Source organism: Pseudochaenichthys georgianus, chromosome 8 (genome assembly GCF_902827115.2).
Source record: "Pseudochaenichthys georgianus chromosome 8, fPseGeo1.2, whole genome shotgun sequence".
NCBI classification, from domain to species: domain Eukaryota; kingdom Metazoa; phylum Chordata; class Actinopteri; order Perciformes; family Channichthyidae; genus Pseudochaenichthys; species Pseudochaenichthys georgianus.
The window spans coordinates 787703-859791 of record NC_047510.2 but is presented as its reverse complement, the minus strand read 5'-3'; the positions used below and the strand labels follow the sequence as shown (position 1 = coordinate 859791).

The window sequence follows — 72089 nt, the reverse complement described above, 5'->3', positions numbered from 1 at the left end:
GCTTCCTGTGAAGCTGCAAGTAAGATTTTAAAAACCACTGCAGGGTGGGTCGAGTGACCCCTCCTCCCTATTGGTCGTCAATAATATGCACCATTACAATGGGTGATTGAAGGCCCCACATTATTTCCCATTTCAGCATCAGCCTTCTTTACTCTAAAATTACTTTTTAAATAGGAATATTTAGAAATGGAACAAATATTCAATCTTCAGAAAAGTTCTTAACCAATGTCTATCTAGTGAATAGCCAACATATTTTAAAATGTCAGATGTATAAAAATAAGCCTAAATACTCCCTTACCATCAAAGTCCAAATCTAGACATAAGGTGAACAGTTTTGGTAATGGACAATTTAATCTAAAAACAAAACAAAATTGGACTTGTGTCCTTGTTATTTGTTCTTCAAAATACATTAGCAAATACCCTGTGAAGTATTCGCAACATAACTAACCCTCTCTAGGATATGAAATCCATTCATCTTTTTACTCATAGTTAGTTTATATGTCAAGATTATTATGTGTGACCTAATAATCAGATGTCTTGTTTGCCAAACAAGGATATTCAAACTTTAATCTTTTCAGTATTCCAGACCATCGTTTAAACAATCAGCCTCCCTTCTCAAACACTAACCTATTGTTGTACACCACCCTCTGGAAAACTCTTGCACAGTTATGCTGTCAAATCATCGCATAATTTCTTCAGAGTCTGAACAGTCTGAGACCAGCCTGTCTCAAGATCTTGTCATAATGTGAACAGTCAGTGATGCGTTGTCCTCTGCAGCTGTAGTCAATTGGATCAATGAAACTCTTGTTTTGCACTGGGATGTCCTGAGGGGGAAGGAACCTCTGGATCAATGTGGTACAATCAGCAGACACACGTTGTCCTCTGCACAGCAGGAATCCCCAAAAACTGCAGTTCCTCTTCACACCACTGTTGCCTTGGCAACGAGGTACAAGCAAAATGTCAAACCCTCCTCAGAGATGCGTTCTTTGCACAGTTCTTCTGTTTCTGTAGTGAGCAACTCTTCACCAACACACTGATTCAGAGTACAACCCAAAGGTGGCGCACAACTATCCAGTGCCGCTGTAATCACAAAAATCAGCAACTGGAGAAAAACTCAATTTAAATCTCTCCCCCAAAGGGTTACAAAATAAAACGGCTGAGTGTCTATATGGTCAGGAATGCTGAAACATGTGAATGTTAAAACAAACCAATGGCAGTAGTCTACCCAGATTCTTTACTTCATTAAAAGTAGTAAAACCACATTGTAAAATCTCTTTTGTCTAGTTGAAGTCCTGCTTCTAAAATTCTAGTCAGAAAAAAAATAAACTTCATCTTTAAAATCTTCTTTAATTTGAAACCAAAAAAGGTCTTCCTTCTCCACCATGATCCTATTTCTACATCAAAGTCCATACAAACTGATGATTTATCTTTAAAAACCATGAGGAATGACAGTTCTCAAAAACACTATTCTTCCTTACTTCAGTTCTAAATCAAATGAGCCAAACAGGAAACCCCCTTAACCACTTGCTTATTCTATTCTTTTTGAAATTGTTTATCTAAGTTGTGTTACAAGCAGGTTAGATCTGTAACAAAATACAAAACTAACTGTATTTAGCGCTATATTTGAAAAACAAGTAATCTGATTACAGTTAATGAATATATATTTGTGAACACTTATTATTGGTGGAAAGGTTTCCTCACAAAATGTAATCTCCATTACTAAAGCTAAAACCTAAAGAAATCATCACGGAACAGTTTTCTGTCCTTATCACTTAATTGTTCCAATACAAACTAAAAAGCGTTGTGAAAACTCCCACTCTTGAGAACATCTCAACACTTTATTCCATCTGAGCACTAGTGTTTGACAGACACGCCCTATTAATCCAAAACGGTCTTTAATGGTATCAATTGTGAACTTCCTTAATATGAATTGTAAATGCAACGTATGTTCTCTTTGGAACACAGATAGGACAGTAGCTGCTGAAACTGGTTAATAGCAGTTTTCTGTCAACCTAGATAAGCATGTTGTTCTTATATCTAGTAAATATATTTTTATTTCATGTTTACTCACAAAACAATATGACATTATTCAGAATAGCAGTTAACTTTATACAAGTTTTACTCTCTCTGAACTCTTCAAAACATCTACTTCTCTTGTCTCTCACTCTCTTTCCTCCCTGTGCCCTGCAGCTGCCTGCTCCTGCACAAGCTTCTCTCATCAATCACCTCTCTGTGTTATCCAACAGTGTGAGATGGCTGGGGCAAACCTTGTTTGTGCAGCACCTCTGTCATGCTTAACCATTTAACAGATTCCTTCTGACTGACAAACTTATAAAAACCTCCTGTTTACTTTCTACTCTTTCTTCATAAACTTAAAAACACAATTAATGTCTACTAATGATATTACAAAAACTCCCTCTAATAATCGTTTCATCCATTGTGACATATTTACCCAAACTAAGTTTTTCAACACCTACATGTTTCCAGCATCGCATATTTCACACACTATGAAAGAACCTCCCTGTACTTAAAAATCCCACTGCTTGGTCAGAACAATAGTAAACCTGCAGAGCACACTAATCAGATCACAGTAATGTAATTTCACCCAAGTGTAGGACCATGCCGTTCCTAAAAATGTTAGCAAACACCAAACTACAACATTTATAGATTATGGATAAATTGATTTAGCAAAATGAAATGTTATGTAATTCAAAATGTGACAAAAGAACAATGATTTGTCTTACACAAGATTGTGGTCTAAAGGCCCTGACACACCAAGCAGTCACCAGAGGACTAGCCGACGCTGAAGTCGGCTGTTGCCTGGCCGTGTTCTCCTGCGTTTTGGCCATGTGTCGCACGGGAACACACCGCACCGACTTCAGTGCGTGAGTGGCAATAACTCTCCTTACCAGCAGGCGGCGGTAGTGTGTATTCGTCATTCAAAAGAGGCAACAACCGGAAGACAGAGAAGAAGAAGAGTATCTTTTCTCCGTAATATCATACAGAGCTGGCCTCTCCTGGATCAAGGTGATGAGCAGGTCTTCGTTTGCATCATTCCAGATCGCCATGATGAGATGAAAATGAATAGCAGTCTGTGTGTGCCTTCTTAAATCGTTTGTTTACGTCCCTCACTTCCGCTTCGCTTCTCATGCACTGATTTGCTAGCTGAACAGCCAATCAGAGTGATTATTTGGTCCGACTGCCAGACCCGATGCATGGCCGATTCAACATGTTGAATCGGCCATGCATCGGGTCTGGCAGTCCAAATAAGGCGTGTCACGGTCGACGGTGCGGGACACACCAACCTGACTACGGCGCCGCGAATGCCCTACAGCCTCTGACGGCCTCTGACTCCCAAAATCGGGTTGGTGTGTCAGCAGAGATGGGGACTCGAGTCTGCGACTCGGACTCGAGTCGCACTTAAGTCGCACACACAGAGACTTCAGACTTGACTTGGACTCGTGACCAAAAGACTTCAGACTCGACTTGGACTCGTGTGTTGGGACTCGTGAACAATCATTGTGTTTTCTATTTTTGGCGTATTAAAGGTGGGGTAGGTACATTTGAGAGAAACCGGCTCGAGATCGCTAGAATTTGAAAATACACAACCGGAGATAATCTGCTAGAGGCTGCTACTTCCTTATAGAGCCCGCCTCCTCCAACACACACGAACGCGCACATGACCAATGAGGGCACGAGATAAGTTTGTGCCCAGATGGAAGGCTGACAGGCAGGTAGGCCATCCAGTTACTTTAGCCGGGCTCATTACGCAGACGTGCGTACTGTTACTACCTCGTAGTAACACCATGGCGACCGGCGGCACACCTGCGGCTGTACCGCTTGTAATTAGGTTCAACTACAAAAACTTCGAACAAAACGCCGGCGGCACCAACAAAAGGAGCGCACACTGCAAAGTCTGCAATATCAAAATCAAGGATGCTGGCGCAACAACGTCGAATTTCATCAGGCACTTGAAAACTCACCCGGAGAGGTCAGTCACATTAACGCATGGACGGTTAGCAAACATGTTTAGCTCAGCATCAGCTATGTAATGTTAACTTAGCTTGCTGCTAGCTTTGTAACTGAATATTTGAAAAGATTAGTGAATTGCTTGTCACACTTGTTTGAGTTGAGTGGCGTTGACATCCAACTCTTGACATGACATAAAAAAGGTCGGTAACGTTAATCATTACCCGCTTTTAAGTACTTTTAACAGTTTCCCTGCGGGGGATTAATAAAGTATTTGTGATACTGATTTCTGATTCTGAAGTGTTTTGCTTATAAGTTGTTTGCATTTAGCTAAAGTGTGATGTTTGTCCTCATATTGCATTGCAATAGCCTGTTTAAAGTGATCATATAACAAACAACTAATCAGTACTGATACTGTATGCTAATAGATATAGGAGTGATAATAACACAGTAAATGCTTTGAATTTCTTAGATATAGCTGTGCAGTATTCTTAACAGACTGGATAGCAGCAGACAATAGAAGGCTTATTACAACCAGAAGAGACATGAGACTTTTATTTTTTTAGAGACTTGAGACTTGACTTGGACTCGTGACCAAAGACTTGAGACTTGATCAAGTCTCACCCCACAAAGACTTGAGACTTGACTTGGACTCGTGACCAAAGACTTGAGACTTGACTTGGACTTGCAAAAAAAGACTTGTGAACATCTCTGTGTGTCAGGGCCTTAACAGAATGACTCTTGACCTCATGGGGTCAAATGACTTGAACATGTGGCCTGAAGAACAAAAGGACCTCTTACTCATTAACCCAATGGACTCTCAGAGATGAGATCTAGCCATGAGGTGGCTGACTTTAAAATGAACTGTGACAAATAAACCACATGCGTGTGGGTACATTATATTTTACACAATATAACACAAAACAACACTACATTAACACTATAACCACTCAAATGAGCCTTGGTGAAAAGCATGAAAAACAAAACAACTTAATCTACTCTCATTGTTCGTGTACATCTTTACTCCCACTACTAGACGGTCTCACCCGTCTCAACAGCGGCCATGGTTGGCGCTATGCTAGAGCTAGCAACACTTTCTTTAGCTTCCACGTGTAGCTTGGATGCTCCGAAGTTTTCAAGCTTAGATTGAAGGGATTTCGTTCGTCCCTTAGTCGATTTCCCGGCTGCAGCCGACATTTCACTGTCTTTTCCGTTAAGTAGATACGATGGGTTGTCATAAAACGTGGTTAAAACAGGATTTAAGACAGAAATTGGCGGAGCACTGATAGTTGTGTCTTTCTAGCGAGCCGCCATAACCGGAAGTCGCAAAATGCACTTTTGTACGTCTTTTATACATGAATATGTCTCCCCGGTATTCCAGGGAACTCACCAAGTGTCAGAAAACACAGCCCTCTCTCTTTTCCTCCATACCCAAATCTCTAAAAACGGGGCTGTAACAGATCTGATACAGACTGATCCAGATTTGAATTATTTTCTACATCACAAAAGGGGTGCTCCACTTAGTGGTCAATTATCCACCTATCAGGGGAATGAGAGGTTGGGCCACGGCTGGCCATTGCCGCTCGAAAGTGCTGGAGACGCTGTAGTACATATGCCAGGCCTGTAAGTGGTGCTGTAGTCTGCCACAAAAGCAGCGAAGAAGATTTCCCACGCACGGTTGCCCTTCTGTTTATTCTCCGCCGTGGCTCTTTTTCTCCCTCCCCGAGGCAAGCGTTTGCTCCCGCTGCTGTAATTCAATGCAATCCCTCCCTCGCTGTAATTCTCCCCGTAGTCCACCAGCAGATGACAAACACCCACCTCTACGCCTCTTCCAAGGAACGAGGGGACCGTGCGGCAGAGTTTCAGTTAGATTTTTTTTCGCCGGTCAACATGTCCGTTAAAGTTTAAATCAGGGTTGCCAACTCTCACGCATCTGGCATGTGACACACGCTTTCACTCTCAATCTCACTCTCTCACGCTGCCCAAACTATTCTCACGCCAAAACAAGCAATCACAACCCCACCACTGTATGGGTTAGCCCTACCGTAGATTACCCAACACAAATACTCTGGAGCCGCCACTGCCGACCCGTATTGCGCATGCGCAGATCTAAGATCCAGTAGAAATTATATTGTTCTATTAGGCCAAAATAATTAATATATTTGGTAGTTTGGAGTAAGTCTGTAGATTTGTTTGTGTCTGTGTGTTTCATAGGCCTCTCACGATAATTAATTTTGTTGGATACATTTTCCCGGAAATTATTGCGATAAACGATAATATTGTCGGCACCGTTGTATGACCATTTTAGACCACTCACATAATGATAATATATAATAATAATTCAAGTATATCCTTTCAAACTGCTAGTCACATCCTCATGTATATGGACATTTATCGAGTTCATTTTTATTTATCAAACCATAAGTCAATTAATTGCTTATCGCCACAGGCAGACAATAAAACAGTGGAAACAAACATGTGTTTGACTTTCATTAGTGAATGAAACGTTGTGCCCTTTATAGTCTGTGTCCAATATTGTGTATGTGTATATATTGTATATATATCCCAGAGATGGGGACTCGAGTCTGCGACTCGGACTCGAGTCGCACTTAAGTCGCACACACAGAGACTTCAGACTCGACTTGGACTCGTGTGTTGGGACTCGTGAACAATCATTGTGTTTTCTATTTTTGGCGTATTAAAGGTGGGGTAGGTACATTTGAGAGAAATCGGCTCGAGATCGCTAGAAATTGAAAATACACAACCGGAGATAATCTGCTAGAGGCTGCTACTTCCAGCCCGCCTCCTCCAACACACACGAACGCGCACATGACCAATGAGGGCACGAGATAAGTTTGTGCCCAGATGGAAGGCTGACAGGCAGGTAGGCCATCCAGTTATTTTAGCCGGGCTCATTACGCAGACGTGCGCGCCTCTGTTACTACCTCGTAGTAACACAATGGCGACCGGCGGCACACCTGCGGCTGTACTGCTTGTAATTAGGTTCAACTACAAAAACTTCGAACAAAACGCCGGCGGCACCAACAAAAGGAGCGCACACTGCAAAGTCTGCAATATTAAAATCAAGGATGCTGGCGCAACAACGTCGAATTTCATCAGGCACTTGAAAACTCACCCGGAGAGGTCAGTCACATTAACGCATATGGACGGTTAGCAAACACGTTTAGCTCAGCATCAGCTATGTAATGTTAACTTAGCTTGCTACTAGCTTTGTAACTGAATATTTGAAAAGATGAGTGAATTGCTTGTCACACTTGTTTGAGTTGAGTGGCGTTGACATCCAACTCTTGACATGACATAAAAAAGGTCGGTAACGTTAATCATTACCCGCTTTTAAGTACTTTTAACAGTTTCCCTGCGGGGGATTAATAAAGTATTTGTGATACTAATTTCTGATTCTGAAGTGTTTTGCTTATAAGTTGTTTGCATTTAGCTAAAGTGTGATGTTTTTCCTCATATTGCATTGCAATAGCCTGTTTAAAGTGATCATTTAACAAACAACTAATCAGTACTGATACTGTATGCTAATAGATAGAGTGATAATAACACAGTAAATGCTTTGAATTTCTTAGATATAGCTGTGCAGTATTCTTAACAGACTGGATAAAAGCAGACATTACAACCAGAAGAGACATGAAACTTTAATTTTTTTAGAGACTTGAGACTTGACTTGGACTCGTGACCAAAGACTTGAGACTTGATCAAGTCTCACCCCACAAAGACTTGAGACTTGACTTGGACTCGTGACCAAAGACTTGAGACTTGACTTGGACTTGCAAAAAAAGACGTGTGAACATCTCTGATATATCCTATATATATGCTAAGGTCCCGCTGCTGACACGATAGCAGTCATTTCGTGTGCATATGTAATTAAACCCATGATATCAAAATCTCACTCCAGCCAGGTACCCAAAGTTGGCAACCCTGGTTTAAATCTTCCGGACAAAATTAGAAAAGTGCCGGTCAAAGGTCTTCTTTGTTATGTATTGAGCTTTAAAAGAAATGAATAACGACTATATAATCATATAAGAATAAAACACGGAGGACGGAGATCTCTTTTTCTCCCCCTCTTCTCCCCGCTGCAGCCCAGCAGCTGATCTCAGAGCACGCTCCCCTCTCCTGCAGGGTGGTGCAGCTCACAGAATCAGCCCCCTGCAAAAACAGGGCTGGAAAGAGCAAATAGAGCGAAATGAGGCATGGCTAAAATGCAGGATCTGTTTGGTATTTTAAAAAAAACAACTATATTTATATACTTTATATAGGTATGGCCCTACAATATATTGTTCAAATATAGCATGATAGGTCAACTTTAAGCCAGAAATAGTCCCTGTTGGTGTAAATGACGAAATGGCCCAAGAAGAACATGAGCCTCCAAATGACAGAACTGATTTAGAGGATACTGGCAGTGAAGATTCCAGTGATGAAGAACTTCATGATCTAGGAAAACAATTGGAGCACAACCTAGCAGCTCTTTTTTTAAAGATGCAAACCATCCTTCATATTCCAGAAAGTTCTGTACAAGAAGTCATACAACAGCTTCTGTTATGTGAACTGTCCCAGTGTCCCAGCCACTGCTGCATAATTCAGTCAAGGACATTTTGAAAGAAAACACAGATGTAAATGATTCAATTGTGAGACAGTTAGTCAGGGCTGCCTCAGAGAGCAATGTCATAACAAGATTTTGTGGCAAGGATGGCTCCTTATCAACCACCAAAAGGAGAGCAGAATATGTGAGCAAAAACGTTACAGTGGTTAGGCCAGTGGAGTACATTATTGATAGAGAAAAAAGTCTGGTACTGTATATGTTCCTCTACATGCAATGCTACAGAAATTGTTGAACAGGGCAGACATTTTAGACAAAGCTATTCCAGTACAAAAGCATGTGCCACATGAGTACAGTACATACAGAGATGGTTCATACTGTAAAGGAAATGACCTCCTTAAAGGGGAGGAGTTCAAAATCGCTGTAGGACTTTACATAGATGATTTTGAAGTGTCCAATCCGTTAGGAACATCTAGAAAAAAACACAAAATGACTGCAGTGTATTGGGTGATAGCTAATGTGCCATCAAAATGCAAGTCCACACTCCACTCCATTCAGCTTGCTCTTTTGTGTAAAGCCACTGATGTAAAAACATATGGCTATGCTAAAATGCTCCATCCTCTCATCCAAGATCGGCTTTCTTTGGGGCAAGACGGTGTTTATATTGAGAAGATGGGAGCATGTGTCAAAGGCACAGTGTTATATGTGGCTGCTGATAACTTTGCTGCTCATTCACTGGCAGGATTCTTCGAGAGCTTTGCAGTGGACAGGTCCTGCAGGTCCTGCATGGCGACAAGGAGCCAGATCCAAGACAAGGAAGTAACTTCAGGCAACTTTGAACTCCGAAATAAAGACACTCACAACCGGCAAGTGCAGGAGGTAAAGCAGGATCCCACTATGGCTAGAACGTATGGTGTGAAACGAGGATGTGTGTTGACAGACAGTCTGAAGCACTTTCATGTGGTTCGTGGTTACCCTCCTGACATCCTGCATGATCTTTTTGAAGGCATTGTTCCTGTTGAGTTATCGCTCTGCCTTTCAGACCTGATTTCTAAGAAATATTTCACCTTAGAAACACTGAACCTTGCAATCAAATCCTTTGCATATGCTTTTAATGATAAAACTGACCAGCCACAGCCTATTGCACGTGGCTTCTCTACTAAAGGGACCATAGGTGGAAATGGCCATGAGAACTGGGCTCTAATCAGACTGCTCCCACTTCTCATTGGTCATAAAGTACCTACAGGGGACAAAGCATGGAACATTCTGATGCTCCTTAAAGACATTGGTGAGTTGGCTGTAGCAACAAGGCACACTGAAGAGTCAATACACTTCCTTGATTGCAAAGTGTCAGAACACAGAGAACTGTTGCAAACTACATTCCCTGATTTGAGATTACGTCCAAAACACCACTTCATTGAGCATTATCCTCAGCTGATTAAGGCATTCGGTCCGCTTTCAGATGTCTGGACAGTGCGTTTCGAGGGAAAGCACAAATTCTTTAAACGGGCCATTAGAAATGCTCACAACTTCAGAAATGTTGCTCTTACACTGGCTGTAAAGCATCAGTAAATGATGGCTTACTATTTGGACACAAGTTCATTTTTCAAGCCCTCAGTTGAAATGGACAAGGTAACTGTCTGTGTTGTGTTTTTGCCATTCTGTCTTTGGTTTCCTGTCTCTGTGTTCATAATCGTGAACTTGTTGTCTCCTGTATCATAGCCGCCAAGCTAATAACGTTTATAATAAACCAAACCGTTTGTAAATCAGTCAAGATTTCAGCGAGTTAAGAGTATTTTTGTGCAGATCACTCACCTCACAACAGCTGTAGCAGTAGCTGTTGACTGTGGTGTGCTACGTTGGCGTAGCTGTTGACTGTGGTGTCGCCGGTGAGCTACGCTGGCGACTCCCCCTTGAGCCATCTAGTGTTTATATATATATATATATATATATATATCTGTGTTCCCTCCTACCTAATTGCCTGATTGTGTTCACCTTGTGCCCCTGTGTTTTCTCCTCCCTACTCACCTGTGTCTTGTTTATGTGATTAGTCTTGTGTGTATTTAAGTTCTGGTTTTTCTGTCTGTCTTTGTGAGATTATTGATGTTGGTGGAAGGTTTTTGTTCAGAGGTATTTTTGTGTTTTGCCTTGCCTAATTTTACTTTGTTGCTAGTTAAAATAAATAAATAAGTAAAAGTATTTTGGATTTGGATATTCTGCATTTGGGTCCTGTGCACCTTGCCCTCCAGCTGTGACAGTATCTACGGCACCAATCACATCTTACCCTGAGAATGTCCAACACGTTTTCTGCCAGAGAATTCCTCAGCTTGCAACAGTTCTTGTTGCATCATCACTCCCCCCCCCCTCCCCGCGTTGTAAATGAATGAGCCACACCGGAGTTGAGGATCTGTGGGGTTTATTCTCCCAAAAATATAATTCGCAGACGCCTTATTCCAAAGCGATTTACATTAGATTACATACATTTACACTTAATTACATTCTCCCTGGAGTAACTGAGGGCTACCTAAGTGCCGAGTTCAAATCCCGCCTGGAACACCACCACTAGGATGTCAACAAACAAACAACATAAAATAAAATGTGGCTCGGCTACACAACGCTTCCGATGTTCAGACAATGTGCAAACTTTGCAGCCTACTTATTGCAAACTTTGCACCCTTTGTCTTGACATCCGATTGTACGGGGCTTCCTGACAAAATATTCTAATGCCCTATCATATGGGAAGGCCTCAGGACGGGGTCCATTTATGGAGATCTTCAAGCAGGCAGCCAGGTGTTCTCCTTGGAGCTGGTTTTCGGAGGTCTGTTTTCACCTGAGGATGAAGCAAAATGGAATACCACAAACTGAACTAATAAAGAAAATGCATAATAATTTGTTGTGCTTTTCAAAGTGATGCTTTTACCCTGTTCTTCGCCGAGAAATCGCGTTCAAAGTTGACACTAGAAACGGGGATAACTAGTCCTATGCCTGCAAGGAGGCTCAGGCAGGGGTAGAGCTCAGCCCATTCATCACATTCGCTTGCCAGCAGACTCATGATCTCATCCTGTTTGTTGTTCTTGAAACAAACATTTGGTTTACCATCGTGGCATTGTTGTGTGTGTGTTGTGAACCATAGTTGATTGTAGTCATAATCTGCTTAATTCACCCACCTTGAATGTCCCAGTAAGGTGATTCTTAAAGGATAACCACTCCTGCAGGACGTCATTCCCATGTTGAAGGAAACATTTCCTGGCAAGAGTCTGCAGATAAGAGACTATCGTATCATCTTGTAGAGCAGCTGATTGCGGTCCCAAGACGCTAAAGGCCCCAAGGATGTCGAGATCATGGAACCTCCTGTCCAGGTGTATTTCCAGGCCTGTGATGTAAGGGTGGATGACCAACAACAGATCAATATATTTTTAGGAAGAGCCTACACCCCCTTTACTACAGTCATTAAGGGCCAGGCCAGAGTTTGTTCAGGACTACTGACCCTATCCGTTTTTAAGAGTGCGCTTAAGACCTTCCTTTTTGATAAAGCTTATAGTTAGGGCTGATTAGATTCAGCCCCTAGTTTAGCTGATATAGGCTTAGTTTGTCGGGGGACATCTTCCTTCTTCCTTCTCTCTGTCTGTACCTGTGTACTCTCATGTTCCCATTAACCCAGCTTCCCCAAATCTCTTTCTTTTTGGTGTCTATATACACCGGGATCCGGAGTCATGGATGATCCTGCGGTCCTGTGTCCTGGATCGCGAGCCCTGGATCGCGAGTCGTGGCTGTGGTCCTGGATCATCGGTCCTGGATGGATATCCTCGTGGATTCATCTTCCTATTATACACACATGCATTTCCAAACATTTGGACTACCTATGTTGCAAATGTATTATCTTTTCAATTTACACACGGCATCTATTGCACGTCTGTCCGTCCTGGGAGAGGGATCCCTCCTCTGTTGCTCTCCCTGAGGTTTCTCCCATGTTCCCTTTAAACTGTGGGTTTTCTCTGGAAGTGTTTCCTTGTACGATGTGAGGGTCTAAGGACAGAGGGTCTGAGGACAGAGGGTCTAAGGACAGAGGGTCTGAGGACAGAGGGTCTAAGGACAGAGGGTGGCGTATTGTCATACTGATATTCTGTACACACTGTGAAGTCCACTGAGACAAATGTAACATTTGTGATATTGGGCTATATAAATACACATTGATTGATTGATTGATTGATTGATTGATTGATTGATTGATTGATTGATTGATTGATTGATTGATTGATTGATTGATTGGTTGGTTGGTTGATTGATTGATTGACTACTACTACTAATAATAATAATACAAATAAACATTTTCTTTGAAGAGGAAGGGGGAAATGCATTCATTTCAAACTTAGGCATTTACCTCTTGCTGGAATCTGGCCCACTGCTCCACTTCTTGGACATCTCGCCCTCTCTTTTTCCTCTCCTCCTCGTGATATTGAAGGCTCCAAGTCCTTGGGGATCATCGAGGTCCTGATGGAGGTGAGACAGGAATGATCCAGGGAGTGGAGTCTGTCCAGCCTCTTTGATGTTCCTCAGAGTCTGGATTGTGGCAGGAACCTACATTTAAAAAGGAATATCTGCTGTTTTGTATTAATAATAATAATAATAATAATAATACATTGTATTTTTATAGCGCTTTTCTCGAACCCAAAGACGCTTTACATTTCGGGAAGGGTACACAAACAAGGACAGGCAATAAAACAGCAAAAAAAGAAAAGAAAAGCAGTCAGGAGGAAGTTGGTTGAGAGGAGGGCGGGGCTTATGGATATACAGAGTTGAAGAGGTGGGTTTTGAGGCGGGACTGGAACAGGGTGAGGGACTCAGACTCACGGAGGTCTTAGGGGAGGGAGTTCCAGAGCTTCGGGGCTGCCACAGAGAAGGCTCTGTCCCCGAAGCTCCGGAGTTTGGCCTTGGGGATGGAAAGCAAACCGGCTGAGGTGGATCTGAGGGACAGGGGTGGTTGGTAGAGGATGAGGAGGTGAGTGAGGTGGGGCAGATGGTGGAGGGCTTTGAAAGTGAGAACCAGGAGTTTGTAATGGATGCTGAGGTAAATCTGTGTGTCGTCAGCGTAACAGTGAAAGTCCAGGTTGTATTGGCGGAGAATCTGACCAAGGGGGAGGATGTAGATCAGGGGTATTCAACTCAAATTCAACGAGGTCCAGTTAGACAACATGTCCCCATGCAAAGGTCCGGAACATCAACACGTCTAAGTTGCTTCATGAATTAGTGTGATATTGAAGTAGCTGATCAACGTCTGCATGTAATCAACAACTGACTGCCAATCAAATAAAGAAAGTACAATTCAAAAACAACAATATTTATTGTCAATTAACATTGAACTACAGATATACAGTAAATACTGTGGATATGTGTAATGTTCCTCTCGGGCTGCATTTACAAATAAAATAGAGAAAATAAATAGCTTTTGAAAATGTGTGCATCTTAAAAGTGCTTTTTTTTAGATAAATAAAATAAAGTGTAGCAGCAGCTTGAGTTTCCCTTTTTCTTTGTTAACCGTTTCACATCATGACTCAACAGTTTCAGCCGATTATAGAACAATATCAGTCTTTACACATCATAACAATTGAACAGTTTTAAAGTTTCTCTTTCTTTCCCTCTTATATTGCAGACCCTCACTCACTTTGTTCTGTTCCGTGTGAGAATTGAGCTGGAGCTTGTCCTGCCAGGAGTTTAGATCTGGGCTGAAATTGTGTCAGGGCCATTCTCACACACATGTGCTCATTGGTTAGCCTCGGTTAGCTCATTGGTTAGCCTCGGTTAGCCTGCCCTGGAACCATATTTAGTTTTTGTGAGCTCAGTTCTGACTTGAGAGGGAATGTTTGGTCAAACACTTTGTGTTTTGTCTCATAGTGGCGTGTTGGCACTTTTAATGAGCGCCACGGTCTCTGAACAAATGAGACACACTGGCTCTCTGCTCCCAGTGGGCAGGATGAACATGAATGAGTCCACTCAGGGTTCAAAGCTCTGTTCTCACCGTCCACTTTCCTCTTCTTGGAGAGCGCCATGTGTAATTATTTGTCTCTCCCTGTCTGCCGCTAACACGCCTGTTCACTCTCCTCTCCGCTTCTCTCCCTGTATCTCTAATTATTGTCTTCACTCTTTTTCCTCTCCACTTCTCTCTGCCGCGCTCTCGTCTCTTCTTCTATGTTTCTCTCCATGTATCGCTCACTCGTCTCTTTCGCCCCTGTCGGCGGCGGTTAAAATAGAATCGCCCCGTCAAAATTGAAATCCCCTATTAATGTATTGATTATAGGTCCGGGTCCGTATAGGTCGGCGTCTGGGTCCGGATCCGGACCGCGGTCCGCCTGTTGCTGACCCCTGATGTAGATGATGAAGAGGAGGGGGCCGAGTACTGAACCTTGGGGAACACCTTGGGTGACTGAAGCTGTGGCAGAGGAGTGGTTGTTGAGGGAGATGAAGTGGGATCTGTCGGAGAGGTAGGACTGGAGCCACCTGAGTGCAGTACCTCGATACCGATGTCCTGGAGTCGGGTAAGCAGGATGGTGTGGCTCACGGTATCGAAGGCTGCACTCAGGTCGAGGAGGGTGAGGATGTTGAGGGAACCTGTGTCAGCAGAGGTGAGGAGGTCATTGAGGACTTTGATGAGGGCCGCTTCTGTGCTGGGGACAAAAACCAGACTGAACGGGTTCAAAAAGCTGGTTGGTTTGGAGATGGCGGTGGAGTTGTTTGGAGATGATGCGGTCTATTGTTTTTGAGAGAAAGGGGAGGTTGGAGATGGGACGGTAATTACTGCGGGAGGACCGGGTTTCTTGAGGATGGGAGTGACAGCAGCAGTTTTGAAGGCAGAGGGAACGGTTCCTTGGGACAGGGAGGAGTTGAACAGGTTGACAAGGTAGGGGCAGAGGACGGGGAGACAGGACTTCAGTAGAGGGGTGGGTAGAGGGTCAAGGGAGCAGGTTGTGGGTTTGGAGGAGCTGATCAGTTTGAGTATTTCAGGGGGGTAACCAGAGTGAACTGGGAGAGGTGGGGAGGAGGAAGGCTCGGGAGGTCCAGGGAGATGGGGGGAGAAATTGTGGCGGTGGATGCTGGGGGAGATGTATGTGTGTCAGATGCAGCGGATAGGGAGAGATTAATGGCAGTGATTTTGTCAGAGAAAAACTGGAGGAATGAACTGCATAAAGTGGAAGTGGAGGAAGGGAGGGTGTCAGCACGGGGTTTGAGGAGCTTGTTGACGGTGGAGAAGAGGGTCCTGGGGTTATGGGAGGGGTCGGTAAAGATGGTGGAGAGGTAAGTGGTTTGTGCGGCAGTGAGGGCGTCTCTGTAGGTAGTGAGATGGAGTTTGTAGGATTCATGGTGAACTGTCAGGGATGATTTCTTGGTTAGGCGTTCAAGCTGGCGGCCGGTTTGCTTCAACTACGGAGTGCAGGGGTGAACCAGGGTGAGGAGGTTTTAAAAGTGACATTTTTCCTTTTGAGGGGGGCCAGGCTGTTGAGGGAGGCGAGTAGGGTGGAATTAAGGTGGTTGAGTTGTTCATCGGGTGAGCTGAGGTTCGAGTCCAGGGGGAGAGTAGAGGACAACAGGTCGGAGAGGTGCTGGGGATCAACAGAGCATAAATTACTGAAGGTGATGATCCTGGATGGGGGGGGGGCGGACGGGGGAGGCGATGGTGAACTGTATGAGTTTGTGGTCAGACAGGGGAAAGGGGCAGGGGTGGAGGTCGAGTACTGGGAGGTAGGTGGAGCAGACAAGGTCAAGGATGTGTCCTTTATCATGGGTGGGGAAGGTGACATGTTGGGTAAATGAGAAATTGTCCAGAAGGGAGGAGAATTCAGAAGCGAGTTTGCAGGTGGGGGAGTCCATGTGGATGTTGAGGTCGCTGAGGAGTAACAGACGTGAGGAGAGGGATGAAGCAATTGTGAGGAGTTCAGAGAGGAAGGAAGGGTGTGGTTTGGGGGGGCGGTAAATGAGGATAACTGTCAGTGAGGGAGTGTAAGAGGGACAGCAGGAGTTGAATTCTGATGACGCAAGAGGTGTGCGCTGGGTAGAGCAGATGGATGCTATGGATTTTCCGTGCTGAAAGTAAACAAAACTGCGGCGGGTGCTTCGGTGAATGTAGCGGGGTCGACGAAGGAGTCCAAGATGTCTGATGACTGAGATGGAAGACGGGGTGGAGGAGTTGGTGAATGACAGAAGCTGTGAGATGGAGTATTTCAGCATGATGACAGGCGGGAATGCTGGGAGCAGTGTGTTAGCAGCGATAGCGGCTAGCGGGCTAGGTGCACAGAGGTGGAGGATTGTTGTGGAGACGAGGAAGATCCACGACATGGCAGGAGGATGTGAACAGCGGGACGGGTCAGATGTACCCCAGAGATGAAGACAGGAGGCAGAGAGAGTCCACGGTTGTTGCGTGGGACGGAGACAGACAAGTAGGCGATGTAGCAGATAGCAATAGCCACCCGGCACTTTGATGGCTGAGTGAGGGCAGCCGGTGTTCCGGATCAACTTGTTTCCCGATCAACTCGTTTCCGTGGGGGGCGTGGCTTTCGACTGAAATACACATTTCGATCGCTTTCTTCTGTCGTTTACATACATCTTTTGGTATATTTGGCTTTTAGGAACACGTTGATGCACATCCAGTACCAGTGTGTGAGGTTGTGATTACGATGGCGATATCCGGACGCGAACAGCGAGGACTACAACAAGACAAACGAGTTGCTCGAATAAATCATTTAAACCAGCTATTGTTGCCAGACTTATTACGGAAGATCGTTGTTAATGTCCAAGTCCACCTGTGTACACCTTCAGACAGCCTCCAAGTGAAGCACACGGTGTTTACTCACAGTTTGAAAGCAGCGTGGAGAAGTCTTCATCTGTGATAAACTGTGATCCTCCCAGGGAACTGGGACCCACCCAGGTTAAATTGTGTTACGATTTCTGTGGCCATCTACCAGCGATCATGTTTAATATGAAAGACGACCCACACATGTATCCCTTATCAAAACGGTATTGTGCAGCACTCATCCAGATAACGTGTGACTGTTACCTCTTTTGCAAAGATAGCAGCAGAAATGTCATTGGGGATATTTAGACTTTCAAATGCTGCTTGGTCGTGAATGTTGGTGTCGGCAAACAATATTACGAATCTTCTATTCAAACATAATATTCAATGTGCATCGACATGAAAATAACAAACAAGTTCATGCTGGACTCAAACCCGAGTCCCAACAGTAAAAATCATGCCCTGCGCGTTATGAGTGCGCCACGAATCATCGCGTCCTAACAGATCACCACAGCTCGTTTTGTTACATTAACATTTTCAACAAGTTCTAGAAAAATGCAACCCGACATCATATTGATAATAATATATGATACAAATGTAAGACTGACAACAATAATAGTTTGTAAAGGATGTATTGATGTGAATGTTTTGAACAGTGAATACTTATTGTAAATCGCTTTGGATAAAAGCGTCAGCTAAATGTAATGTAATGTAATGTGATGTAACAGGCATCAGCACGGCGACTTGATGTATTGTTCTCTGGTGATCTGTTGAATGGAGAAGTCTTCATCTGTGTTGAACCATCCTCCTAGATTAAACTGTGACACGCCCAGGTTAAACTGTTACGATTTCTGTGTTAAGTGTTCACTGTTCAAAACATTCACGTCAATACATCCTTTACAAACTATTATTGTTGTCAGTCTTACATTTGTATCTTATATTATTATTAATATGATGTTGAGTCGATTTTATACCCGTTTATACTTTCATACGGTCTGTTAGTGAAACATACAATTGAACAACAGGTGTACAGACTTAATTAATTAATTAGCGCATGGGTCCAGTCTATATAAGTTGGATTAACATTTCGCCATGTTATGAGGTTAGTGAGGAGATAGCGAGAGACAGAGAGATACAGATATAGAGAGATAGAGACAGATAGAGAGATAGATAGATAGCGAGAGACAGAGAGATACAGATATAGAGAGATAGAGACAGATAGAGAGATAGATAGATAGCGAGAGACAGAGAGATACAGATATAGAGATATAGAGACAGATAGAGAGATAGAGAGATAGCGAGAGATAGAGATAGATAGTGAGTGATAGTGAGATATAGTGAGTGGTTGAGCGTTGCCTGTGATAGAGTGATTGTCCTGGTGAGTGATAGTGGGTGAGTAATTGAGGTGCGACTGTGTGTATTTGAGAGAGGCTGGTATTGTAGGTTTGCGTGTATTTGTCACTTTGATGGTTTGTCTTTGTTGTATTCATTTGTTTGTTTGTGAATAGGTGAGGATACGTAGGTAGGAAGTAGTAGGAGTTTAGGCGAGACAGGTGGAAGTAGGTGGAGTCGAGTAGAAGGAGGGACAGACAGTTGAACATGGATCCCAGAATTGTGAAACAAATTCTGGATCTAAAAGTCCACACCAGTATCCTGAAGGGTCAACAAAGAGGGACAGATATGTTATTAGAGGAGAGCTGACACCTTCAGGATAAAGGGTGCATGCCATATGGAGTCCAGAACACAATGATAATATGCTATGGTAAAACTAATACATATAATATTATGACATATAAACACCAGATGGAGAGCTGTACTACATCTGCAAGCGCAGACAACAGAAGACTGAGCACCTTGCCCAAGTTGTCTCTACTGCCGAAGAAGCAGACCAACTGTTCAAGGAGTTTCACTCCAGTAACATTGGTGGACTCTGTGGAGTGGAGAAGACGTGTATGCTTATACTGTATGTGCAAACATCCTATCAGCAGGAGGACTAGGAGGTATGGCTTTCAGGTGTTAAGCCATCCTTGCTCTTAAGACCTGAAAGTCATACCTCCTGCATGTGAAATAAATGTGACTCTGTATATATATTTATAAATACATACCTACTATTATTATTCATTACATTTTTGATTGTATACCCCTGCAAATAATTACTGCACTTTATTCCTTATATGCTGCGTGTATTTGTTTTCTTATGTTTTGTTTTGTTTTGATGGCACCTTTTCAAAGGGAGAAGCATTTCTTTCTTTCAAAAAGAAAGAAAGAAATGTTCTAGTTTAAAATATAATATAGCACATTTATTTGCACTAAACATTAGTCATAACTTTGAAATGATGTTTGTCTGTTTTAGATTGCTCAGTGTCCACAGTGCCAGGCCAAGAGAGCCAACATAAAGGAGAAGCAGGAGTACAGTCCGACAGAGGTCAAATAAACCATGGCATACTGGTATTGTCAGTGTAGAAACACGTCAACAGTGATTTACTGTAATGCTCATGTATTTATTTCCCCCCAGGTTACGGAGCCTTTGGAACTGGTTGGGATGGACTTAGTGGGTAAACTCACAGTAACAGATGGTGGCAACCAGTACATATGTGTAATGGTTGACTATTTCACCAAATGGGCAGAGGCCAACCCACTAAAGACTAAAACAGCAGAAGAGGTGACCCAATTGTATCATTGATTTCTTTTACAAATTTGGTGCACCTCAAATCAAATCAAGTTTTATTTATATAGCACATTTATAAACGATTTTTGGTCGAGCCAAAGTGCTTTACATATAATAAAAATAGCCTACAGTAGAGACACTTTACAGCAAATACAACAGCACAGATTGTTCAGAATATCAGTATGAGAAAAACGACCCCCTCTGTCCTTAGACCCTCTGTCCTCAGACCCTCTGTCCTCAGATCCTCTGTCCTTAGACCCTCTGTCCTTCAGACCCTCTGTCCTTAGACCCTCTGTCCTCAGACCCTCTGTCCTTAGACCCTCTGTCCTCAGACCCTCTGTCCTTAGACCCTCACACCGTACAAGGAAAAACTTCCAGAGAAAACCCACAGTTTAAAGGGAACATGGGAGAAACTTCAGGGAGAGCAACAGAGGAGGGATCCCTCTCCCAGGACGGACAGACGTGCAATAGATGCCGTGTGTAAATACATTTTACAGCATATAGACCGAATGTTAGGAAATGCATGTGTCTGTAATGAGAAGATGAATCCACGAGGATGTCAGCTACAATCCTGTGGAAGCCATCAGGGAAGCAGCATGACGAGACCCAAGGCAGGACCGCAGAGACAGGTTCAGCCACGACCCGAAGTCCACCACTTAATCCAGAACTCAGGATAGAGGATACAAGACACAGGACTACAGCAAGAAGATCAGCCTGGACTCCGGATCCCGGTGTAGATATAGATACAAAACAAGAACAAAGACGTGGCTGGGTTAATCGGAACAAGAGAATACACAGACACAGACAGAGAGGGAGAAGGTCATTGGATAAAAGTTATTCTTGATAACCCTCTAGAAAGATCTCATGAACTTCCCACTCAATCTATCAAGACCCGAGCAGTTCTATTAGATATAGGATAAGAAACAGAGAGAGGGAGCACAACAACCTATCTCTTCAAAGACTGCTAACAGACCAGGGCTCTGAGTTTTGCAACAAGGTACAGTGTTGATTCAATATGAATCCCCAATATGTAACTGTAGTTGCTGTGCTCTTCTGTCCTAATGATAATTTCAAGGTCAACTCTGCCCTGTGTGAGAGGCTGGACATCAAGCGAAGCCTGTGCTCCGCCTTCCACCCACAGACCAATGGCCTTGTGGAGAAACTAAACGGCACTATACAGAGGTATTGGTTTTCAATACCTGATGGAATTCACGCTCTTCATGGAATAACAAACACATTTCCTGTTCCTATGTGAGCAGGAAATCAGTGATGATATGTTGCTTTATCATACATGAGAACCCATATGCTCTCCTGCTTCCTCATACCTATACTTGAATTCTGCATTTTAAGGACGTTGAACAAAATGGTGGCTGGTCACCCCAAACGCTGGGACCAGGTGCTCCAGTCCACCATGTTTGCTCTAAGGACAAAGAAACAGCTGACCACAAAATACAGTCCATATTATCTGATGTTTGGGAGGGAGGCTAGGTATCCTTCAGAGGTGCCAGAGGAGTACGTGGTAAGATGTTATAATAAAACAGGAGGCTGTAGTCACAGAGGTCAAAAACAATATGAAAACAAGTCAGGACAAGGTCCGCAAAAGAAAAATAGAAAGGGGCCAGGAGGACAACTTCCAAGTAGGAGATCAGGTGTTGCGGAGGAACGTGGGAAAGGGGGAAAGCTGGAGGATGACTGGTTGGGACCCGACAGCATCCTGGAACTAGAGGGGGAAAAGGCCACCACAAAGTTGCAGACCAACATTGACCATCTAACACATTATTTCCAGCCAGAGGAGAGGATCCCTGCCAAACTACAAAAGTTGTCCGATCCCTCTCCTCTGGCTGGTCCACAACACACAAAGACACACATCCACAGCACACAAACACCCACCACACAAACACCACAAGTGGCACCTCCATCCATGGACTGCGAGGCCCAAATGGCACCAAAGGATCCTGAACTTTGTAAGTAAACAGACAGAAAGTACACTCCGAATTATGCATTTCACAAATAACTGCCATTGCTATATTTACAGTAATTCGACAAATATGGACAGGGAGGAGACAACACACGCTCTGGTGCAAGTTTGGGCCATATAAAGTGTACACGGAGAACCTCATGGACTTGGTCCCAAGGAAGTGGTTGGAGGGAGAGGTAAATTAAGGTAAATATGTATTTAGATTGTATCACAAGTTATTTTTGTACTCTTAGATCGTCAATTCATATTTAACCATGGTGGGAAGGAAAGCTGGCGCTCTAATCATAGACTCCTACCTCATGACGTTGCTCTGGGAGGGAACCCACAAAGGTTCTTTGAGAAGGGTGAGTAGACTATATAGTAGGATGATTTCTTTGTTTGTACATAAGTAGGCCTATGTATGTTTGTATGTCCATACACACAAATACATACTTATGTTAGTGTATACATTAGTTGTTGTAATTATTAGAATTTGTTTTAGTTGGACCTTTTCAAACACGATGTGGCAGTTGGACGGTCTGCCACAACGGACACTGGACACTGATTGTAAGTCATCTTCAACGTAAACAGATCTAGACGGAACCATGACACTATCTGATGTAGGGGTTGGTTATAATTAGTATTTGCATTTCCATAGATCATGTACCTAAAGGAGAGGCGGTCCCTGTTCGTGGACCCATTTGGGGCCACAGACGCACAGATCGATAGATGCAAGGATGTAACAGGGTGAATGAAATGTCAGCTTTGATGTGTGCATTAGACAAATACATGTGTTCATACACCATGGATCATCTTTTGGGAGCAACACAAAGGTCATTCAAGCATTTGTGTCCTTTAACAGGATTCAGCTGATCTTGAATTAAATTATTTTAATTGGGCATATGTTAAAATTGGCAAACTGTAATAAATGTGTGTTTTGTGTGGAGAGCATTCGTCCGCAAAAAGTGTTCGGGAATAGGGAGCTGGGAATGCGCAACCGTTGCTCACCCACAACAAAATGACTCATCGTCATGCGGGTTGTTTGTGTGCAAGGTAAACGTTTGATTATATCTGTTGCTATTTGCTATTTGTCTTTGCACTTTCGGTGGGCACTGGAGCAGCTGAAGGAACATACCAACACACCCATTGTCATACTATGTAAAGAAATAATGTCTAAGGAAGTTAAAACGGCTTAATTTGACATCCTAATCAGGATGATTGATGTGAACCTGACAAAATGTTTGACAGTATTCTAAAGTATTTCTCTTTTTCCCTGTCAGATTGAGTGCACCGCCTGCCAAATGTGGTATCACTTAGGATGCGTGGGACTGGCCTCCCCCACAGAGGATGACGACTTCTGCCCTTCCTGCAAATCGTGATGGCAGAACAGAATATGTCTCCTTGGGAGGTGCGAGGTCCCAGACACACCCTGTCCTGTGGTGTCCCTCAAGGGTCGGTCCTTGGGCCCACTCTGTTCACCCTGTACACTCTGCCCCTTGGCCGTGTCATCAGCCAGCATGGAATATCATTCCATTGCTACGCTGATGACACGCAGCTATATATAAAGACAGACCCTATCCCACATGCTTCCTCACTGTCACCATCATCATCACCGTTCCCATCAACATCCTTTAACACCTGCATTGAGGAGATAAAGGCTTGGATGCAACAAAACTTCCTGCAGCTAAATAGCTCCACAACAGAGGCTATTTTATTTGGCACACCAAACCAGGTCCAGTCATCCCCCATAACCCACATTACCTTTTCTGGCCGAAACATTCCCCTCTCCACATCAGTTACCAACCTGGGTGTAAGATTGGACCGACATCTGACCTTTGACACCCACATCAAACACCTGTGCAAAGCCTCCTACTACCACCTCAGGAACATTGCAAAACTCCGTCCCACACTCTCCCTGTCAGATGCTGAACAGCTGGTCCATGCCTTCGTCTCCTCAAGGCTCGATTACTGCAACGCTCTCCTCATCGGGACTCCTAGCAGGAGCCTTCAGAAGCTCCAATACGTTCAGAACAGTGCCGCTAGGATCCTGATGAGGGTGAGAAAATACAACCCGTCCTTCATTCCCTCCACTGGCTTCCTGTCTCATTCAGGATCGAATACAAGATCGCACTACTGACCCATCAGTGCATCCACTGGAATGCTCCTCCATACTTGAAGGAACTGCTCACATCTCAAACCTCCACAGCAACCTCCGCCCCACAACAAACCATCTGCTTCGCCCCCCCAGGACCAAACTCCGCACAATGGGGGATCGGGCTTTCTGTGCAGCTGCTCCTCACCTGTGGAACTCCCTCCCAGACCACCTGAGGACTCCACAGACCACCTGCAGACTCCACAGACCACCTGAGGACTCCACAGACCACCTGAGGACTCCACGGACCACCTGAGGACTCCACAGACCACCTGAGGACTCCCAGACCACCTGAGGACTCCAGGACACCACAGCCCACCTGAGGACTCCACAGAGGACCCCTCTCCTCTGACTCGGGGGTCTCTCCTCTGACTCGGGGGCCTCTCCTCTGACTCAGGGTCTCTCCTCTGACTCGGGGGTCTCTCCTCTGACTCAGGGCCTCTCCTCTGACTCGGGGGCCTCTCCTCTGACTCGGGGGTCTCTCCTCTGACTCAGGGCCTCTCCTCTGACTCGGGGGCCTCTCCTCTGACTCAGGGCCTCTCCTCTGACTCGGGGGCCTCTCCTCTGACTCGGGGCCTCTCCTCTGACTCAGGGCCTCTCCTCTGACTCGGGGCCTCTCCTCTGACTCGGGGGCCTCTCCTCTGACTCGGGGCCTCTCCTCTGACTCGGGGCCTCTCCTCTGACTCGGGGGTCTCTCCTCTGACTCGGGGGCCTCTCCTCTGACTCAGGGTCTCTCCTCTGACTCGGGGGTCTCTCCTCTGACTCAGGGCCTCTCCTCTGACTCGGGGGCCTCTCCTCTGACTCGGGGGTCTCTCCTCTGACTCAGGGCCTCTCCTCTGACTCGGGGGCCTCTCCTCTGACTCAGGGCCTCTCCTCTGACTCGGGGCCTCTCCTCTGACTCAGGGCCTCTCCTCTGACTCGGGGCCTCTCCTCTGACTCGGGGGCCTCTCCTCTGACTCGGGGCCTCTCCTCTGACTCGGGGCCTCTCCTTTGACTCGGGGGCCTCTCCTCTAGCTGCTACGTGGTATTACCATGTGATAAATACTTGTTTGCTGCTCTTGCTCTTTTGCACATCATGTATTTTGTTTTTCTATGTTTGTAAAATGTAATGTTATGAAATGCTTTCGTGTGAGGGACGCGGATGGAGATGAGCTCAGAGCTACACGTGCGCTGTTACGCTGGACGCATGTGAGTGTGTACGCTGTCCCTGCTAACAGAGGGTTACATGAAGAGAGACTGAGCGATCACTGTCATGCTGCTGTCTCTCCTCGTGTCCCTGATGAGGACGTCTCTCTGCTGCTGTCTCTCCTCGTGTCCCTGATGAGGACGTCTCTCTGCTGCTGTCTCTCCTCGTGTCCCTGATGAGGACGTCTCTCTGCTGCTGTCTCTCCTCGTGTCCCTGATGAGGACGTCTCTCTGCTGCTGTCTCTCCTCGTGTCCCTGATGAGGACGTCTCTCTGCTGCTGTCTCTCCTCGTGTCCCTGATGAGGACGTCTCTCTGCTGCTGTCTCTCCTCGTGTCCCTGATGAGGACGTCTGTCATGCTGCTGTCTCTCCTCGTGTCCCTGATGAGGACGTCTCTCTGCTGCTGTCTCTCCTCGTGTCCCTGATGAGGACGTCTCTCTGCTGCTGTCTCTCCTCGTGTCCCTGATGAGGACGTCTCTCTGCTGCTGTCTCTCCTCGTGTCCCTGATGAGGACGTCTCTCTGCTGCTGTCTCTCCTCGTGTCCCTGATGAGGACGTCTCTCTGCTGCTGTCTCTCCTCGTGTCCCTGATGAGGACGTCTCTCTGCCGTCTCTCCTCGTGTCCCTGATGAGGACGTCTCTCTGCTGCTGTCTCTCCTCGTGTCCCTGATGAGGACGTCTCTCTGCTGCTGTCTCTCCTCGTGTCCCTGATGAGGACGTCTCTCTGCTGCTGTCTCTCCTCGTGTCCCTGATGAGGACGTCTCTCTGCTGCTGTCTCTCCTCGTGTCCCTGATGAGGACGTCTCTCTGCTGCTGTCTCTCCTCGTGTCCCTGATGAGGACGTCTCTCTGCCGTCTCTCCTCGTGTCCCTGATGAGGACGTCTCTCTGCTGCTGTCTCTCCTCGTGTCCCTGATGAGGACGTCTGTCATGCTGCTGTCTCTCCTCGTGTCCCTGATGAGGACGTCTCTCTGCTGCAGTCTCTCCTCGTGTCCCTGATGAGGACGTCTCTCTGCTGCCGTCTCTCCTCGTGTCCCTGATGAGGACGTCCGTCATGCTGTTGTCTCTCCTCGTGTCCCTGATGAGGACGTCTGTCATGCTGCTGTCTCTCCTCGTGTCCCTGATGAGGACGTCTCTCTGCTGCTGTCTCTCCTCGTGTCCCTGATGAGGACGTCTCTCTGCTGCAGTCTCTCCTCGTGTCCCTGATGAGGATGTCTCTCTGCTGCTGTCTCTCCTCGTGTCCCTGATGAGGACGTCTCTCTGCTGCTGTCTCTCCTCGTGTCCCTGATGAGGACGTCTGTCATGCTGTTTTCTCTCCTCGTGTCCCTGATGAGGACGTCTCTCTGCTGCAGTCTCTCCTTGTGTCCCTGATGAGGACGTCTCTCTGCTGCTGTCTCTCCTCGTGTCCCTGATGAGGACGTCTCTCTGCTGCTGTCTCTCCTCGTGTCCCTGATGAGGACGTCTGTCATGCTGTTTTCTCTCCTCGTGTCCCTGATGAGGACGTCTGTCATGCTGCTGTCTCTCCTCGTGTCCCTGATGAGGACGTCTCTCTGCTGCTGTCTCTCCTCGTGTCCCTGATGAGGACGTCTGTCATGCTGTTGTCTCTCCTCGTGTCCCTGATGAGGACGTCTGTCATGCTGCTGTCTCTCCTCGTGTCCCTGATGAGGACGTCTCTCTGCTGCTGTCTCTCCTCGTGTCCCTGATGAGGACGTCTCTCTGCTGCTGTCTCTCCTCGTGTCCCTGATGAGGACGTCTCTCTGCTGCAGGCGACAGAAGCAAAGCTTGCTCTGCTCATGACAACATGGCCCTGAGCACCCCATAGGGGACGTGATGCTGTGCTGCTAAGTACTTTATTTTGGTGAGTCTGTCGCAAGACAGAAAGACAGAAAGACAGAAAGACAGAAAGACAGAAAGACAGCCAGTATTGCTGGAATATGAACCTTTTTTTAAATTGCATTCTGTTTCTAGGGCAACAGCTTTGGTCCAGGTGTACATCCCATCAGCTGGTCCAGGTGTACATCCTATCAGCTGGTCCAGGTGTACATCCCATCAGCTGGTCCAGGTGTACATCCTATCAGCTGGTCCAGGTGTACATCCTATCAGCTGGTCCAGGTGTACATCCCATCAGCTGGTCCAGGTGTACATCCCATCAGCTGGTCCAGGTGTACATCCCATCAGCTGGTCCAGGTGTACATCCCATCAGCTGGTCCAGGTGTACATCCTATCAGCTGGTCCAGGTGTACATCCCATCAGCTGGTCCAGGTGTACATCCCATCAGCTGGTCCAGGTGTACATCCCATCAGCTGGTCCAGGTGTACATTACATTACATTACATTACATTGCATTTAGCTGACGCTTTTATCCAAAGCGACTTACAATAAGTACATTCGACCAGGAAGACACAACCTTGAGGAAAACAGAATCATATAAGAACATCAGGTTTCATAGAGCCAATCATTCAAGTGCTACTCAACTGGCTTTAGATAAGCCAGTCCTTTATTAGTATATAAGTGCTCTGTTAGCAGTTCTTTGTTAGTAATTCTATCACTCGAAGTGGAGTCGAAAGAGATGAGTTTTCAGTCTGCGCCGGAAGGTGTGTAAGCTTTCTGCGGTCCTGATGTCAATGGGAGCTCATTCCACCATTTTGGAGCGAGGATAGCAAACCCACGTGTTTTTGCTGATGGGAACTTGGGTCCCCCTCGCAGCGAGGGTGCAGCGAGTCGTTTGGCTGATGCAGAGCGAAGGGCACGCGCTGGGGTGTACGGTTTAAACATGTCCTGGATGTAGGAAGGGCCAGATCCATTCGCAGCATGGTACGCAAGTACCAGTGTCTTGAAGTGAATTCTAGCAGTTACTGGAAGCCAGTGAAGGGAGCGGAGGAGCGGAGTGGTGTGGGGACATTTAGGAAGGTTGAAGACCAGGCGAGCCGCTGCATTCTGGATGAGAGAGGTCGGATGGCACATGCAGGTAGACCAGCCAGGCGGGAGTTGCAGTAGTCTGGGCGTGAGATGACGAGAGCCTGGACCAGAACCTGCGTGGCTTTCTGGGTCAGCTGGGGACGCATCCTCCTGATGTTGTAAAGCGTGTATCTGCAGCAGTGGGTTGTAGCAGCGATGTTTGCAGTGAAGGACAGGTTGTTATCTAGGATCACACCCAGATTCCTTGCAGTCTGAGTCGGGGAAACAACAGAGGTGCCGATGTTGATAGTCAGGTCAAGAGAGGGACAATCTTTTCCCGGAAGGAAAAGCAGTTCAGTCTTGTCAAGGTTGAGCTTGAGATGATGAGTGGACATCCACTGAGAGATGTCAGCTAAACAAGCAGAGATGCGTGCGACGACCTGGGTCTCTGAGCGGGGGAAGGACAGAATTAATTGGGTGTCGTCAGCGTAGCAGTGGTATGAAAAACCATGCGGGCTAATGACAGATCCGAGCGAGTTTGTGTACAGGGAGAAGAGGAGGGGACCAAGAACAGAGCCCTGTGGGACCCCTGTAGTTAATTGACAAGGGTCGGACTCGGACCCTCTCCAAGTTACCCTGTAGGTACGGTCTTTGAGGTATGAGGTGAGGAGGGAAAGTGCAGAGCCTGAAACTCCAAGTTCTTGGAGTGTACATCCTATCAGCTGGTCCAGGTGTACATCCTATCAGCTGGTCCAGGTGTACATCCCATCAGCTGGTCCAGGTGTACATCCCATCAGCTGGTCCAGGTGCACATCCCATCAGCTGGTCCAGGTGTACATCCCATCAGCTGGTCCAGGTGTACATCCCATCAGCTCCTGCATTAGCAGACGGAGCAACAGGGAATGGAGGGCCTATTTAGAAAGTTAACGTTTCAAAATGTCTATATTGTGAGGCTAATTATTATATTATAGCATAATGTTGCATGGCAAATATCACGAAACACATGGCCTGATTTCATATTGGAAGTTAATGTTTGCACTAGAACACATTTATATGTAAAATGAACACTTATCACAACATAATGTGGGCTGATAAAGTAGGATATCTGATCTCTGGGTCTTAATGAGGCTTGATACAGACCTCAGTCAGTATACTATTTCTAAGCAAATGCCTACTATAATATGTATATTATATGGCTTAAGGTGTACATACATTCGCTCACATTATAAATGATGTCGGGTTGCATTTTTCTAGAACTTGTTGAAAATGTTAATGTAACAAAACGAGCTGTGGTGATCTGTTAGGACGCGATGATTCGTGGCGCACTCATAACGCGCAGGGCATGATTTTTACTGTTGGGACTCGTGTTTGAGTCCAGCATGAACTTTTTTGTTATTTTCATGTCGATGCACATTGAATATTATGTTTGAATCGAGGATTCGTAATATTGTTTGCCGACACCAACATTCACGACCAAGCAGCATTTTAAAGTCTAAATATCCCCAATGACATTTCTGCTGCTATCTTTGCAAAAGAGGTAACAGTCACACGTTATCTGGATGAGTGCTGCACAATACCGTTTTGATAAGGGATACATGTGTGGGTCGTCTTTCATATTAAACATGATCGCTGGTAGATAGCCACAGAAATCGTAACACAATCTAACCTGGGCACTTCACATTTGAACGTGGGTGGGTCCCAGTTCCCTGGGAGGATCACAGTTTATCACAGATGAAGACTTCTCCACGCTGCTTTCAAACTGTGAGTAAACACTGTGTGCTTCACTTGGAGGCTGTCTGAAGGTGTACACAGATGGACTTGGACATTAACAACGATCTTCCGTAATAAGTCTGGCAACAATAGCTGGTTTAAATGATTTATTCGAGCAACTCGTTTGTCTTGTTGTAGTCCTCGCTGTTCACGTCCGGATATCGCCATCGTAATCACAACCTCACACACTGGTACTGGATGTGCATCAACGTGTTCCTAAGAAGCCAAATATACCAAAAGATGTATGTAAACGACAGAAGAAAGCGATCGAAATGTGTATTTCAGTCGAAAGCCACGCCCCCCACGGAAACGAGTTGATCGGGAAACAAGTTGATCCGGAACACCGGCTACAGCCAGCAACGGAGGCAGAAGTCTAAAGTAAGTTAACATTTAAAAAACAATGTGCAGTGCAGTAAATGCAGGGCAGTAGTGTAATTCGACATTTTTGCGAGAACGAATGGTAGCTGAGGGTGATGGAGGGTAACAGAGGTGGAGAAGCGGCGAACAATCAATGCCAGTGTCCTCTCCGTAGTATTGGTCAGACATGCAAACAACCCTCATTTCAATGTATCAAATCAAACAGATTTGAATAAATAGAAGTGTACATTTAGCATACCTGCAGCTTGATGTGTAGAAAGTTAACCTGTGGCTTCTGAAAGATTTTGGACAGGCGTGTGAGATGGGGCAAAACATCAGCCTGAAGGTAAACCGCTGCCACAAATCTGTACGTAGGACAGAATGTGTAGAGTCCCTTTGCCCCTCACTGTAAGACCGAACATTACAAGCTTCTGAAAGAATATGGGTTGTTTTAACTCAAACATTTAAAAAAGTTAATTCACCGCACATTTTCTGATGACTATGAACAGATTTTTAATATTGTGTATACAGTGTTCAACCACTTTGGGTCATATTGGTGATAGTACTCAAACGTGTTTACTGAATCTGTCTGACGTCATCACGTATGTGCTCCGCCCCCGACGTGCCTAGACGTTCTATCACCCATGCCTTCACCAGAGTCCGCCATTAGCCCCTCGCCTCTGTTGAAATCGCTCAGACATTTAAGAATACTTTGCCCACCGTGCTCTCACTGCCGGAATCGTGATCCTTTTTTGGCCGCACTACTCTGGTGAGTTACATCTTGCCTTGCACAGTATTTAAATGATGTGTTATTCATTTCTGCATCTAATGCACTTTGTGTCACATGGTGTTTGATTTGAGCTCTTGTTAGCTAGCCTACATTTAATATCTGCCTCACTTAAAAATGATTTAACTTATGTGTAAGACAGTATTTTTATATTGTTAAGTTATATCTCTAAGTGGAACGTTTATGTTGCAAATGTTCTCTGGAAAATTCAAACCTAAAATGGCGACAGGCGGCGCGTTTTCTTTCTTCTTTTTTTTACCACATGTTTTATTAACTTAGAGGCATAGAGGATTTAGGTTCATTTGATCCACTACAATGTACCATAACCGTGCGCTCTGCATGTTTGTAAAAGCAAGCTACCTTGTAGGGCTGTACCCGAATATTCGTTCGTTGGAGTACTATTCGGGTTTCAATTTTGTTATTCAGATATTCGTTTTTATTTATTTTTATTTATTGAAATCTCCAATATCAACGTAAGAGCTTGTGCCTCTTCGGGGGGTGCTAACACTTAACCATAAACGTTATCGTTTACTTTCTCCGTCTTTATATGTAGATATGACTTTTTCTCCATTAATCTCCATCACGTTGTTTCCATAGCAACAACAACTTCCTGTCAATTGCGCTAACACCAACCTGGTCTCACCAGAATGCGTGACTCCACCACGACTCCTTAACACTGCAGTACGTGGTGGAGTCAAGCACTCTACTACATTTACGTGTCTGCACCACGCAAACAACCCCAATGTAAAGTGAATGAGGCTCCTTTGTCGTGGTGCACACACACATTTCTACAACGTAGCTTGTAGTAACTCACGGGAGGCTTCTTTTATTTTATCTGTATTCATAATAATTTTTCGTCAGAATGTAAAAATTACATTAGTTACGAATTTTTGTTCTCAAAAAACAGTGCATTGTGTGTAATACAACTGTGATTTTTATTAAATTAGTTAGTGAGACTGGGTTGTTCATTGTGGTGATAGTGAGGGTAGTCAATCCCTTGTTTAGCAAGACAGTAGTGACAGCCATCTTAGTGACGTGTGTTGTTGTGCAACACCAGAGATGTAGTATTGGCTTTTATTGATCAAAATGTGATTGTAGTTCGTTGTCAACCTTACCACGGTACTTAGGAGACGTCATTTGATCCGTGAAATCAGAATCTGCCAATATCGTTCCAACTTTACTGAACTTGGTCATTATGTGGAAAAGAACACCTTCATGCCGATCTAGATCCCTCCGCCTCGCGTCGGGCTCCTGATCAGCCGGTCGGTGCTCTTTTCCCCATAATGACCGCGTTGCTGCACATTATCCCTTACATGTGATTATATAGAGTCATTATTCATTTGTGTTAAAGCAGCAGGAGCAAACGCTTGCCTCGGGGAGGGAGAAAAAGAGCCACAGCGGAGAATAAACAGAAGGGCAACCATGGCAACCATGAGCGGGAAGTCTTCTTTGCTGCTTTTGTGGCAGACTACAGCGCCACTTACAGGCCTGGCTGACTGAAGTGAAGCTCATTACTGGTCAGGTGCTGCCATCTGGTGGCCAACAGGGTGTGGCACAAAAGAAAGAGAGGTTAATGATAAATGAAGGTTTGGCTTTATCTGCTGGACATATTGTAGAATATTTCAGTCAGAACTAGAACCACTGTTCAAATTCAGAACTATTACATTTGACACATATGTGTATATTTAAAGCATTACACATAAATAATTTTGATCAGAAGTACAAAAGGGATTAGTAATTCATCCATAATAATTTAAAGAATCTTTAGAGTGTAAACAGATAGGGAAAAACATATTTTTACACTCAAGCAATTTGCATGTCTGGATTATGGACAGGGCATTTAGATAATACATATAAGTGTTCACTAAAAGTGATAATATTAATCATTATAATAGAAAGAAAACATCGGCCTACTCTTGAGTCAATTTACATTTTTTTTGTAATGTGTGGAGATATGGTGTTTGTAACATGTGGGTATTTCAATTTATAGGAGAAAGTGGTTTACTGAAAGAGCTATTTTGAGTAAATATGTTACAAATGGTTGCAATAATTTGTTTAAAGGTTCTGTAATATCATTAGGAGACATTCAATGTGTTGTTAAGATGGCATTTAACAACCAAGACAGATAGTATGATTAGAAAAAGACAGAGTGGAAAGGGTTGGATTTATTTAACCTCAGTGTGCTCGAATTTCTATGGGTAATGCATCCCGAGACCTGGACTCTCTCCCTCTGCCTGTCAGAGGGCTAAGACCCCGACCCGCCTGAGCAAACAAAGACCTATCCCAAGCAGGAGACTGCTGCTTCTCAATAGACCAGACAGAGAACCAGAACTTAACCAACAACAACAACAAGACTGCATCCAGAACAATCTCCACCTGTGGCAGCCAGAACCAAAGCTCCATAAAGCAGCAGAGAGACTGTGAAGGAGGAGATGAAATGCAAAGCAGTACAAGAGCAGTGGCATGATGGGGGCTGCAGATGTGACTGGGCAGATGGCTGGATAGAAGAGTTACAGCGAATGGATTCAAGAGCTGATGGACAAAGGGGGAGGAGTCAGAGTCAGAGGGGTTGGTCGAGCAGGATGTGAGGAGGCCGGGGTCACGGCGCGAGATGAACCAGAGGAGAGGGGAAGGGAACCGGAAGGAGTGAGTTTGCACATAAACACACTTATTCACAAACACAAAGAAATGTAATTGACTTGATAAATAAGTAAAGATAAAAAGTTGTATTACCAATGAATTAATCAATTGATAAATTAAAAATAGGAGTAAAGAGTAAACTATTAAAGTAGGAGCTAGGAGGAGAACATAGACCTAAACACACTGAGGGTACTGGGGGATAAGGGGGGGGACATGATGGAAATATTCACTACACTGTAAGCAGTGGGGGTTCTGGAGTTAGGAGTTAGGAGTTAGGAGTTAGGAGTAGAACAGATTCTTCAATCTTTTCATCATGTTAACAAATTCTTCTTTTAGAGTTTTTATTCCTGTGTGACATTGGTAGTGTTTCATTTGGTTACAGTATTCATCTACAGTTAAAGGAATAGTTTTAGTAACCACTCTATAAGAGGTCGTGTTGAACGGAACGCTACTTCCACGCCAAATATATTATCTCAATTTGAGGTATTGGCTTCACCATTGTAGCATATGTCACCATGTGAGAACTTTGTATGGGGAATAACTGTTGTTTAGGTCCAAAATGTAGAGTTTAAAATAAAATAAAAATAAAAAACAGCGCATTTAATTTTGAAAAAGCAATATAATTGGGAGTAAACAAATGTGGGGCCTTGGATCACCCATTGTAAAGGTGCATATTACTGACGACCAATAGGGAGGAGGGGTCACTCGACCCACCCTGCAGTGGTTTTTAAAATCGTACTTGCAGCTTCACGGGGAGCGCACGGCACCAGATTATGAGTTTAGAAGACAAGCGTCACCACCTCCTAATGGACATCCTTTAATCAGTGATGACCTGAGAGACGTTACAGAGTAAGAACATTCCTACCATGAGGGATCGCTCCTAAGTTCAGCTCCAAACCATTGAGGAAATGACTTGTTTTTAAATGCTTGATAAAGGAAGGAGTGATTGTTACATGTTGGAACACCCGGGGTTCCACGCCCTGTTGGGGGGCTACACGTTGTTCTTTAAGTGCACCAGAATTGGAGATACATGAATATGAGTTATGGAATACATGGCAGAGCTGCACAGATCCTGATAACGTTTTGACTCAAGAAGATAGTTTTATGCACAAGTTTCTGAAATAGATCTATTAGACATTTGTAATACAAATGAGGTGTAAATGAACTGCAGTATAGTAGTACTATAAGGAAGTGGAAATGTTGTGTGGGAAACAGCTGTCCCAATGAACAGTTAGAGATATCTGGACAATTATTTTCATTTCATTTCAAACCTTTATTTATCCAGATTGGTTCCATTGAGATCAAAGATCTCTTTTTCAAGGGAGACCTGCAGCAAATAGGTTCCTCATGAAACAACATGAAACAATAAAGGACATCATACAACATATTTACAAGCTACATTTACATACTTATCAACATTTACAAGTGCCCATAGTTTCAAAGAGCATTTCACTTTGACTTGCTTTAAAAACATAATAAAATTGCTCAGTTTCAATTTTAGCTGAAGATTGTTCCGAGCAAGTGGAGCCACACTTAAAAGCTGTCTTACCTGAGACAGTCCTTCTCTTGGCACATCTAACCAGACTACATCATGCGAGTTTTATTTATAATTTATAGTTGTAATCGTGAATTAATAAATGATGGCGCTCCATATATACAGATTTGTGTAGACAAAGGATACTGGCCTTTGCTGACATGTCAAAGTCTCTGCAGAGCACGACACGTGGCCAAAAAGACTGAGACCAACTGACCTTTGACCCTGAGCGACAGTGTGACTTGAGAAGGCACTGTGAATGACTGACTCTGGGGTGAACCTGACCCTGACTTTACAGCCTGACAGTGTGAGTGTGTGTGAGTGTGTGTCTACATGTGATCAGTGCAACTGCATGATTTAAAACATTAACTAACAAGCATGCTTTTGGACTAACACATTATCCTGGCGCTCTGTGGGAAATGAGAGGTTTCCGAACATTCCACAAAAGGGGAAACCGTACATGTGACCCGTTTCTAATCTACTTGATGGTATTTCACTCCCACAGGAGGTGGCTGTTTGCAGAATGTGAAGCTCAGACTAAAACATGAAGATTCTGTTTCTTTTAGGACTGAAGGATGGAGAGAAACACTTCATTTCACTGAAGTGTTTACTGTGGAAAATGATGGATGTACATTTGGGAAAAATGTTTGGTATTTTCTTATAATCCATTATGACCTGAAGGTGTTCTTCCCATGCAGGATTGTGTTACACATGAGTTCATGTGTCTAAAGGGGGAGTGTGGGTATAATGTGTTATATCAACATGGCTGTCAAATTCACAATCTACATCTTTCATTTAGGGACTGAAAGGAACCTGCCGCCCCAACTCGGATGTTCAATCTGACCATTGATTGGCAGTTCTAGAATGAACCTGCTCCATGTCTGGGGCAGGGTTTCCGCTAGGATTTTTTCTCGCCGGTCAAATGTCCGGGCAGAATTTATTTTACCGGACTAATTTGAAACTTACCGGTCATATTTCAATAATAATAATAGTTGTGTAGCAGAGTTTCCGTTAGCAGGTAATTACCGGACTATGAGCAGATATGCTTCAGTTTAAAACTCAGTTCACGGGCTCATTTTTATATTGCTTCAGTTTATAATCGTAACAGATCGAAAAATTCAGATTCATTTTTCAATAAATGATTCCACAAACAACAAACAACATATTTATTACATTCAAACAAACTACTTATAGTAGATAACGTACATTATTCAGAAGTTTACATCAACTTTGAATAATAACACGGGAGAAACGGATCCTCTCCCTCCCTCTCTCTCTCCTGACAGCACGTCAGTTTCTCATGCAGCTCGCTAAACAGAGGGCGGGGCTTCAGGTGATTATGCAGAGCTGCGTGTCTCGGTCAGACTCAGCAGCTGATCTGATCTCTCTCTCGCTCCGGTTACACTTCACTCGCGTTTATGTCCATATCGATCAGATCCAGCTCTCCTGATCGGCCTTTATAGAGAGCACCGATCAAACTATTAAGAGTGAATATTGGCCGATAATGACCGGCGGCCGATCGATCGGAGCCTCCCTAATTATTACCAGACATTTTGACCGTCAGGTTTTGAATTTACCGTTTTTTTATAAATTTTACCAGCTAAAAACCGGTAATTACCGGCTAACGGAAACCCTGGTCTGGGGATAAGATACTGTTTGATGGATGTTGACATGTCTCTATATTGATTGAGTTATAGCAGGTAGCACAGATGCAGAATCAGTGGCCAAGGGGCTACCAGAGAGATGTAAGTCCAGAATGGGATACTGAAGAAGCTGACCTGATGAAACCATTTTGTAATGTGGATATTTTGACAGATATTAGAGTAAGTGGGGTTTGAAATGTAGAACGAACATATTACAGTTAAGTTAAGCTAAAACATAGTAATGTAATGAGACAGAATTTAATTTAGACAACATCCTGTCTCTAGTCTGGTAAATAATTAGAAGTAAAAGCCAGACTTTATTGTTCAGGTCATTATGGGGATAGAAATTAACACAAGACTAGTTTCACAAGGGCAATTTCAATTCATAACAGAAAGACATTTGATGACAGTTTGTTGGAATTCTGTATTCATTTTCTCAGCTTGATAATATATGAGCACTGACAGGTAGAAGCAGTATCACCAGGGAATCATTCACTTTGACAGTATCATGATTCTAGTTGTTTCTGAATCCATAACATGAGTGTGTTTCTTTACCAGAAACATGAGCAGTTCATATTATATTTAGATTTTAAATAGGATTTCAAGGATTTGATTTAAGAACAACACAGATGCTTGTCAGAAATTCAGAGCTATTGAAATATGTTATTTAGTTCACCTAACGATGTTGGAGTTTTATTTTGTTGGCACAGTCCAAGTATTAAGATTCTGAAGCTGCACTGGCAGATAGGAGAGCTACAATTAATTTAGAAAACATTAACATTAGAAATAATAAGCACACCATTTATAATTTCGGGAAATGCAGTAAAAAGAAAAATAGACGTAGATTAGAACACCTTAAAAGGTGTGAAAGGAGGGATTTGTGGAGTCTATTTTTATATAACATTACAAGACTGATTCTTATTATTACATGATATGCTTATTGTGCTCATGAGATTGCTATGACTATAACATAAATAGACACAATCACTAATCCCAGGTTCTGATGGGTGAGGCTAATTTAGACGCTTCTTGTGAGACTTGTGTTTTGTTTCGGTAAAAATGGTTCGTATCGTCAGTTAGCTGAGTTTCGTTAAGAAGCCCTGAGACAAAGTTCCGTGTACAAAAAGCCCTCGGTACCGGGGGCTGCCAGACTTAACAGATTAATGGTCTAGACCAGGGGCGCCCAACCATTTTTGAACCGAGAGCTACTTTTAAAGTTGCCAGTCTGCCGAGATTTACCAGTCCAAATAGAGGCGTAGCCATTACTGACAGCCTACTGCGGTACTACCATTGATGTACCTGAACGCGTTCAATGAACGATCGTTCATGAACGCGTTCATATTTTGGGCGAACGTGAACTGAACGTACTGTATTTCCGCTAGATGAACGTAATTGAGAACGCGTTCATTCTCAGCGCTGTATAACGGCGTTCAAAAGTGCGTTCATTCTCAGCACTGTATTATAACGGCGTTCAAAAGTGTGCCAGATTTCATATGCCTTTCAGCCGAAAACCCAGTTAAAACACACCGTAAACAGGCTTCAAAATAATGCGGAAAACCACCCTATCTGGCAACAGCAAGCTGCCTGTGACGCGTACGCACCTGTCACCCCTGGCTGTCGCACTAAAATATAAATATACTAAATATATCAGACTCCTCACAACAAACAATGTGGAACCGCGGAACCGGCGAGCATTGAATGAATTAATTAATTAGTATGGATGAAGCCGAGAGCAGCTGCAGCAGCACTCGCTCAGAGTGAGACTCTACGGCAGGGGTGGGGAACCTCCGGCCTCCGGCCGTATACGGCCCGCGAGACAATTTGGTACGGCCCTCGAGGTAATTTATACACGCAAAAAATAAAAAAATGAAAGAAATCTAGACCGCAAAAAAATTAAACAAGCGAGTGCCTGTTTTTCCTGGCCAAGGTCAGGGTCCTTGAACGAGAGCACCAGAACGCCACTCCAGCACTTCAGAAATTGCAGTACCGATAAGTCCATACACATGCCGCAGTTTCTGCGTGTCTGTGTCTTTAGTTGAAAGCCCAGTGGCGATCTGCTCATCTGTCATACAGTCAATAACTGTGTTGTTATCATTAGCATCTGGTTAGCTAGCTATGCTAACGAATATAAGAAGCTTTGTCTACAACCAGTGAGTTAAAGGCACATCTTTATATGATCATTATAGTTATAAAAAAAATAAGAGAATAAAGTAAACAGGTATAAAATACTATATGACAGTTATTAATAAAGAAGAATACAATTTGAAAGGGTAGTGATTTGTCAAATATCCATAAATTAAAAGAAAATCTGCTTACAGTTGTGTTTGGGTGTTGAGAGATGTGTCCATAGATCTCCTAATGTTGCTCTCAAAGTGCAACAAGTCTTCCCAGGGGAGCATGCCCCCCGGACCCCCCTAGAGGAGGTTAGGTCCCCCCCACTTAAACCATGTTCACATGGATAGGAAACTAAATACATTTGCACACATCTTGTGTCCATAAATTATCTTTCTGTGTTGGTGGTCACGCCACACCCTGCACGTGCATGCATACGCGAGTCATGGTGAGATATCTGGATTAAGAGGTTGCTTTTTCTTTGCACAGAATGAAATGAATGAGCTGTGATTTTAGTTTTTTTAAGCAGAGGTCAATAACTTGTACGGCCCTCTGAGGATATTGTAAAAATTGAAATGGCCCAACATCGTACAGGAGACAAATAATAGCTCGCAGCAACGTATTGAAAAAATAACTATGAACTATAAATTAGTTCATTTTTGAAACCATGAACTTTAGTTCAACATTTTGAATTATGAACTATGAACTGAACTAGTTCATTTTAAAATGTGTGAACTGTGAACTGAACTAGTTCATGTAGAAAGTGAACTTTCCCAACACTGGGTACTACCAGGTAAATACACACTTCTACTTGTATAAAACTGACCTTCGTACGATTAATACCTCATAAAATACTGCAGATCCTTTATCTCACCTCTTTCTAATCTACACACATACAAGTATTTAACTGAAGCTACACAACAGTGCTGTTGATACAGAGTTGGAGTTTATCCACACGTCACTACAGTGGGTAATGTTTTCAGGAAGCATTGAACAGTGCTGCCACATAAGACACAGGGACAAAGAAAAGACTGAACTCTTTCTTTGACATTATATAAAAATAGTGTTGCTACAAAAGCATAAATGAGGCTTACTAATAAGACAACTCAGATCTGCAGCTACTCAGGAATCTGCTGCCAACGTGCAATAAAAGAGACTAAATTAATAGAATCAAACCCTTTTTTGTTGCATTTTAGTAGAGTATAAAAAGAAATGCCTTTAACATAGGATGCAAGCAACACTAGTTTCTTAACCTGAATTGATAATAGACTATAATCAATTTAAGTTTGCATTCTTATACCATTTTGTACAATAATTATAATGAATGAGTTCAAACAAACTAAAACTTACAGCTGATTAATAACGGTATCTAACTTGAGTTTTTATTATATCAAAAACCTGTTGAAATGCTAGTTATTTTTACTGTCCCCAAAAGCTCTCTAGCTGTGGGCATAATGCTGCCTTTTGCAACATTACTTGTGTGAGATAGGCTTTTCTGCTGTTGCTGCCATCAAAACGAAATACAAATCAATCAACCAATCAATCAATGTGTATTTATAGCCCAATATCACAAATGTTACATTTGTCTCAGTGGTCTTCACAGTGTGTACAGAATATCAGTATGACAATACGCCACACTCTGTCCTTAGACCCTCTGTCTTTAGACCCTCTGTCCTTAGACCCTCACATTGTACAAGGAAAAACTTCCGGAGAAAACCCACAGTTTAAAGGGAACATGGGAGAAACCTCAGGGAGAGCAACAGAGGAGGGATCCCTCTCCCAGGACGGACAGACGTGCAATAGATGCCGTGTGTAAATTGAAAAGATAATACATTTGCAACATAGGTAGTCCAAATGTTTGGAAATGCATGTGTGTATAATAGGAAGATGAATCCACGAGGATATCCATCCAGGACTTATGATCCAGGACCACAGCCACGACTCAAGATCCAGGGCTCGTGATCCAGGACACAGGACCGCAGGATCATCCATGACTCCGGATCCCGGCGTATATAGACACCAAAAAGAAAGACATGTGGGGAAGCTGGGTTAATGGGAACATGAGAGTACACAGGTATAGACAGAGAGAAGGAAGAAGGAAGATGTCCCCCGACAAACTAAGCCTCTATCAGCAAAACTAGGGGCTGAATCCAATCAGCCCTAACTATAAGCTTTATCAAAAAGGAAGGTCTTAAGCGCACTCTTAAAAACGGATAGGGTGTCTGCCGCCCGAACACAAACTGGAAGCTGATTCCACAAATGTGGAGCTTGATAAGAAAAGGCTCTGGCTCCCATTGTACTTTTAGAGACTCTAGGAACAACCAACTAGTGTTAATTTCGTCAGCTATTTTTTTATTTAGTTTTAGTCTTAGTCCTGTGTTAAATTTCCTTTTTAGTTTTAGTCATATTTAGTCACCTTCATCCTGTTTTTATTTAGTCAAGTTTTAGTCGACTAAAAGTCTGAGCATTTTAGTCTTATTTTAGTCGACTAAAACAGTAAACATTTTAGTCAAGATTTAGTCGACTAAAAGTCTGAGCATTTTAGTCTTATTTTAGTCAAAGAAAACTAATTATTTTAGTCTACTTTTTGTCTTTTTTAGTCATCAGATTATATAGAACATTTCAGTCAAACTAGTCTAGCCAAAACCAATAATTTGTCATTTTAGTATATAAATAAATAAGATTATCTTGTCCTTATTTGATGAAAAACACAGGTTGAATGACTAAGAAAGCAGCTTTGCAGAGAGTATCTGGTCAGGTTTGTGGTGTTGTTACCAGCTGTGTTATGGCCACATTGCTTCCCTTCTGATAAAACAATGCATTCGCTTTTTTTCTCCGCCTCATTGTAGCAAAAATGGGCCCAAATATCACATCGTTTCTTTCTCCCAAGCAGTGGTGGCTTTAGACTTTTTCGTTGTCAGTCATTTTGACGGACAGGATCGTAACATTTCCGTCATAATCCATTATTACCCGTCGAGTGCACAATGTATCACTCACTCGCGCTGACGGGGGGGTATTCGGTTAACGCGAGTGCGACCACTGCTCCGAAGCCCTGTTGTTGCCATTTTATTTCTGTTAAATAAGGTTAGTTAGACCATGAGTTAGACCCGAGTCTTCCTGACAGTTCATATTGTGCCGCTGCCCGGTGTAATTCAAACGTACCGCCGCGCGCAGCACAGAAACAGCTGCTGCTCTGCCGCAGCACCGGAAATGGAACTGCTGGGAGAAAAACTGACTATCAGAGATTTAACGTTATCTTTGATAATATTTCGTCTCCTCATTTTTCGTCAACGAAAGTAAAGAGAGATTTTGTCATAGTTTTTATTTAGTAAACTACATTTTCGTCTCGTCACTTTTCGTCAACGATATTGCATGATGATTTCGTTACAGTTATTGTTTACTGCCGTCGGTGCCGTCTCGTCATCGTCTCGTTTTCGTCATGGAAAAAAAGGTCGTTGACGAACATATTTCGTCGTAGTTTTAGTCAACGAAATTAACACTACAACCAACAACCCTGCATTCTTGGAACGCAATGCCCTCGTGGTGGTGCAATATGGCGGCGCATGTATATGCTGCGGCTTTTGGTCTCGCCAGTTTCGGCAAATTAGTTATTATTTGCACACTTATCTTTACTCTGTTCGTCCAGAACATCTGTTCTAACCCACTGTACAGCAAACAAGACCTTCTGGACATTGGGTTACATGTCGGACCACTGGATATCCCCATTAACGCTCCCGACGACATCATCAGGCTAGCAACGGGTTCACCGGGTTTGTTTACATTGCCTCCCCGGACAAGGAGGCTCTGTAGACGCCGAAGAGATCGCAGGCAAAAGCGAGGCTGTAGAGGACGCTCGTGAGAAGCTAACCCAGGCTCCGCACCGCGCCCCTCTCCCCAGCCTTCTCCTTGCTAATGTGCGGTCTCTGGTGAACAAAATGGACTATCTACGACTGTGGATTATAAACAACAAACGGATTACGGACACAAACATTCTGATCTTCACAGAGTCATGGCTACATGAGGGCGTTCCTGATAGCGCGATCGCGTTACTAGGCCTTCACTGCACCCGTTCGGACAGAACAGCTGACTGTGGTAAGATGCGCGGAGGAGGACTGTGCATTTATGTCAACAACTCCTGGTGTACAGACAACAGCACCATTACCAGGCACTGTTCTGCCGACATAGAATTTCTCATGGTTAAATCCAGACCCTTTTATCTGCCCAGAGAATTCACTTCCATCATTACAATTGCAGCCTATATACCACCCGATGCTAATGCTAAGCTAGCTATGAAGGAACTGCATGCAGCCATTAGCACACAACAGACATTACACCCGGAGTCTGTCTTCATCATTGCTGGAGATTTCAATCACTCCAACCTAAAGACTGTTCTCCCCAAATTCCACCAACATGTCTCATGTGGACAAGAGGAGATAAGACCCTGGATCATGTCTATACCAATATCAAAGATGCATATAAGGCCCTCCCTCTCCCCCGTCTGGGTCAGTCAGACCATATTCACTGTTCCTTCTACCCAAATACCACCCCCTTATCAGACGAGTCAAGCCCTCGGTCAAGACAGTGAAAGTCTGGCCCGAGGGAGCAGAGTCCAATTTACAGCATCAGCTTCACATAACCAACTGGAACAACTTCGCTTTAACTACCACTATGGATTCCCAAGTAGACATTGACGCATACACCTCTTCTGTTTTGGATTGTATCAACACCTACATCAGTGATGCCACCACCACCAAACAGATCAAAATATTCCCTAATCAGAAGCCATGGATGGATGGGCAACTGCTGAAGGCACGTGACACCGCCTTCAGGTCAGGAGACGCGCAGGACTACCGTCTAGCCAGGGCTGAGCTGAAACGGGGCATCAAAAGGGCGAAGCACTGCCACAAGCTAAAGATTGAGGAGCACTTTAACACCTCTGACCCCCGACGCATGTGGCAGGGGTTACAGACCATCACAGACTTCAAACCCACCCGGGCCTCCCCCCCGTCCACTGACCCCTCTCTTCCAGATGAGCTTAATTATTTGTATGCTCGTTTTGACAGGGTCAATCATGAGGTAGCCACTAGGGCCACTCTCCCTGCAGACCATCTGCCCCTCACACTCTCCACCACAGATGTGCATGCTGAACTGAGCAGGACAAACACACGTAAGGCCGCTGGCCCCGATGGCATCCCCGGACGTGTACTCAGCTCTTGTGCTGAGCAGCTGACCAGGGTCCTGACTGACATCTTTAACCTGTCCTTGGCCCAAGGAAAAGTCCCCACGTGCTTCAAATACACCTCCATTGTGCCTGTTCCCAAGCACGCCTCTCCAACAAGCCTTAATGACTACCGACCCGTGGCACTTACATCGACCATCATGAAGTGTTTCGAGAGGCTGGTCCTGGCTCGGCTTAAATCATGCCTCCCACCCACACTTGACCCCTACCAGTTTGCCTATCGTCGGAACAGGAGTACGGATGACGCCATCTCCACAGCACTACACCCTGCCCTCTACCATCTGGATCAGAGCAACACATACGTACGATTCCTGTTCATTGACTTTAGCTCGGCATTCAACACCATCATTCCTTCAAAACTGATTACCAAGCTCAGTGACCTTGGCATCGACCCCTCCCTCTGCAACTGGATACTGGACTTTCTCACAAACAGACCCCAGCATGTTAGAATAGGCAAGCTCACATCCTCGAATCTCATCCTTAGCACTGGTCTCCCACAGGGCTGTGTGTTAAGTCCCCTCCTATATTCCCTCTTCACACATGACTGCAAACCTGTACATGGCTCAAACACCATCGTTAAGTTTGCAGACGACACTACAGTGGTCGGGCTTGTCAGCAACAATGACGAGACGGCATACAGGGAAGAGGTTGAGCATCTGGCAGAGTGGTGCGCTAACAACAACCTGGCTCTCAACACCAAGAAGACGAAAGAGGTCATTGTGGACTTCAGAAGGAACAAAGACGGCACGCACTCCCCAGTCCATCTTAGTGGAGAAGAGGTTGAGCGGGTCACCAGCTTCAAGTTCCTGGGAGTCCACATCTCGGAGGACCTCTCCTGGACCACCAACACCTCAGCCCTAGTCAAGAAGGCTCACAAGCGCATCTTCTTCCTGAGGAAACTGGCAAAACTCCGCCTATCCTCCCAGGTGCTAATAAACTTCTACCGTTGCACCATCGAGAGCATCCTCTCTACCTGCATATCTGTATGGTACGGTAACTGCACGGTCAAGGACAATATCACTGCAGAGGGTGGTGAAGATCGCACAACGCATCATCAAGATGCCACTCCCCTCCATAGCCTCAGTCTATGAAAAGCGGTGCCTGCGAAGGGCACGAAACATCATCAGAGACTCTTCCCACCCCAACCATACACTGTTTGTCCCCCTACGTGGCACCCGCTCTGGGACACGCTACCGCAGCCTCCCGGGTAGAACCAACAGGACTACGCACAGCTTCTTCCCTTCAGCAGTCAGACTGCTGACAATGAACCCCACGCTGTCCCATACTGCCTAGTTGTTGTCGTGTGCTGTGCTGAAGCGCAATTCTGTATTCACTGTATTTATTTATTATTATCTGTGTATTTATTCCTATTTATACATTTCCCATCTATTTACCTTTAGTTTTGTATCATTTTTTTGGTATATACTTCTGATAAATGTGTATGTAACTGACTGTTTTGCAATCTGGTTAGACCATCCTTAAATTTCGTTACACTGTGCTTGCATTTTTGTAATGACAATAAAGTAATCTAATCTAACCTAGTACAGGGGTGGCCAACCAGTCAGAGGTTAAGAGCCACATTGTTTCTATGTTACTGCAAAGAGCCACATCAAACACACAGTCACTGATACCGCTTGTTTCAGTATTTTGTTTTATGGAGACATGATTTCAACCACGTCACTGATGCATTTTTGTGGCATTGGGATATATATTTTTCCGTTGGCGCAGCGCAGCGCCCCTCCAAGACAATGGTAGGGGAAACACTGGATAGTGTTTAATCAATGATAGGTTTCCCCCCCCTCAAAGATGATTGGTTCACTGCATCGCAGGTATTATTGTGATTGGTTCTTGGGCCACATCAAAATTAGACCCGCTGTCATCCTCTCATACTGACACCACACATACACACGTAGGGAGAGCCGGGACCAAAGTAACACGGGACCAAAGTAACGGAGCGATTTTATCCGAGCACAAACAACTTTGACCGGCCAAATTACGTCAGAATGATCAGCATTCAATACTTAACAGACCTACTAAATATCAGGTTTAACTGTCAGGAGTAGCTAGTGTTGTCACGATACCAACGTTTTGGTTTCGATACCAAGTCAAGAATTGCGATTCCGATTATTTTTCTATACTTTTCTTAAAAAAAGGGAAACAGTCTTAAATGTAATTGTGCTTTATTTCACACCAGAACCATAACACAAACGTTTAAACAATGAGAACAATAAATGAAATAAATGATAATAATACGTATTAAATCAAATTAATACATTTCTCACAGACAGGCCTCGTGGTGTCCGTAGACTAACTCTGGTTAGTACACGAGCCGCAGCATTTTGAATCAACTGAAGCCACTTGACTGACTTCTTGGTACTCCCTGATAATAAGGAGTTACAATAATCCAGCCTTGAAGTAACAAATGCATGGACTAGTTTCTCTGCATCGTTTTGAGGCAAGATATGCCTGATCTTTGCAATGTTACGTAGATGGAAGTCCTGGAAATAGATTTTATGTAGGCGTTAAAGGATAAATCCTGATCAAATATAACACCAAGATTCCTTACAGTCTCATTGGAGGCCAAATTAATGCCATTCATAGTTAGTATATCTTTAGATAATTTGTTTCGTAGATTCTTCGGGCCAAGTACAATAACTTCACGTTTTGGTCGTGTTTAACATCAAAAAATGTAAGGTCATCCACGTTTTTAAGTCCTGGAGGCAGTCTTGAATTTTATTTAGATGATTAATTTCATCAGGCTTGATTGATAAATATAGTTGAGTATCATCCGCATAACAATGAAAGTTTACAGAATGATTCCTTATAATATTGCCTAACGGAAGCATATATAATGTGAACAAAATAGGTCCGAGCACTGAGCCCTGTGGCACTCCATGGCTAACTTTGGTTTGCGTGGAAGATTCATCGTTGACACGTACAAACTGAGAGCGTTCAGATAGATAGGACCTAAACCAGCCTAAAGCAGTTCCCTGTATGCCAACTAAGTGCTCTAGTCTTTGCAATAGGATATCATGGTCCATAGTATCAAATGCAGCACTGAGATCGAGCAAAACAAGAAAAGAGACAAGTCCCTTGTCTGAGGCTATTAGAATGTCATTTGTGACTTTAACCAGAGCTGTCTCTGTGCTATGATGTGTTCTAAAGCCAGACTGAAAATCTTCAAATAAATCATTGTTTTTTAAGTAATCACACAGCTGTTTTGCAACCGCTTTCTCAAGAATCTTTGAGAGGAACGGAAGATTAGAAATAGGTCCATAGTTGGCTAAAACCTCTGGATCGAGGTTGTGCTTTTTAAGAAGCGGTTTATCACTGCTACTTTGAATGATTGTGGAACATAGCCTGATAATAAAGACATATTCATAATATTTAATAAAGAAGTGCTAATTAATGGAAAACTTCCTTCAACAGCTTAGTTGGAATTGGGTCTAACATGCACGTTGATGGTTTAGAAGAGAGAATCATTGAATGTAATTGTTCAAGGTTAATGGCTGAAAAGCATTCTAGTTTACTATCTAGTGTAATATTAGAACTTACGTTTCCGGGAGCTGTTGATAACACTATACTGGTCAAAGGCAAGAGGTCATTAATTTTGTTTCTAAGAGTAACAATTTTATCGTTAAAAAAGCACATAAAATCATTACTACTGAGTGCTATGGGAATAGAAGGCTCACTCGAGCTGTGGCTCTCTGTCAGCCTGGCTACAGTGCTGAAAAGAAATCTTGCATTATTCTTATTCTCATCTATTAATGAAGAGTAGTAGGCTGCTCTCGCTTTACGCAGCGCTTTCTTATATTCATTGAGAGTAATATGCCAAATTAAACGAGATTCAAGTTTAGTGGAACGCCATATCCTTTCAAGTTGTCTCGACTTTTGCTTTATTTTGCAGGTTTCCGCATTATGCCATGGAGCTAATCTATGTTGTTTTATTTTCTTCTTTTTCAAAGGAGCAACAGAGTCTAATTTTATTCGCAGCGCATCTGTAGCATGTTGTATCAACAACATGATCAATTTGGGGTGGTGTACATTTTGTATAAGTTTCCTCCCCTACATGCAGACATGCTATCGAGTTAAGTATTGGTGGAATCTCTTCCTTAAATGTGGCTATAGCACTAACAGAAAGATTTCTGCTGCAGGAGCTTTTGACTAATGCTTTGTAGTCTCGTAACAGTACTTCAAAAGTTACTAAGAAATGGTCGGATAAAGCAGGATTATGCGGTTCGACTAATAGTTGCTCAATTTCAATACCATAAGTCAGAACAAGGTCGAGAGTGTGATTATAACAGTGGGTTGGTTTATTTACACTGACAGAAACCAACAGAATCTAATATAGAGTTAAATGCAACAGTAAGGCTATTTTTATCATCGTCAACATGAATATTAAAGTCACCTACGATAATTACTTTGTCTGTTTTAAGAACCAAAGTTGATAAAAACTCAGAGAATTCTGAATAAGGACCTGGTGCACGATACACTGTAACAAATAAGATTGGCTGCAAAGTTTTCCAGGTCGGATGCGTAAGACTAAAAACGAGGCTTTCAAAGGAGGTATCATTTAATTTTGGTTTAGTATTGATAAGTAAACTTGAGTCAAAGATTGCTGCAACTCCACCTCCTCGGCCCGTGCCTCGAGCAATATGAGTGTTGACATGGCTGGGTGGAGTGGCCTCATTTATGCTGACATATTCTTCATGTCTCAACCAAGTGTCAGTGAGACAGCATATATCAATATTATAATCTGATATTAAATCATTTACCAATATTGCTTTAGATGCTAGAGATCTTATGTTTAAGAGACCACATTTAATCTTCCTGTTTTGTTGCACTGTAGTAGTTGTTACATTTACTTTTATTAGGTAATTACACTCAAAATTAATTACCGCCGTTAACGTGATAATTTTGACAGCACTAATATATGAATATATATGTATGTATATTTCCGTATCTGTAGCCTGTTATTGTCTCATTACCGCACTGTGAATTAATCAAAGTAAATATATAAGTGGTCATGAACACATCTGTCCATCAGACAGAGGCTGCTGCCTTCTGTCATCATTAATGGACGTCTCTTTAATATGACCGCTCAGAGGAGAGGAGTTCTCATCTCTCTAACCGCCTGCTGCTTCCCCTCCTCTCTCCTCGGTTCCCCTCCTCTCCTCTCTCCTCCCCTCCTCTCTCCCCGGTTCCCCTCATCAGTCATCCGCTCGCATCTCCTGTGGGCGGGACTAAGACACGAGGATAGGAGTCGAGGAGGGGAATTAGAGAAATGGGAAACTTTCCTGGTCTTCATTATAGGTTGTGCTGTAATTATTTTATTATAATTTTAATCATGTCATATATTTGTTTATTTGTTTGCTTTGTATTCTCAGCACCTTGGTCAATGTTTAAATGTGTTCTACAGATAAAGTTTCACATGACAACAGAGCTTATTATAATGAAAAACAGTGAGTGTATGGTTTGGGAAGTGTTTTTATTTTGAAACCATGTTCCTGTTTATGTGTAAGCAGAGCATCTCCTACAAGTCACACAGCGTACGTGCTGAGCTTTCATCAAAACACACTTTCCTCTCGTCCGGATGAGCAGCCTGACAGAGGATGGATCAGCTGACAGGATATCAGAGATCCTTTCAGAACAAGTCTTTATATTGTGTCTTCAGCAGAGAAACAGGAAGTGGGCGGGGTTGGTGTGGGTGAGCCTCCCCTCCTCACATGTTGGTGCTCATCCTGGTCTGGCTGTTGGCAGGTGTCAATTCTCCCTGGCTGCCTTCTCTGGGGGGGGACTGAGGAGGAGACACACCAGTCAAGTTAACATGCTCCCAGAGTTTCATCTAAAGTAATAATACATATTACGGTGAGGATCAGCTGCCCGTCTTTCTTCATCCGTCTCTCATGAGAGCAATACTGAATTACAGCCGTGTAAGGAGGAACGTGACGGGAAGCCAACCCACTCCCCCCCACTCCTACGCCAGAGCTGAACGTCAGGATACGACTGCATGCATTCTTTTGTTGGGATAAGCCCCTCCCATCCATTACATCATAGTCAACAATGCAACCTACATATTGTGATATAACTGTAACTTATAAAATGAAGTTGCAAAACGTCAAGCAACCAATCATTTGCCTCCATGAGTTTGCTTAAGTGAGCTAGCTATGCTAATGTTGTTAGCAAACTAACCGTAGCTAAAATAATCACATTAAGCGTTTTGCATTGTCCCCGTGAGTGTGTTAACTTTAACGTAGACGTTATGTGATGAGAGGCGTTTGTACCTTGACGTGGATCTGGTTGCGGAGCACGGCCGCTCGGAGGATCATGGCTTTGGCTCGTCTCTGGAACTCTTTGCCCATGTGGATGGACTTCTCAAAGGTGGTGCTCCTCTGGTCCACATCCCTGGCATACAGGATCTATGGGACAGGACCAGTCAGTGATGTTTCATATGGAGAACGACTAACTGGTCAACATGTACAGTGCGTCACCTTGCTGTGGGAGTCGATGCGTGCGTTGATGAGCCCCTCCAGTATGAGCTGAGTGAGCTCGTCCTCCAGAGCGGCTACTGTGGTGTTGAAGGCCTGCGCCATCTTAGTCATGTCAGCTGACACGTAGGGGCTGAAATACTGAACAAACATAACGGTCACATGTCTGTCATTATACTATTAGATGGTACTTGTTCTTGTTTTCATTTGATTTAGCTGAACAGAGCTTTTGAAGCGGTAGTGTCTTGTTTTCTGTGTAAGCTAAAAACAAACTTGTATTGCACCCTGGTTTCATTTAGCCTGCATTATATTAATACATATGTTGTATATACCATTTATTTATTTAATTGGTTCGTTTCATTTTTATCTATTCTTTGCTTGCTGTGGGTCAAAGTTGGCCAAAAACTAAGATTATTGAAAAACGTAAACGGGGAAAAAGCACACATTGACAATAAAGGAGCTTTCTGAGCAGTTCCCGGATCACACAACGTAGTCCAGTGTTTCAGCACCCTGGAGAGCTCCAGGGGACACAATGATGGGACATTCAACTGTGGAACATTGTGACTTTCCTTTTTGTTTGGTGTATATATTGAGGAAGGTCACAGTATACTCATCACTCCACACAGATCTAGTACTTATTTTTATAAATACTTTTCTTCTCAGCAAAGTGATACACATGTATTTGTTCCTGATGTTGAAAAGCATGTCTCACCTGAATAAGGGCCCTGTTCCTGATCTGGCTGTACAGCGTCTTGACATGTGGGGCCAGGTACATGTCCAAAAGGAGGTTATCCTACACACACACACACACACACACACACACACACACACACACACACACACACACACACACACACACACACACACACACACACACACACACACACACACACACACACACACACACACACACACACACACACACACACACACACACACACACACACACACACACACACACACACACACACACACACACACACACACACACACACATACATACACACACACACACACACACACACACACACACACACACACACACACACACACACACACACACACACACACACACACACACACACACACACACACACATCAACTAAAGAATCATCACAGTTATTACATCATCACCGCCTCAGCTTAGTTTCCTGCTCACCTTCATTTCGTCCAGCAGCTTGAGACAGGAAGCGTACTTGGACTCATAGAACTTGAAAATGATGTCCCGGATCTGAGGTTCCAACTCTAGAAATAACTTAAAGGAGCTGAGGACGCACAAAATATTAGTTTAGATTTATTTTAACAAGACATTTTCAGCTATGGTTAATAAAAGGCCAGCTACCTGCTGGAGATGACGTTGCGCTGGAGCTCCTGTCTGTCGAATGTGGCCAAAGCACACATGCCTCCGTACACAGCTACATTACTGGGGGACAGGAGCTGCAGGAACACACACACACACCATTCAGAGTTTAGGGTTTTGATGTAGATATCGTAATAGTGACTTTAACCTACAGCCGTGGATGGTGTGAGGCAGCAGGCCAAGTAAGACGAATCAAACGGTATTCTATCCATAACACGATTGACCTTAAGCTATGTTGTACCCTGCTGTGACTCAGTCAAGCTGTTGGAGCTCGCATGGAGCCCAGAGCTACTGACTGGAAGAACACACAGGAGTGTCTTTAATATGAAGTAAACGGAAGTATCCAGAATGTCAAACTGAGTTATTAGAAAAACCAGTTAAATAACAAGACGCGAGCTGAAGTCTACAGATCCCTGAAATGATATTAGCAGCAACAGCGTTCCTGGAAAGCAGGAGACATCTCCATTCACTGTCATCATCACAACATCTTTCTGCAAAGCTTTTGTCCAAACAGTTCTAAGTGTGGTGTTGGGATCATTAGCACAGCAGCAATCGACTGTATGCAGTTAAGAGGTGTCTGAGTGCACATGCATGTTGGTGGATCATATCATCAGTAGGACTTGAGAGGCCTCCGGAAGGTGTTATTGCAGAGAACACTGGGTACTGTGGATCCAATGGATGAAGTTGCTTGAGTGGATCTAGTGGAGAGTTCATTGGCTTACATCACTCACCTCAGGACAGTCACAGTGGTCAAAGGAAGCCTGCAGGAAGCACTTGGCAGCTGGTTTATATTTTCGAGAGGCCAACTCTGCCAGTCCTTGAAACAATAAACAAGGTTAGGTAACGACTGTAGAGCGGCGCAGGACCTCCCTGTTCCCTCGTCCTGGAGACAACAGCCTGTTCAACCTGAGTTCCTTAGATGAAGAGCTTTTGAAGTTTTGTTTTACAACATCAAATACATCAGTAAATATCTCTGGTGAATGTCTGAAAATGCTACATGTCATAAAAACAGAGGTGGCTAAGAAGTGACTACATCACATGTGACTCGTTAGCCGCTTTTCTCCAAAGCGACCAACGTACTCAGCACTGTGGGCGATCCCCACAGCAGCGCTTTGGGGCGAAGCGTCTCAGGGACACAGCGACATGCTGACTGCAGTGGGACTCCAACGTGCTACCCCCTGATTCGAAGTCCAGCACACTACCCACTGAGCCACAGCGTACAGTATGTAGTTACAGTATGTAGTTCCTTTACATACTAATGTTATCATTCTACTTCTTGCGATTCATTTGCGCTTCAAAAATGAGGAAGCAGGGCTCTGCTTTCCGCTTTCCGCCCAGAGTCACAACTAAACATGCAGCAGCAGCGTCCAGTTGTTATGCTCCAACGTCTGGAGCCAACTACCAGAATCCTGCAGGTCTGCTGTGACGGACTACTTCTCCATCCAGGCTGAAGACATTCAGACTCCTCATATTACACTGCAACTTGTATTCATGTGTTTTAGCTGTATCTTCCTATACTAGCTGGTTTTATGTATATTTCATTATGTTTGCTTTCTAATGACGGTTTTGAAATGCCAATTGTGTTGTGTTTCCGCTGCACTATTTCTAAATGCTCTTAATCTATTTCATTTTTGTAAAGCACTTTGATTTGCCTTGTGTTGAAAGGTGCAGTATAAATAAACGTGCCTTTCTGAATAAAATGTGTAAGTATCATAAACATGGTTTTGCCAAAATGTGTATTTTCTGCAATATTCTGAAGTCTAATGGAAACATGACATCACTCGACCCCTCTATATCCTCTGAAGCAACTACTTACTAACATTGTACAAGGCTGTCTTACCTGCAGCACACTTTAATTTGGTGAGGACCGCTTGGTTTTGGCTGTCGCGCTCTCCTCTTTGCTGAAAGACACAGACAGATCGAAACAGGCGACATCACAGTGAGGAACGCTGGGTGACAGAGAAGGGCTTGCTGTTTCTCAAAATGAATGTGTGTGTGAGTTTCACGTTAAACACGGTCCGGAGTGTGCTGTGTGAGGGCTCACCTCTGCTATCTCTGGCGTGGATTCTGCTTTGTTGACGTAGCTCAGAACATGGGACCAGTTCTGGAGGTAGACACTAACCTGTGGGCAGCGAGGACAGGGTTTAGTTTCTGTAGTCTAATTGTTGAAACTGCTCCAATACCCCTTTCCCACCAAACCCGTTCCAGTTCTAGCTCCGTGTTAGGGCTCTTCTGGTTTCAAACCGGTTCTCCTTGTTGGCCCCAGTTCTGTTTCCACCGCCCAGAGCCCGACTGGAGCGACGTTATGACATCATTGTTTCTGATTTTCGGCCCATCCGCTCTCAACAACAACAATGGCGGACTGTCGGGCCGATGCTTATGTTGCTTTAAATGTAGAAGCCAGATTAAATGAAAGAACGACTTCTCCAATGTTATACTCTTTCCCAGAGTGCAGTGCTTCATTGTTTACCAATGTGGTTCATACCGCTGGAGTGATACGCTGTTCGTCCACCGGTGTTCAGCCGGTGACTGATGGCAGCGGCCGCTGGAAAGCAGTAACTCCATTCGTGGATGTGTTTCGGTCTGAATGGACACGGTTTGCATCACAACGCCGTTAGTACAGTTTCTCTGGTATTGGATGTGTGATGTTGGCATAGCAACTGAAGCTCACCTGACTATCTTGACTGTTTGTTGCCATCATATTGTTGTAAAAAGCGTTTTCTACAGGCATATTTTTCCTTATGATATTACTGATGATATTCTGACATGGCAACCTATGTAGCCCATGTATTGATTTGGTTCATGACGAGCAAACGAGTGCTCTCAACTATGAACCGGTTTTCGGGGCAAAGAGCCGCCCCGCTGTGGTGGAAACAGGAAGAACTGATTCTTAAATCAGGCACTAGCTCTGAACTGGAACCGCTTTCGTGGGAAAGGAGTTCTAGTGGTTTCCACCCCACACTGCTTTCTTGTTATGTGGCAGAAAGCATTGAAACGTTAACCTGAAACCCAGGTTTAGCGTGCTTAATACTCCACAGAACGGCAGTACAGAATATATCCATATTGAACCAGTGAAGCATCAATAACTCAGAATACTGGCTATTACCATGGTTACTGCCATATGATGTGTATGCATGTACCTTGATGACATTTAGACACATGTTGATGACATGCTTGGCACTGGTGCAGTAGTCTCTGGCTCTGGAGTAGCATTTCAGGGCATTACTGAGGTCTCCACAGTCCAGGTAATGATCCCCCAGGTCATCATGGCCTCTCCTGTGTGTGTGTGTGTGTGTGTGTGTGTGTGTGTGTGTGTGTGTGTGTGTGTGTGTGTGTGTGTGTGTGTGTGTGTGTGTGTGTGTGTGTGTGTGTGTGTGTGTGTGTGTGTGTGTGTCTGTGTGTGTGTGTGTGTGTGTGTGTGTGTGTGTGTGTGTGTGTGTGTGAGATTAAGGGAAAAAGACCAAGAGGAATAAGAATAATTGGATCTAAGCTTTTTGATATGACCATACTAGAAAAGTTGGTAAGAATATTGATAGGGCTACATTATTCATTTCTAATTAAAAAAATCATAGTATGGACTAGTGCGATATCCAAAGCGCGTTAGCACAATATTTGGTGAAGGCTCCATATCTGAATCAAGTATTATGGAACCATATGGCAGTTCCAAAGCATTCAAAATTGCAATTTGTTACTGAAAAATGGTTCTGCCCTTAATATTGATGCTAAGATAAGTCCTTGTGCCTTGTACCTGATGCTCTCTTTAATGGAGTTTCCCTTGTAGTTCTTCAGATCAGTGTCCAGTTTCTCCAGTTTGAGCAGAGCCTTCTTCCTGGTGGACTCAGCCCAGGCAGAGTCCAGGGGGGGAGGGACAACCCCACCCTCAGGGACTGTGTCAGGCACACCCTGCACCTCTCTACAGGGGAACAAAATATACAATAAAGTTAAACAATGTTGGTTTAAAAGAGTGTGGGTTTGTGAATAGTAACGACCACAATCTATGTGGTAAGAGAACACTGTTGGGCTGCTCACATGGTGATTTTAAATCAGGATTGCACTCATCCAGAATTTCAACTTCACCATTGACAGCAGGGCTGCACGGTATTGAAAAAAACTGACATCGCGATTTCCCCCCCCCCTGCGGTATATATTGCGGTTTTTTTAACCTGTTAAACCCCAAGGTCCCGGCGGGTACTTTACTTTTTTTTTTCACGACAGTGTCTCAGGGGATCGTAATATTTAAGAACCTATTAATGTGTTATACCAGATTAACGGAAATAATCTCAGCTAACTGACGATACAAACCATTTTTACCAAAACAAAACACAAGTCTCATAAGAAGCATCTAAATGACCCCTGAGCGAAAAATGCTAACGCACTTTGGCACAGACCTCAAGATAAAAGTACCTTTATTATATCGTAGCTGCACTTACAAGATATCCGATTAAAGCTGAGGTTCCACAGATTATTTAGGTATATAGTATCATCACTGAGTGATCCGAACTCGGACAGGGGAAGCAAACACAGACATCACAACACGTACCTTTACGGAGCTTCTAGGGGAGATGTCTCACCGTAGCTGTCAATCTGATCAAAAGACGTGTTCAATGGCATTAAAACGAGAACGAAACGCGGCTGAATCGGTTGATCCATAGGTTTTTAACGTCTCTGTATAAAAAAATGATTTAATTTCTAATCCATAATTCCATTTTCATGTAATGAGTGGCTGCTGCTTCCGGTCTTGGCTATGCGGCAGTCCAGCGCAGTCTAAGTTAGACTCCTTATTTGGTAATGTGTGTGTGTTAGTCTAACACAGACACATTACCAAATAAGGAGTGAGAGTGACGCGTAGCCAAAACCGGAAGCTGCATACACTCTGGTGGCTACCATTAGCAGCTAACTGTTGTGCTCCGATTTTTACAGATACATTATCAACCTATGGATCAACCGATTCAGCCGCGTTTTTTCTTTCTCGTTTTAATGCCATTGAACACGTCTTTTGATCAGATTGACAGCTACGGTGAGACGATCTTTTACCTCCGTAAAAGGTACGTGTTGTGATGTCTGTGTTTGCTTCCCCTGTTGCGAGATCGGATCGCTTGGATACTATACTTAAATAATCTGTGGAGTCTCAGCTTTAATCGGATACATTGCATGTGCAGTTTCGATAAGTAATAAGGGTATCTTTATTTTTTAATTCTGTGCTAAAGTGCGTTAGCATTTAAAAAAAAAAAAAAAACACGTCCCTGCGGTGTGAATACCGCGCATGCCGCGGTTATCGCCATGACACGGTATATCGTAAAAGCGCTAACAAAATAAATCTATTATTATTATTGTTAAAAAAGGAAAACATTGGGCTGGATCAGAGGCGGGTCAATGACTGAAATACCTAGTGGCCTCTGTGAGTTTGCGGTGGATCTCTTCATAGGTGTCCACATTGAAGGTCCTCTGGACGAAGGTGAGGGCCATCTTCAGGGCCTCCACTCTCAGCTGAGGACAGTGCTCAGCGATGAACTGAAGCCTCTCGATGCGCATCAACCCACTGTAGCTGGTGGCATACTGCTCCAGGTCCTACACAGGGAGTGACAGGGGAAAGATCTTAAAAAAGGTCATGGTTATTAATTAAAAAATTAAAAACCCTCTCCAACAGTACTTAGTCACATTGACCAGCAAAACAAATAAACATTGGTTACCGCCATTGGCACATTTCACCTAATTTGCTGATGTGCGAGAAAAAAGGGGTAACAATGGCCGATATATCGGTGATTCAATATTCTAAATTGATTAAACAAAATGTTCTCAATAAATAATGTTGAAATTGAGAAGGTTGGAAAACTTTTTGAAAACACATTTTCTTTACAGAGAGCAGAGTACAGAGCCCTTTTGGTTCCAGTATTAACATTCCAGGTACCAGAATTGTAGGCTCAAATGTGAAGGGTCCCAGACTCTAATGGCGCGTTTCCACTGCAGCGGGTAGCTCGCTTTAAGCGTGCCGCTCGCTTTAAGCGTGCCGAGCCGTGCGGGGCCCGTTTTTTGGTTGCGCTTCCACTTGGCCTAGTTTTGGCCCGGGGCTACTTTTTCACCTTTTTTCTGGCCCGACTAAATCGTGGTTCTAGGGCCAGGAACAACCAGGCTGCGTCGGGCTGAGTATGCTAAACTAGAGAGAATCGCTGGCAAGGGGGCTACAACTACAACAAGATGAACATATTTGACCGTGATGTAATACACGTTTCTAAATGATGCCGAAGTAACAACATACAGATACCGGTTAGTAAAAACCATGAATTAATGCTTTGACAAGTCTGAGACAGACGGAAGGCGAAAAACCCTTTTAAAATGCGTGTTTTCTAAATGGAGCTTGGCTAAGCTAACGTTATATATGCTCCGACCGTCCACACTCACAACAACGGCCTACAGACATAAATAAACCAGCGACTGTATTCGCCATGACACAGGCAGTCTGTGGTTTGTACTTGTTTAACTTGTGTCTAGTTTCTGAACAGATATGAGGAGCTGTGAGCTCTGAGGGCTAACAGCTAACGGCTATGTTGTTTTTCTGGGGCTCTCATTGAAGATGACGTCACGGCTCCGCCTACACTGCGTTACTATAGTAACTATCCCAGTTCCTAAACTGTAATGGAAGCGCAGCATTAAAGTGAGCCGGGCCTAATAAGGCCTAACCAAACTGAGCGAGGCCGAGCGAGGCCTGCAGTGGAAACGCGCCATAAGAGTATTTAAATACAAGTGTTTCAGATCTGTACCAGTGTTGGGTTCTCCACAATGTAGTTGGTGTCCGGAGCATTCTGCTGGTCATCCTGGGGGTCGGCGTCTATCTGCATGGGTTCCACAGACCCCTGAGGAACACAGCAGAGGTTAGCACATATCACAATACAACACACGATCCACATTATATATACAAATAATTCCAAATAATACTAGGATTAAATATAAAATGTTTCATAGATTTAAAAGATAAAAAAAAAAAAAATAGAAACTTCAAGTCAGTTTTAAATGAGTGCTCCAAATAATTAAGTACAACTATAAAACTGCTTCAAGAGCTTGTTGATAGCTGTCAATACATTGGAGAATGGTGGTGAGAAATAATTGTATTGGAAAAAAATTCACAATGGATATAAAATATTTGCACTGATTTCAACAGTTTTTCACAATCTCTTTAGCCTCCCTGTTCTACACAGGAAGTCTGGTTGGCAACAAGGAAGGCATGTTATAATGGTTTTGATAGCTTTCTAAGATAGTGTTAGTTATTGATATTAAATACAGTGGAGGAAATAAGTATTTGACATTATATAAAAGATGCTCGCATTAGCATTAGCCCAGCGCACCAACGGAGAGAGACTAACTTATGGCAACACATAAGAAAACATGGGAACGGTTGAGTGATGAGGCGTCAGCGCTTCTGTCGATTTCGCTGCTGGGAGTCGATTATCGGTCGACCCCTAATATGAACATAACCGATAACCTACCATAGCCAATAACAAATAAATGTAACTTATTATATTTTTGTTGTTCATTTATATCTTATTTTACCTAGTTAACATTTATTAATGTATGCATATTTTTGTATCTCTCCAACTTTAAACAATATTTTTGGTTTACTGTCCTAGAGTATACATTGGAATGATTTCAAACCTGTTTTTATTAATCCTAATAATTATAAAGGAGTGCCTTGGAAATATGTGTTTACATAAATTGTGGTCAAAACGTTTGAGACCCACTGAGATAACTTAGACTAAAGTGAACTATCTCAACACTCAGAGTCCTTTACCTCACTGAGCCTCTCAGTCTGACAGAAGAGCTCTCCTCCACCCTGGTTGTAGAAACATCTACTTCTTATATCCGTTAGCGCAGCTAATAAGATTCTAATAACAACAGCGCCGGTACCGGTGCACCCTCTCTCTCTCTCGCTCGATCCATCCATCGCTTCCACGCTCGCACTTTGGCTGTGAGCTGCGGGAGCCTGATAAGCCAACATCCCCCACTTTCATCACTTACAGCGCCCATCGTACAGGGCGAATGAAAAGTGTAACCGGGGTAATACAATTACAAGTGTTACAATTACTTAATTATGAATGTTGTTACATCAAGGCCGAAAATTAGGATGAGCGCCAACGGTGCGCCGCCACTATTTGTATATAGGGGAAACACTGGCCTTACCCCTAGATTCCACCGGGTCCGGCTGCGCCGCGGCGTTTGACAAGATCGCGGCCACTCTAGTCAATGGGTGCTATTCCACCAGACGCGCCACGTTACGGCTCAGAAGCGTCTTGCCGCTGGGCTCCGCTCGAAATAGGATTCAAGTCGATTTTTCAACGAGGGGCGTTGCAGAGGCGGCGGGCAGGAAATGGACCGGTGACAGCATCCGGCCCATCCCCCAAATAAACTAATTTGCAGACCCTATCCCTCCGTAGTCTTTCAAGTAGGAGGAGAAATGCCAGCGTTCTCCTCCGGTTTACAGGCACTGTGTAAATTATATATATAGAATAATTATGATGATGAATGCATTTTTTTACCATTAAAATACAGCAACACATCTTTGATTCATGTCGTTTATAACTGGAATATTACAATTATTATTAACTTTGTCTGTACAAAGTAGCCTGTCCAGGAAATATGCCCAAATCAACAAAAACTGCGAGCCGGCAGACAAGACGCTCCGCTTCTGAAACGCGCCCGGTAGGGTATGACGCCGGAGGAGGCCGGACCAAAACCGCGGCGCAGCCGTGGCGCAGCTGTGACGCAGACGGACCCGGTGGAATCGAAGGGTTGCAAAATTCCGAGAATTTTCAAAGATGGAAACTTTCCATGGGAATTAACGGGAATAAACTGGGAATTTTCTAAATTGAACTTCAATATAGTTGGGGAAAGTATATGTTAGCATAATCTTGACTAAAACAAACAGATGCCATTCAATCACACTTGAATATCCATGCCATAGCACACTGCTCACTGCATGGCTATTGAGACCACACAGAGGTTCGCAACAGGCTCACAGATGTGAGAGTGGAAAAACTGGTTGGCATTCGGGCAAACCTAAGGCTCTTTGAGCCGGACACAGAGCTATCCTCAACAAGGCTGGACAGCAGGGCTGCACGATATTGAAAAAGACTGACATTGCGATATATTTTTTTCCCCTGCGATATATATATATATATATATATATATATATATATGGTGGTTTTTTAAACTATATTTAACCGGATGAAGGATTTTAGTCACGGACGTCTGGATCTTAACTGGTTGACTCATTTTTTACCGGTGTTTTGATGGTCTGCAAACTAGCAGGGCGGGGCCTGCTGTGATCTGATCAAGAATGATTGTGTTTGGTGGTTTGCTGTGCATGCAGAGCCAGCATGTCACTCACTCAAGTACCCCTGACATGAGAGCCGCGCAAGTTTTCCTTTTGTAGCAAGCCAGTGTGAGAAAAGGTTTTTAGAGAGTACTTTACTTGTCCGAATACATTTTTCACTTGTCCAGAACGGACAAAAATTGGGGCCACTGGAATCTTCTTCTTCGTCATCGTGCATCACACATAGGGTTGGGTATCGTTTGGATTTTAACGATTCCGGTTCTGCTTTTCGATTCCGGTTCTGCTTTTCGATTCCGGTTATTTTCGGGTCTCGGTTCCGGTTCTTTGAGAGGGTAAAAATAAGTCCCATGACAAACTGGCAGAAAAATATATTTATGAAAACATTAAGTCAAATCTGTATTCCTATTTATTTACAAATCACTTCATACTGTTGAATTTCTTACGGTTATTGAATACAATTATATAAAAATAATCTCTGCATTGTTTAGTTAGTTCTAAGTGGTGCAGTTTCGCTAAACAAGGAAACCACACGTCCACGGAGCTCAGCGCTATTCACAACGTCCCGACCAATCAGAGCACACTGTGCTCACAGGGAGGTTGGGGGCTGGAGCTATTGGAGCTACAACGAGCCGTTAAAGGAAGGCTCCAGTCATTAGATAGTTAATCAAAACTTCAGTATTTAGTGAAACATTATGTTTAAACCATACCCTGAAGAAATCAGTGATATTCCCCGGTAAATAATGATTTTATAGCTCTTTTTTATCAAAACCTGTATATTCCGTCAGGCAGCTGCCATTTTGGCCATTTTCAGTAGTCACATGATCCGAAAAACTAGGTCGTGACGTCATCTATGCGTTCACTTTGTAAACACACGAACAGCTCATTCGACGAAAACATGGCGGAGTATTTGAGTTCGGACTCGTCAGCCGAGGAAGAAGTTTAGAAAAATAAAGTCCAGGCGGACTTACTTTGAATTATCACTATAGGTATTCATTCCATCCAAATACAACTGTAAAAAAAATAAAAAACATATTCTGTTATCCTCTTAGAAATCGCGTCATTTGCAGGAAACAACGTCTAAGGAACCTTAATATTTAATAAACTATGAATATTTGATATCCATATAACGGGGAAAAAACTAATTTAACTGATCTTTTTCATTTTTTTCTTCAAAAAAACACACAATGCTAACAGTGAGCCTCTGAATTAGCCCCGAGCGAAAAATGCTAACCTATTACTGCACCGAAAATCACTCCTAGCTCCCTTATTACTTATCCTAGCTGCACATCCAACACATCGTTTATGATCGTAAAGACACAGAATCTAACGGTGCCCACCTCAACACTGAAAGATACAAACTCGCGACGTTATCAACAAAAACGTACATCAAAACAAGTGGCGCTAGGTACTAACATGCGCTAGGCTAACATGGCTTACCTTCATCTTTGTCTGGTCTAAACTGGTCTTCAATGGCATTACAACGATAAAAACGATGATGTAGTTAATCCATAGGTTAATATCCAATGTGACTGTGTCCCCTTTGAAATGTTCTGATAATCTATAAGCAATAAAACTGCAATTCCGTTATCTGCTGTCCGCTCTGTGCGCTCTGGGTCCTGCAATTCCTGCTTCCTTACGTAGTAAACAATAAGTAAAGTCTGCTGCGTAATGTGCTTACGCTGGCTGGCATTGGCAGTGCACTGCATCCCCATTAAGTAATGGTTGATTAATAAATCCCATTTTATGTTTCATCATACTCTCAGAGTAGTCGTCCGGAAACTTGAAATGTTCGCTGCATACATGCGCCTGTGGATCTTTCGGTTCGGGCCGAGCACATTTCGCTAGCCACTGCCTCCGAACGTACTTCCTACGCTTACCCGTTGGCAATAGATGGAACCGAGCATTCCGTGGATTGTTCCTATCCGAATTGTGGCAATGTTTCGCGATACAATGAGGCATATTTCAATAGAATTGTGAGAGTAACTAGAGTAAACAACATGAACAAAGCACAAAGCAACATGTCCTCGACACCAAACGCATAGTTCACGTCACTTCCGGTAAAATAAGTCATGTGACTCGTTAAAATGGCGCCGCCCACAGGGTTGATGTTATTTCGGTAATTAATCAGCTTAAAATCACTGATAACGAGACTGGTCTGTTTTATCGGATGATAATTATTTAAAAATGCGTGTCATGAGGATTGCCTCCCGTTAAAGGCAGAGAGTGAAATTCAGTGAATACACGTAGTTTACAGAGATTCTGTTTGAGAAACCAATGTGAGTTTGGAAAATTGCAAAATATAAATCTATTCTAGTAGACCTCAACAATGCAATTATGATCAGTGGAAATGGCCATGACATGTCTCCTTTAACATTTTTGAATGGGACTTGGTGGGGATTTTTGGATGGGGGTGCATTTTTGTTCATTTTTAATGAGTGGGGTTGGGGGGGGATGAGTAACATTTAACTCAACATTCCTGTTTTCGTTTTTCAATAAAACAAATAATTGTTCAATAAAATAATTAAAACTTGTTCTGTTCTATATAAAAAAAATTAAAAGAAACACAAACAAATCTGTTGAAATGTCATGTTTTGTGTTTAATTTTGCAACGAATATTTCCAAAATTCCCCAGCTTAACTTCCCATGGAAACATTCCGGAAATGTTCCGCCCCTTTGCAACCCTATATAGCCTACAACAAACTCTGAATAAACATCATTTTACGTCGAACAAGTGAATCCTACCCCTTTTTTGATATGTTCAATAAATAAAAACATTCTCCATCGCAACTGAACCAAATCAAACAGAAAACGCAAATAAAACATTCATAATATAAAAAACCCTGTCTTACTTCGACAGTTCATCCATCTCATGCCCATTCAATAAATTGTATTTAAACATTTCTTTAAACTGAATACATGTTTTCCTCCCTGCAGTCATTAACTACATTAAAACGTGTGACTGTAACATGATGACATGTTGCAGTAGTCCTCACTAATTGATCCTTGAACACACACATTCCTTTCAGACATCAGCTTTTGGATACTGTTATGCATTGTTTTATTGTGCTTTGATGATGATCACGATCACATGGTTCAAACTGAATTGAAGTCAAGCAAATGTTATTGCCTTTAATTTGATAAAGAGTGTGTTTGTAAGCTCTTTATACATGATTTTATTTACAATTCTTATGGGATGAATATTATATATTTGTATCTATTTCCCCACAATATGTTGTACAGTATATAGTATCCTCCATTATAATAATTAAGATACTCTATCAATTTCTTAATCATAAGATACTTGTTCATTTTGAGTTGGTCAAACGGTTCCAAAGGATTATTAATTTCATTTTTATCAATATTAAGTTTCTTCTTATCAAACCAACTATTTAATTTTTACGCATTTGTATGTTTTCTATGCGACACCTCAAAGGAAATGGTCACATTAAGGATAATGTGACCAGTCATGGTCATGACTAGGAAGTCATGACCATGAGCACTAACTCTGTCACTATATTGTTTTACAATATGTCTTCCTTCCTATGCATATATTTATACACCATACCCTGCTGTTTATATATCTTTATTTTTTATTATGCAGCACATCATGCATTCCTGGGACAGGAATTGCACACAACTTATGTATCTTTCTTTCTTTATTAATGTATGTCAGCTCACATTTTAAAATGTTCTTATATAATATTTGTATATAGTTTAATATTTAAGTGTGTAGAGCTGAGTGTAAGAATGTATTCGTACAGTGCATCTGCCTGTTATGCTGTGTACACATGACAGTAACATATCTTGAATCTTGATAGAGCGCTAAAGCTTCATCAGCCGCCCATTGTACAGCTAGCTTAAAGCTAATGTGACAAACTGCTAACAACAGGAAGTTGGCTTGTCAATAATAGCTTTCGTTAGCTACAGGCTACAATGATAAACACAAACTGTTCTTCAGTCTATGTTATGTTTTGCTGACGAACCAAATGTAGGATACGTGTACATCAGTAACTGCAGGTTAGCTTTATTAGTTGTGTTGCTGGTGAAGTGAACAAAAATGCTAAATTCGTCATTATGTTATAAGCCAATGGAGGCCTTCAGTCGGCTGTTAAGCCTGCAGTTCTAAACTCAATCGCAAATGTTTTACCAAAATGCATGCATGGTTTATCGTTTTACAGAAGTGTAAGGGTAATTCCTCAAACTAGCCCACAGTAGTAAATAATGTCAACGTTATTATTTATTCTTGTTTCTCAACTGAGCGTCATATTAGAATGCACTGGAAGTTAACAATACATTTAAATGTTAAGATTAAGGTTATTAATAAATTAATTTCTGCATATAAATCATACACATCATCCCGCATGATGATGGTGGTATTGCGAGCTCTTAAATGATGAATCTAAACATGAACTGGAACGTAGCTTACAGTTTAGCTTTAGCTAGCTAAGGTTACACCATAGCCAATGAAGATCGATCATGTTCAGTCTCCAGTGCGACTGGGTGGTTGTAAATGATTAATAAAGCGACGGTTAAGACTTACCTGAAAGTTAAAAACTTGCACGGGCAGAGGCATGCTCCGTTTTTCAGACTTCGGTGTCGTTAACGTTATGGTGGGATATATCATAAAGATGCCTTTTGCGGCGTGCACTGTAGCAGCCGAGTGGGTCTACTTCGTCTTCGCTGTCTTCTTCTTCTATGAGCTTTAATGGCGGTTAGCAAACAACGAATAGGTGCATTACCGCCATCTATCGGACAGGAGTGCTGAGCAGTAGACCGGAGTGAAAACACAAAATTCTCTCTATAATTATGGTTGCTCATCAGTACATTTGTTAACAGACTGAATCCTTGTCTAATGGTCTCCCTAGTAGATTCCCCAAGGTAAACTGAGTTTTTGATCAGCTAAACCAGGGGTCGGCAATCTTTTTGATATGAGGTGCCATTTAAAAAAAAAAAAAACTTTAAGGTGCATACCGCCACCTCCGGAGTCGGCTTGACTCGGTTTGCATTTATAAAGAATGCACACATGTGTTTAATCGTTAATGTCAGATATGTACTAAGTAATACATTTGTTCCTGCTCAAGATTAGATTCAACTTTATTGTTATTGCACATATTACAGGTACTGAGACAACGAAATGCAGTTTAGCTTCTAACCAGGAGCAACAAGCAGTGAAGTGAAAAGTAATGTACACAATATACAGAATAACATATAGAATCAATTGAATGATGAATAAACAGTGAGGAGTATGAATACACTAGATATACACAGCAGCCTGTGAGCAGTATGAACAGTGAGGGGTATGAATACACTAGATATACACAGCAGCCTGTGAGCAGTATGCACAGTGTGTATTAATACACTAGATATACACAGCAGCCTGAGAGCAGTATGACCAGTGAGGGGTATGAATACACTAGATATACACAGCAGCCTGAGAGCAGTATGAACAGTGAGGGGTATGAATACACTAGATATACACAGCAGCCTGTGAGCAGTATGAACAGTGTGTATGAATACACTAGATATACACAGCAGCCTGTGAGCAGTATGAACAGTGTGTATGAATACACTAGATATACACCGCAGCCTGTGAGCAGTATGAACAGTGTGTATGAATACACTAGATATACACCGCAGCCTGTGAGCAGTATGAACAGTGTGTATGAATATGCTAAGATATATAAAGTATGAAAACGGTAAGCAGTGCAAGTATAGTATAAAATATATAGATATTAATAGGCTTGTTTGAGACAAGCAAGACCTGCGCAGACCTGCGCAGTTGCGATCAACGTCTTGCTAGTGCGTTGGATGATGGTTAGTCATTTTGTCCGACTTGCTCTGGAGACTCGCCCACATGAGACTTTGAAATCTCGCGGGACAAAGACACCCGCAGCCTTGAGAGCGAGGCGAGGCGAGTTGGCGCAGTTGCTCTCCACGAGCTGCGGAAGCGAAATGCTTGATGGGAAACGGCTCGCTGGTATCTCGAGCTGAGCGCTCATTGGTGGTTTTTACCACGTGCTGCTGATGAAACTCTCCAATTGGCTGGCAAAAGTTTGTTGTTGTTTTGTGTCAGTTTTACGTCGCCACATCCATTCCCATTTTTCATCATTGTTCCACAATGTTTATCATCATGAAATTAATATCTATATATTTTATACTATACTGCTTACCGTTTTCATACTTTATATATCTTAGCATATTCATACACACTGTTCATACTGCTCACAGGCTGATATCTAGTGTATTCATACCCCACTGTTTATTCATCATTCAATTCATTCTATATGTTATTCTGTAGATTGTGTACATTACTTTCCACTTCACTGCTTTTTTAAATGATGTATTCAATAAATAAGGTTAAACCAAATCATTACATTACAATAGATTTTATTTTAATGATTTGGTTTAACTTAAAGAGAAACTTTATTGTTATTGCACATATTACAGGTACTGAGACAACGAAATGCAGTTTAGCTTCTAACCAGGTGGAACAAGCAGTGAAGTGGAAAGTAATGTACACAATCTACAGAATAACATATAGAATGAATTGAATGATGAATAAACAGTGGGGTATGAATACACTAGATATCAGCCTGTGAGCAGTATGAACAGTGTGTATGAATATGCTAAGATATATAAAGTATGAAAACGGTAAGCAGTATAGTATAAAATATATAGATATTAATTTCATGATGATAAACATTGTGGAACAATGATAAAAATGGGAATGGATGTGGCGACGTAAAACTGACACAAAACAACAACAAACTTTTGCCAGCCAATTGGAGAGTTTCATCAGCAGCACGTGGTAAAAACCACCAATGAGCGCTCAGCTCGAGATACCAGCGAGCCGTTTCCCATCAAGCATTTCGCTTCCGCAGCTCGTGGAGAGCAACTGCGCCAACTCGCCTCGCCTCGCTCTCAAGACTGCGGGCGTCTTTGTCCCGCGAGATTTCAAAGTCTCATGTGGGCGAGCCTCCAGAGCAAGTCGGACAAAATTACTAACCATCACGCACTAGCAAGACGTTGATGCAACTGCGCAGGTCTCGCTTGTCTCAAACAAGCCTAGCAGCTCTGTCTCTGTGTTCACAAACACCCCCGCCTCTGTTAGTACACATTTACTGACACAAACATTTGTATCATCTGTTGTAGACCCAAATAAATAAAATAAAATAAGAACTCATTCTCAAAAAGATAAACGCCATTCTTAAAATGTATAAACGAACAATAGTTAGATTAATATTGATTAGAGTGCACAATAGAAATAAAATAATTGAGAGAAGAAAAAGAGATATGTTATCTATGAAAACCCAGTTAGATTAACACTTTGTGTGTTTGTGTGGATATGTAGCACATTAACATTTTAATAGCACTTAATGACTGACTGAATGGAAATGACAATAAATGAAAATGTAAAATGAAAAAAGCGATCATGAAAATGTTTTCTTCACTCCGCTGGGAAACTGCTCTCATGTCAAGAAGCATCAGATCAGTGCATGCACGCCTCGTCCAATCAGTGAGCGATACACAGTAAGGGGGCGGGGCGAGTGTCTGAGGATTTCATCGAAGGATGGTCTGGTGGTTCCTCGATTATAGCTCCTCCATTATCGCTCCTCGGTCCTCTGGCAGAAATAAGGCCACTGGGACGCTACTCAAGATGGCGCAGACAAATCAACTTCCGGTGAGACCGAGGAGCGAGGAAATGAAAAATAAGAGAAGTGAGAAGGAGGACCGAGGAGTCAAGGAGGGGAAATTTGAGTGTTGAGAAACCTCTCAGGTACCTTATACCCCAGGTAGTGACATCATCATCATGTGCTACAGCGCTATCCAATGAACACGGTAGTAGTCACAGCTACTTACATAAACAATATGGTACACAGTATTACATGGAGTCATACAATATACATGTCTCTGTATGTTATACCTCAACATCCCTGCTTTACTTAATGGTATTTGCATGTCTAGCAACCAAGTGGGTCTTCTTCTTTGAATTGTAATGGCGGTTGGCAAACTAGATTATATGTGCATCATCTCCATCTGGCATGTGGACCATTAGAATTCAGGGAATAAAACAACAACATTCTCTATTATTCATGTTGCTCTTAAGTCATTCATTGTGGAAAGAGAGGAGGGAAACGGAGCCGAGCTGGTCCAAAAGAGAAGGTGTAGCTGAGCCAAGAGGGGATCCAGGGCAGGGAGACAAGGCTGAGCAGAGCAGGCAGAATGAGCAGGGCATGTCACCCTCATTATCTCTTATTTACCGATATCATGTCTCTTTGTTTCAAAGGTCCTTTTGCCAATTCATCAGCTGCCTCCTCTCCCTTTGAGCTGGAATTCAACAAAACGTTTGATCAGTTACTAATTGCTAAAAAATGAAGCGGACTCACATTGATTTTGATTCAGACATCCTCTGTGCAGCAGCATATCACCTCCTCCAGTAAGACTGGTGGTAGTTGTTAATTCTGCCAAATATACACATAGCTTATTGGATGTTATGTTGACAATTCCTGTAAACGCAGTTATGTACAATACCTTGATCAATACCTTGATCGGGTGTTTTGATCCTAAAATATGTATTTGAACGGTTGCTCTTTATGTTTCGTGGACTGTTTATATCCCTTTGACCATCTCTCCTTTCAATATGTAATTAATCCTAAATAAGTAACACGATTGATAATATCAGAACTATCAGAACTTTCTGATCCCAATATGTCTAAACAATATGAATAGGTTATTTCATAGATTACATGTCACTTGTCAGACGCTTTTATCTGGAGCGACTCACATACATTACTGTGGACAATCCCCATGGTGCAATTTGGGTCTTGGACACACCGACATGCTGACTGCAGTGGGACGTGCTCTCCCCTGATCCAAAGATGTATATTTATTTAACATTCTTGTTTTAACATGAGCATCAGCTGCGGAACTCCCTTTCTTAATAAAACACTTCAGTTATCATTACACACTTCTCTTCTCTTGAAGATATGAAAGCGTACAGGAAATGGTTCTAGCATGTGCACAAGTTGTAAGGTAATGCTGTTATTTTAGCATTTGATCCTCTAGTGTTATGTATTAGTTAGATTTTCTACTGGTTTAGTGAAAGCGTTGTTGCACTCGTCCACTGTTTTGGCAATCTGTTCATAATCTTAAAAAAGTTAGAACATGATGTGATGTGGTTTAGAACATGATGTGGTTTGGAACATGATGTGGTTTGGAACATGATGTGGTTTAGAACATGATGTGGTTTAGAACATTGATGTGGTGGTTTAGAACATGATGTGGTTTAGAACATGATGTGGTTTAGAACATGATGTGGTGGTTTAGAACATGATGTGGTTTAGAACATGATGTGGTTTAGAACATGATGTGGTGGTTTAGAACATGATGTGGTGGTTTGGAACATGATGTGGTTTAGAACATGATGTGGTTTAGAACATGATGTGGTGGTTTGGAACATGATGTGGTTTAGAACATGATGTGGTTTAGAACATGATGTGGTTTAGAACATGATGTGGTTTGGAACATGATGTGGTTTAGAACATGATGTGGTTTAGAACATGATGTGGTTTAGAACATGATGTGGTTTAGAACATGATGTGGTGGTTTAGAACATGATGTGGTTTAGAACATGATGTGGTTTAGAACATGATGTGGTGTTGGAACATGATGTGGTTTAGAACATGATGTGGTTTAGAACATGATGTGGTTTAGAACATGATGTGGTGGTTTAGAACATGATGTGGTTTAGAACATGATGTGGTTTAGAACATGATGTGGTTTGGAACATGATGTGGTTTGGAACATGATGTGGTTTAGAACATGATGTGGTTTAGAACATGATGTGGTTTAGAACATGATGTGGTGGTTTAGAACATGATGTGGTTTAGAACATGATGTGGTTTAGAACATGATGTGGTGGTTTAGAACATGATGTGGTGGTTTGGAACATGATGTGGTTTAGAACATGATGTGGTTTAGAACATGATGTGGTGGTTTGGAACATGATGTGGTTTAGAACATGATGTGGTTTAGAACATGATGTGGTTTAGAACATGATGTGGTGGTTTAGAACATGATGTGGTGGTTTAGAACATGATGTGGTTTAGAACATGATGTGGTTTAGAACATGATGTGGTTTAGAACATGATGTGGTGGTTTAGAACATGATGTGGTTTAGAACATGATGTGGTTTGGAACATGATGTGGTTTAGAACATGATGTGGTTTAGAACATGATGTGGTTTGGAACATGATGTGGCGGTTTGGAACATGATGTGGTTTAGAACATGATGTGGTTTAGAACATGATGTGGTTTAGAACATGATGTGGTGGTTTAGAACATGATGTGGTTTAGAACATGATGTGGTTTAGAACATGATGTGGTTTAGAACATGATGTGGTTTAGAACATGATGTGGTTTAGAACATGATGTGGTTTAGAACATGATGTGGTGGTTTAGAACATGATGTGGTTTAGAACATGATGTGGTTTAGAACATGATGTGGTGGTTTAGAACATGATGTGGTGGTTTGGAACATGATGTGGTTTAGAACATGATGTGGTTTAGAACATGATGTGGTTTAGAACATGATGTGGTTTAGAACATGATGTGGTTTGGAACATGATGTGGTTTAGAACATGATGTGGTTTGAACATGATGTGGT

At 43.0% G+C, this 72089-nt stretch overlaps 2 protein-coding genes across 5 annotated transcripts; both read right to left on the bottom strand.

The window, feature by feature from the left end:
• Positions 1 to 25313: 25313 nt before the first annotated feature.
• Positions 25314 to 26369, bottom strand: LOC139434274 (pre-mRNA-splicing factor 38B-like). The gene has a single exon (XM_071204144.1). The coding sequence runs from the start codon at positions 26367 to 26369 to the stop codon at positions 25314 to 25316; it is 1056 nt and encodes a 351-aa protein (XP_071060245.1).
• Positions 26370 to 49719: 23350 nt separating this feature from the next.
• gps1 (G protein pathway suppressor 1) lies at positions 49720 to 66139 on the bottom strand. Of its 4 annotated transcripts, none has more exons than XM_071203918.1 (14): positions 65964 to 66139; positions 58857 to 58949; positions 57485 to 57666; positions 55847 to 56011; positions 55239 to 55374; positions 54143 to 54220; positions 53939 to 53999; positions 52821 to 52915; positions 52081 to 52175; positions 51898 to 52003; positions 51451 to 51531; positions 50742 to 50879; positions 50535 to 50669; positions 49720 to 50047 (listed from the first exon to the last, which is right to left on the bottom strand). In XM_071203918.1, exons 1-14 carry the CDS (start codon positions 66045 to 66047, stop codon positions 49973 to 49975), a joined length of 1524 nt encoding a protein of 507 aa, XP_071060019.1. In that variant the 5' UTR covers positions 66048 to 66139; the 3' UTR covers positions 49720 to 49972. The 4 variants fall into 4 exon arrangements, with proteins under 4 accessions (XP_071060019.1, XP_071060020.1, XP_033944930.2 ...); XM_071203919.1 differs by having other exon boundaries at positions 52830 to 52915; XM_034089039.2 differs by lacking the exon at positions 65964 to 66139 and adding an exon at positions 62861 to 63403.
• Between the last annotated feature and the right edge of the window lie 5950 nt (positions 66140 to 72089).

Bases quoted from the DNA above. Each gene is read 5' to 3' on its own strand.
- LOC139434274 (XM_071204144.1), bottom strand. From the start codon at position 26,369: ATGACAGACGTCCTCATCAGGGACACGAGGAGAGACAACAGCATGACG.
- gps1 (XM_071203918.1), bottom strand. From the start codon at position 66,047: ATGATATATCCCACCATAACGTTAACGACACCGAAGTCTGAAAAACGG. The intron at 52,916-53,938 runs GTAAGACAGCCT...TATTGTTTCAAG, and splicing joins CAAATTAAAGTGTGCTGCAG to GACTGGCAGAGTTGGCCTCT. The intron at 51,532-51,897 runs GTGAGCAGGAAA...GTGTGTGTGTAG, and splicing joins AGCTGCTGGACGAAATGAAG to GATAACCTCCTTTTGGACAT.